This window comes from Notolepis coatsorum (genome assembly GCF_963971535.1).
Source record: "Notolepis coatsorum genome assembly, chromosome: 13".
NCBI lineage: Eukaryota > Metazoa > Chordata > Actinopteri > Aulopiformes > Paralepididae > Notolepis > Notolepis coatsorum.
In genome coordinates this window covers 363,980-436,068 of record NC_140177.1, presented here as the reverse complement: position 1 = coordinate 436,068, position 72,089 = coordinate 363,980, and the positions used below count along the sequence as shown (strand labels likewise).

At 42.6% G+C, this 72,089-nt stretch overlaps 1 protein-coding gene across 1 annotated transcript; it reads right to left on the bottom strand.

Annotated features, from left to right (window-relative positions):
- Positions 1-17,228: 17,228 nt before the first annotated feature.
- tapbp.1 (TAP binding protein (tapasin), tandem duplicate 1) lies at positions 17,229-62,509 on the bottom strand (the record flags this gene model as incomplete). Its single annotated transcript, XM_084327041.1, is given in 10 exon segments — positions 17,229-17,635; positions 17,765-17,787; positions 24,100-24,201; positions 25,890-26,216; positions 27,863-27,947; positions 27,949-28,238; positions 28,884-29,102; positions 29,105-29,131; positions 32,380-32,562; positions 62,470-62,509. Coding segments are annotated over 10 exon segments (1,308 nt in total). The 3' UTR covers positions 17,229-17,623.
- Positions 62,510-72,089: the final 9,580 nt, after the last annotated feature.

The window sequence follows — 72,089 nt, the reverse complement described above, 5'->3', positions numbered from 1 at the left end:
AACGGTAGCATAGAGCTGAAGAAGTTGATTCTAGGTAGTACGTCCATCTTAACTATTGATATCCGTGCCTGTACTGAGTTTTTTTTTTTTTGATCCACTTTTTCTCCCATTTTTCTATATTTTCTCCCATCCCAATTTCGTATCATCCAATTCAACCCTCCCCTGTCACGAACGCTGTTTCTTGCCTCCCACAAGCCGGCTGCAATGTGGACTAAGTCATACATAGCACAAGTCCCCTCCGGTACTTGAGGTAACAGCAGTCGCATCTTTTCACCTGCGCAGCTCGATCTCTCAGTGTCGAGGAGTAACGCGTGGGAGGCTCACGCTGCCCCCGACACTTCCTGATTCTACTGCGCAGGCGCACCAACCGACTTGTAGGAGTCGCTTGTTCACAACGTTCGATCCCCACCCTTCAGTTTTCCCTCCCCGTAATACGGCCAATGTGTATTACTGCGGACGACCAGCCAAACTGAAAAACAATGTGGAGAGCTGGATTCGAACACGCGAATCCTAGCGTCTCCACACTGGTGGCGAGTGCCTTAGACCACTACACCACCTAGCCGCCCTGCCTGTACTGAGTTTTTAAGTTTTGACCACCTATCAAGGTCGTCTTTGATTTTGTTTTGGATTTTTATGTAATTGTGCTTCACCGTTTGTCTTATGGTGGGGAATATTTCCACTCCCAAACATCTAAAGTGTTTTACCATAGGTATCTCTTCTGGGAGGGTTATATATTTTTTTGCAGGGCCGTTAAGTGGAAGGAAAGCCGACTTCGGCCAATTTATCTTAAATCCCGATAAATCTCCAAAGTCCTCAATCAACTTGAGCAGATGAGGCAATGTGGTGTTGGGGTTTTGCATGAACAGTATTACGTCGTCCGCATATAAACTAATTTTATGTTGTGTGCCCTTGATTACGATTGGTTCTATGGATTGGGATTGTCTTATATATTGTGCTAAAGGCTCTAATGATAGATCGAATAGTCCGGGACTAAGAGGGCAACCCTGTCTAGCTGAGCGTGATACCGGAAAGATTCCAGAGGTGATTATACCTGTTGTAATCATGGCCGATGGGTCTTTGTATACTACTTTAATCATATCAATGAAACCTTTACCTAACCCCATCCTTTCTAATACTGCCCATAGATACGACCATTCCTGCCTGTCAAAAGCTTTCATTGCATCCAGGGACAGCATCGCCTTAGGTATGGTGTCGTCCTTGTCAGCATCTAGTACGTGGAGTAATCGTCTTATGTTATCAGTGATCAAGCGGCCTCTTATGAAGCCAGTTTGGTCCGGATGAACTAAAGACGTCATATGCTTTTGTAATCTGATGGCTAATACCTTAGAGCAGGGGTGGGCAACTTTGTATATGGTGAGGGCCACACAATTTCCACAATCAATCTGGTGGGCCGCATTGTTTATCGGCAGTCCCGCCAGTAGTACCCCATCACTCAAATAGCCCATAATAGTCACAGATGTGATAAATAAGGTATATAAACAATTATAATTTGTTGTAACTTTATTTTTATTCCATTTCAAATGCATTTAGTAATGCAATTTTAACTTTATGAATTTATAAACAGCTGAATCAATTATAATTAAGGCTTCTAATAAAATAAATGTATGAACTTAAAGCCCACTGCTCAACAAACACAAAGCAGCATTCCTGCTGCATTTCACTACAACAGTAAATCAAAAGTGCAATAATAAATGATTTTGTTAAATGTATAAACTTGTATCCTGCTACTAAACAAAACAGTATAACACTGAAATGCATGTTATGGATATGAAGCACTCAGGAATGTTTTGTTTAGTAGCAGGATAAAAGTTTATACATTTAACAAAATCATTTATTATTGCACTTTTGATTTACTGTTGTAGTGAAATGCAGCAGGAATGCTGCTTTGTGTTTGTGTTATTAGTGTTATCGGAACACTACAAAAGTAAACAAGTAAAGTGCAAGTAAAGTAAAGTAAAGTGCAATACTACATGCCTCCCATTGACCCTTCATCAAATTGGCATGACATTCACCCTCGCCACACAGTGGGTCAATAATGGTTATAATAATAATAATAATAATAATGGTCCCCTCTCTACACCTCTCCATCACCCCCCCCTCTCTACACCTCTCCATCATCCCCCCCTCTCTACACCTCTTCATCATCTCTCCCCCCACCTCTCTACACCTCTTCATCATCTCCTTCCCCCCCTCTACACCTCTTCATCATCTCCTCCCCCCGTATTTAATGAGACACTTGTGGTCTCTCTTGTTGGCGCACAATAGCAGGAATGTCAACGTCAATGTTTGTGCATGCGATCTGCATCAGATGAAATAATGTTTCATCTGACAGCCTGTTTCTCTCCTTTGACTTGATGTGCTTCATGTTTGAGAAATTGCTCTCACATATGTATGTGCTCCCAAACATACTGGCCATATAGAGGGCAAAGTCCCTGAGGAGTGGGAAGCGGGGCTCAGGTAGCAGTTTCCAAAACGAAATTCCCCTCTCATTTCTCTTTGCTTGAAAAAAAGGATCTGACTGTAGCTCGCACAGTTCAAGCTGCAACGGTGGGGGCTGCTCTGACACCGTAGCGGTGAGGGGGCCGGCAAACAGCGCTATCTGTGACCATGCCGTTGAAATCTTCAAACCGATCATTGAATTGCATTTGCAGTGTTTCAATGTCGCTCCTGTACTTTCCGAATGTGTCCTTATATTTGGGGTCAGCTGTGCGCATCTCTGTGCGCATTTCTTCACATGCAGAAAAGTGTGTGGACAAGTCCGGGTGGTCAGATAAAAGGCAATGTTTGAAAAGGGCAAGTTTCATCTTAAAGGCGTTCATGTGTGCATAGAGATCCGATACCGTTTGATTTCTTCCCTGCAATTGCAAATTGAGGCGATTAAGGTGCGAAGTGATATCCGTGAGGAAGGCCATGTCACAGAGAAACGCTGTATCTGAGTTTAGTGCAGTATGCGCTTGTGTCGCTCGTCAGTTGCTCATCCAAGAATGTGGGGATTTCTTTACGCAGCGCAAAAAACCTCTCCAAGCACTTCCCACGGCTCAGCCATCGGATTTCTGTGTGTAGCTGCAAGTCGCCATAATCAGTGTCCATCTCTTTCAAAAAAGAGACAAACTTTCTATGGTTTAGTGGCCTGGCCTCCACGAATTAGATTGGTAACCTTGGTAACCAAATCCATATCATGGCTGTAGTCAAGCTTCTTGGCACAGAGAGCCTCCTATATCAGATAAAAAAAAATAAAAACTATTTAACGACCCTCGCATATAATTTGACTACAATCGACTCGCATTGGTCATTATTAGTGACCCACAATAGATGGAAATTATGTTAGCGAACTTACCTGATGTATAATGCAGTGCAGCATTGGACACTCAACGCCACTCTGCCTTAGAAGCCCGGCGAATCCTGTGCGTTTTCCTTTCATTGCCGGTGCTCCATCGGTAACAACAGTTTATCAAAACCCCCATATTGCTGCATGGCACTTTCAACAGCGTTGAATATGTCCACACTAGGGCTGACCCCTATTAGTCAAATAGTCGACTAATCGATCGAAAGGAGCCATAGTCGACTGCCAACTCTTCTTAGTAAAAAAAATATATATATATATAATTTTTTTTTTTTTTTTTTTTATAAATATTGGCCTGGGGCCGCATGGAACGTCGGTGAGGGCCGCATGCGGCCCGCGGGCCGCCAGTTGACCATCCCTGCCTTAGAGTACAGTTTGATATCGGTTCCGAGGAGGCTTAAGGGTCTATAACTACCGCACTCTGTGGGGTCTTTGTCTTTTTTAAGGAGGACTGTTATGAGTGCAATGTTGTCGTTCTTATGGAAGTTCCCCTCCTTGACTGAGTATAAAATCATATTTAGTAATAAGGGTCCAATTATGTCCCAACAAGAGAGGTACATTTCTGGTGGGATACCGTCTCTTCCAGGAGCCTTACCACTTTGCATTTCGGATATGGCCTTCTTGAGTTCCTCTAGTGTGATCGGTGTTTCTAACTGTTTAGCGTCATCCTCTGAAAGTTTAGGGAGATTAATTTGATTAAGATATGTGTCCATTTTGTTTTGATCGAAGGTCGTTTCTGATTTATACAAGTTGGAGTAGAATTCTTTGAATGTCGCGTTTATTTTTTCAGGGTCTGTAACAAGTACTTGTTGTGCTCTAATGGTAGTTATATCTGCAAATTTTGCATTAACTCTTAATCGCATAGCTAATAGGTGACTTGGTTTAGAACCTTGAGAGTACTGCTGTTGTCTTGTGCTACGTATTTGTATTTCCGATTGTTGTCTGTATATGGCATTAATCTCTTTTTTTAGTACATTAACTTGATTTTCCAGTTGAATCGATTTGTTGTATTGTAAAGAATTAAATAACGTTGAGTAAAGCGTTTCCAGTTCAGCCAGTTTTGAGCATCGATTCTTGCGCATTTTGGAGGAAAAGCTATCAGTGAAATCCTTGATCATTCCCTTTACCGACATCCATAATATTCTGGGGTCCTGCACCGAGTTTGCATTCCTCCGTAGGAATACTGTAAGAGCTTCTTTGAGTTGTGTAATGAATTCCTTGTTATTAAGCAGCATCGAGTTAAATCGCCATCTTGGGGCTCGGGAAGATAGTATACCAAATGTTCCTTTTAGGAGTAAATAACAGTGATCTGATAATGCATTGGGTATCATTTCCACATCATATTTATCAAATAGTCTCGGGATGCAAAAACATAATCTATTCTGGATAATGTGTTATGTCTCGCAGATCGACAAGAGTACTTCCGGGTCGTGGGGTTAAGTGATCGCCATAAGTCATTTACACCTGTAATCTTCGACCAATCCTTTAATGCATTAGATGAATTTTTTTGTTCGTTGGAAAAGGAGGGGTAAGATTTGTCCATCCTTGGATTCCAAATGGCATTAAAATCCGCACCAATTATAAATGAGTAACCGGGAAGGTCTAACATTGCTTTGGTAAGTGTAGTGAAGAAACCAACTTCGTACAAATTTGGGGCGTATACCGCTACCAACGCTATTTTCCTGTTCTTGTGTACAATCTTAGCTATAGTTATCCGACCATCTGCATCAGACCATACTCCCTTCAATTCAATATTCAACTTCCGTCTAACGACTATTGCTACTCCCCGAGTTCTCGTTCCAAAGGAAGAGTGACTAATGTTATGATATGTGTTGTCCGCTAACGTATCTATGTCTTTCTCTAAAATGTGCGTTTCGCTTAGCAGAGCCACGTCAACCTGTTCTTTTTTCATCCGTGTGAGCACGCTTTTGCGTTTGTGTTGATTATTTATTCCCCCAGTGTTCCAGATCATTATATTCAAACTAGCCATAATCTATACATGTTGTTGTGTAGTTGTTGGTAATGCTTCTGGAGTGCGAAGCAACAATAGATATACATCCAACTATTGAGGTCCCGTTGAGAGCCGAGCTTAAAAACATACATATATACAAATAAAAATCCCCTAATCCCCCCTCCCACCGAGAGTCGTACAGGACTGTGTTCCATAGACACATCCTACGCGTATGACTCCCTCCCTTAAGCCACCGGGTTGCCCAAAATGAGCTTTGTAACCCTAATCTTCCTATGCTAATTGCCATAGGATCTACAACTTTCATTCTAATTCAATAGAATGTCGCTTTTTGGTCTTGCGCCTTCCCATTAATGTAATAACAATAGTGTGAAAAATGAAAAATATACCTTCATTGATATATTCATTTGAACCTTTTACTAACTTATGTTGGAACCATCAGAAAGAGGAAAAGAGTGGAGAAAAATATTAACACCATCAAAAAAAAATAATCAAAAAAAGAGTGAGAATTAAAATAAAACTCATCAGAGAAAAAAGAAAATTAAATTAAAATGAATAAAGAGAAAAACAGAGACTTTTAGAGCTACATTATGCAAATCACTAAATCAATGGAGTAATTATTTAAAATATTAGAATAACCTTGTCATGCTTGTACCTTTAGATGTGGCTGATGTTTTTTTTAAAGCCTTATTAAACTTACGTCATTGGATCATATGCTTATACATACCGGATGTTAATGTTAAAGTTACAGGCCTTCGTTGTAGGAGTGCATTATATTCTAGAAGGTTGTAGAATACCCTTGTGAATTCGTAAACACTGCTGTTATGTTCCAGAATGATCTTCCTACCCAGGAGTCATGACCTAATAGTATTTTCCGGAATATTCCATTGTGCCCCTGAGCAGTCGAGAGAGGAGTCCAGAATATTCCAGAATGTTCCCAACGTCAATATTGGATTATTGTCTCCTCAGAGACCAGAAGTCTATAAATATAATGCCTTACGAACCGTATTAAACACCTTGTGCCTTGGTGTTGCCAGCAAGCATATCATCTGTTGCTTTTGTTGAGCCGTGGTAAAGTCATTCTAATAAAAGTACTAAAATACAAAGAGGAAAAAAATTGAGAAAAAGAGAAAGATGAGTAGGCTTATCTGATTCGAGCCTATGTCGCGTCCGGCCCCGGGGGACCAGATCCATGTTGCTTCATGTAATCCTCGGCGTCTTTAGGCATGCGTAATCCGTGCCTAATACCATCTTTCCCCAAGATCGATAGTAGTGCCGGGTACTTAAGGCTTGGTTTAAGACCTCTCTTGTACAATCTCTGCATCACATCCTTGTAGGGGACACGCTGAGCAATGGCCTCCTTGCATAGATCTTCGTAGATAGATATTGAATTATCACCATATTTCAGTTTCCCCCTTTGATTGCGCGCCCCTCTGATGATGGCGTCTCTTATTACTGTCTTGCGCAGAGTAGCAATGATAACCCTCGGACCGTTGCCTCTTTGGTCTCGTGTACCGACTCTGTAACATTGGTCCACTATCGGCGCTGTGGGTAGGGTGTGGTTACCTAGAATATCTGCTAACACAGTTGGAAAACTGTCGTCTGTGCAATTGACTGATTCATCCAGTCCCACAATACGGATATTATTTCGCCGGTAGTAACGTTGGATCTCGAGCCGCCTCTCCATTGCTTCCTCTTCGATGTCTTGTATTTTCTTCCGAAACGCTTCTTCCACCTGTTTTATCTCCTTCGTTAACTCTGTAAATCCATCGTTAACGGTCTTCTCGTTCTCTTGGACCACCAGTGTAATTCCTAGCACCGTATTCTCCACAGCAGTGATTTGCTCAGCCTGTACAGCGGCTGCTTTTATAACCTCTTCGAATTTAGCATGTGTGCTTTGAATTCATATTTTTTTTTTTTCCTTTTTTTTTAGCGTTTATCGCTTTTCTGGTCAAGCATGACTGACAGAAACAGGTTGAAATGGGATGTAGAGCAGGGGAAGACATTCTGAGAAATGACGGCGGGTCCGGGAATCGAACTCGTGTCCCCCAGATCCGTGACGAGCACGGTTTTCCCCGACGCAGAAATAGCGCCGAGATATGCGGTAAGCTACGGGAGCTCCCCTTGAATTCATCTTTGAGTTCATCGATGTGTAATTTGAAAGCGACCATCTGATCTTTTATCAGGTTAGTCAGAGAATTGAAGTCGGGTTGTGTAATTTCACTGCTTGTGTCAGTTGACGTTGTAGGTGCATTAGGGCAGTGTTTCTCAACTGGTGGGTCGCGGGGCCATTTTGAGTGGGTCGCGGATGTGTGTGTAAAAAAAAGTTAAACGTTTTTTTTTTTTTTTTTACATTTCTTTTCACTACCTATCTTTGTGAAAGTGGCTTCTCAACTCTGGTCCAGCTGAAGACAAAGCAGAGGAACAGATTGGACATTGAGCATGACCTCAGAGTTGCTTTGTCTACCATCACCCCAGACTTTGATACTCTTGTCAGGAGCAAACAACATCCCCAGTTATCCCATTAGTTCCCTGGGATGTTAAGCTAAGAAGTCTGCTAAGAAGGATATATTATTATTATTATTATTATTATTATTATTATTATTATTATTATTATTATTATTATTATTATTATTATTATTATTATTATTATTATTATTATTATTATTATTATTTCATTATGTTTTTAGCCCTAGTTGCACTTTTGTTGCAACCCCAGTTATCCTATAGTTCCCCCAAACTTACTGTAGGTCTGTTACGTTAAGCTAAGAAGTCTGCTAAGAAGCATAATTATTTATTATTATTATTTTATTTCATTGGGTTTTTAGCCCTAGTTGCACTTTTGTTGCAACCCCAGTTATCCCATTAGTTCCCCCAAACTTAGGTCTGTTATGTTAAGCTAAGAAATCTGCTAAGAAGCATATATTATTTATTATTATTTTATTTCATTGGGTTTTTAGCCCTAGTTGCACTTTTGTTGCACTTTTTTGTGTTTATTTCATGTTTTTAACAGTGCATGAAAGATTGCATATTACTGCAATTATTATTTTTTTTTTTATAAATTATAGTGGTTAAAAAATTTGGGTTGCGACTTAATTGACTAAGGAAAATGTTGGGTCCCGAGGCTAGACCAGTTGAGAACCACTGCATTAGGGTACACGGTGGGTTTGATGGAAATTTTCTTCTCAAATTCCTCTGCTTTATCTCTCACAGTGTTTTTCCCCGCCGTTACCGTTATGTTGTCGTCTGCTGTCACCCTCTCTGGGCCTGTCGTCTTTGGTCCCGGTATATTCTCCACTATTGTCTCCCCGACGGGGCCAGTCAACAACGGTATTGTTGTACTGGCGACAGCTGTATCCTTCGAACGTGTCAAAACCTGCGCCGTTGGAATGTCGGATCCGAGTCTCTTTCCACTCTTTTTCTTGTCCTTAGGATCCATGTTGAATCTTTATGTCTTTTGATATAGTTAGTAGAAGGTCTTATTTAATATATACGATGTGGTTTAATCTCATTAGTGTTGTTAAAATAAGGTTTTTAAACGAAATTAACCTTGACGGGAGTGGAGCAATAACCAAACGCTCTTGCACATACTGCTGTCAAACCGGAAGTCTTTTATGCATTTATTTATCTTTATGTATGTACTGTATTTATTCTGAAATATGAACGACGTGGCCCTCCATACCAATAGTGAGACCATACATATAGAATAATATTATTATATTTCTATGAGTCAGACCATAGATATGGAATGTCATCTCTAAAACTCTTGAGTGTGGTTGCTGCACATCTTCAGTCCCACCTCGACACAAACAATCTCCACAAACCCTTTCAATCCGGTTTCTGCCCACAACACGGTACCGAAACAGCCCTGGTTAAAATCACCAACGACCTCCTCCGTGCAGCTGGCTTCTCACCATCCTCATCTTCCTTGACCTCAGCTCGGCATTCAACACCATCTCCCATCCACTACTCCTGGACCGCCTGGCTGACATTGGGATCACTGGTGTCGCACTCTCCTGGTTCACATCTTACCTCACTGACAGACAACAGTTTGTACAACTCAGGACTCACAAGTCAGGGTGTTCAACTGTTTCACTGGGTGTCCCCCAGGGGTCAGTTTTGGGTCCCCTCCTTTTCACCATCTATCTCCTCCCCCTGGGCACAATCCTCCATCAGCATGGGGTCCATTTTCACTGCTATGCCGATGACACACCGGTCTACATCTCCTCCAAACCCACCACTGCCCTTCCTCCCACCTCCCTCACCACCTGCATTGAGGTGGATGAGCAGAACTTTCTTGAAATTAAATGGCAGCAAAACTGAGGCCCTTTTCATCGGCTCCAAATCACCAAACATCCAAACATCACCATCGACGGCTTCCCTGTACCCTTCTCCCCCCAAGTCAAAGGCGGCGGGTGAGCAGGACATTAGCGTAGGCTATACATGGGATGGGACCCTGCGCGGAGCGAGCAAAATGTTCCCCTTTTCTTTTTTGCTTGCACGCAAACGGTGCTGTCCAGGTTCTGATTTCATACAATACACACACCCACGTCTACTAGGCTACTACAGCGAGCCCCACTCATTTCATATAGTGCAAATTAATTGTTCAAATGAAGGCATCCAATATGATTAACCATTGTCTTACCTTAATGCAACAAAAAAAATGCGACGTTTCGCGCATCAATGATCTTTTCTGCTTTAAGTTGGTCTGTGAGATCACTTTCAATGTGACCGTCTCTCCTGGCGCATATTGTTGTTCTTTTAGCCAGTTTCGGATGCGCCTCATTGGGAAAGGCTGTTCACAAGTTGCGGTGCCGACGGCAATGAAGGAAACGTTTTCCGTAATTTGGATATCATCATGCTTTGAAAACAATGTACATAGTAGCTCTAAAAAGTTTCCACGGTTTGATTAACTCTGACTCTGTGAGGGCTGGAAAGGACTGCATGCTGCCCAACGAGGGGGCGTGCCGTTTTTCTGCTTCACGCACCTGAGAGGAGTTTGCAATCAGCTTGGATGAGAGTACAAGTATTGCAGACTCCCTTCCACTCCTTGTCGGTCGTTCTTGTTACCACCATCTACTGCCGCGTCTCCGGCGTGAGACGTCGTGCCACCTCTGTACATCACCACCTATTGCCGTTTCCTGGAGTAGGACATCGTCCTCGCTCTCTATTCCACGGGAGGATCCCAATGTTCCCACTCCAGATGTCGTGCCGGTTACTTCCCTACTCCCTCTACATGGACCTCGTTCATGGGGTGAGACCGCTTCATCGCTCTCTATTGTTCCACGGGAGGATGCCCGTGTTCTCACCCCATTCCCATTGGACCCCCTGGTTGCTGCGTTGCCCGTCGGCAGCATTCTGGTTGGGAGGATGCCCGTGTTTTAGAAGATTCCTGTGTACTTTTTGCCTGTGTTCTAGAAGATTTCCTGTGTACTTTTTTGCCTGTGTTCTAGAGGATTCCTGCCTGTTCGCCCTTTAAAGGCACAGTGCCGCATTTTTTTGTGTTCATGGACTTTAGTGTTTTTTCCCCCTTAAAGGCTCAGTGCCGCTTTTTTGTGTATTGATTGATTGATTGAAAAGTTTATTAACAGATTGCAGAATGGGTACAGTACAGTACAGCTCAATACATACAATTGTTAAGAGGATGCAGACCTGAGAAAGACTTTCGTCTTGTTTCCATCAGGGTCCCCCATTTTCAATTCATCATATGACACACATGACATACAGATAGACAGTGTATAATAAATCATGCCCTTGTTTTGGCTAAACTCTGATTACCTGTCTGTGTCGTGCAATTGGGGTCGCTTTACAAAATAACAGACTCAGTCTCATCATGCCCTCGGCCTCAGGTGATCCGTGTTATGCCCAGGCGGCATGTAACTTGGAATGGAGTTCCAGGTCTTGGCAGCTCTCACGGAGAGGGCTGATTTGCTAAATGTACTTGTCCTTAATGGAACAGCCAAGTCACCCGGTACAACAGTTCTGAACCCGAACGCAGAACTGCAAGTTTGTTGGTAAAAGACTACACACGAACCTGGAGGTGAAAAATCGGAAAGTGGGGGTGGGGCTAGACCATGGAGGGTTTTGAAGACCAGACTGGCATCGGTTAGTTTGATGATGCGGCGTGATTGGTTACTGCCTGCAGTCTGGAATGTTAACGGCCACCACACCTACTGCCATTGACACCTTGGTTGGCCGACCCTTGCGTATTGTCACCACCGGGCTGCAGCAGCCCACACACACAAAATATCGTAGCCTAGGCTGCCTATAATAATGCGCAGACTGGGTCGGCATTTCTTCCCCTGGCCTTACCCGCCACCTCTGGAGTCTGGGTGTAACGATTCGACCTCACAACGATTCGATTCGATTATGATTCTTCAGGCAACGATTCATGAAATCTCTTCATTTTACCATGATTTGATTCGATTCGATACATTTTTGATAAATTTTTGATAGATTTTCTATCAGTTAATTCCCCAAAACATTTTGAATACACAAATGTGGCTGGGGGAACTGATTCACTCAGCATGAATGGACTATAGTTCAATAAAAACAATACACACACAAAAAAAACATTAAAAAAAAATAAAAATGTATTTAGATTATAATTGATTCTAACATATTCAAATCGATGCATCGCATCGAACACATTAGAATCGATGCATTTAGATGTGTGTGTGTTCTCGGTGTGCCCCTTCCTCAGGGCCGTTAGTGCTATGTAGAGGGCCACGACTCTGGGTCTTCCTCGCCCGATGTAATGCTCTCTCAACACCTCCAGGCTTTCTCTGCCTTTGTCTTTAGTGTCGCGGAATATCAGCCCCAAGCTGGTGTCGTCGAGCAGCGGCGCTAACTCACAGTACGCGTCTGCGTTACGCTGGTCGTCCAGGGCTTGCTCTTCCGCCGTCAGGTCTCCCGTGGGGGCTGCCAGGATCGTCTCCTTCAGTCCCGCACCGTGCATGCAGCATAGCATGCGCTCTTCCCAGAGCTCGTAGTCCTCTGCTTTTCCATTGAATGAAGGCCATTTGCCTCTTCCCTTGTTTTCCATCCTCTTCGTTGGTGGTAGGTGTAGCTTTAGCTCTCGTTGGCCTAGCGTCTAGCCATGCGGTGCTCCCGGCGCTAACCTAGCCTATACTTTAGCTAAGCTTGCTACCCTTATTATTTCGCCCCGGCGTTATCTGGGCCCATAACCTGTTGACAGAATCCGGCTATAGGACGACAATAATGTGGTCAAGAGGCATGGTTTCTATCTTTAGCCTTTAACTGGCGTGGTTTATTTATTCACATGGTATGAGCAGCAGTTCTAGAGTTCTCCTCTCACTGAGAGGCTGGGGGGAAAGAGGAAGAGTGGGAGGAGACATCTCTATTTATACTCGCCACCTGGTGGTGTTCCTGAGTGGCTCCGCCTAGTGGAAACAGTTATATATTCAGTTAGACAGTTACTAACAATCCTACACAGAACCTCTGACTTCAACAATCCTTTTCTGTGTTTTATTAAAGGGGAACTATTTTACTATTTCTTTCACTATTTGGGCACTTTTACACAATTCCTGTGAGTCTATGGAACACCTCTGTAATATATATATTTTTTTTATTCATTGTTTTGTATTTCTAATCAAGTCCTCAAAAACAGCATTTTTCTACCTCAAGATCTCGAGCCGTTTTGAGCCTGGGCTCCTAAACCACTGCGCCGGGCCGGCCCCGCCTGAACATTATCATGCAGCGGTGTCTTTCTGACATCACATATCGCGCACATTTTCAAATGACTCAGTTCAGTGAGGGTGAATATTGTGAGAGGAGAATTGGAAGAATGCGCCAATATGAGAATTTTGAGACATAGATCATATTAATATAAGTTCACATAGCTAGGAAACAATGCTAAACACTCAAAAAGGCCATTTATAAGATAGTTCCCCTTTAAATAATGATTTTCAGATTTTGAGAAATGGTCAAACTTATCCAAATATGGTATTTTCATGGAAAACAGTATAACCCAAATAAAATGTATTATTATTATTAAATACTGAAGACAAGGCCTATTTACTCAAGTAAAGTCCACTCTGCCACGTCCATCAAGACGGCCCCAAAAACCCACCTGTTCACGAAGTCTACGGTCTCTAGTCGTCTCCCTGTCCTATTATTACTGTTTATTTAGTTTATTCCTTGTATTTTCTTTGTCGTCTGCAAAGCGTCCTTGGGTTTCTTGAAATGTGCTATATAAATCCCAAGTTTTTATTATTATAATCTTTTATTATTAAGTGATGTTCAAAGCAATGTTAGTGTATGTAGAAGCTACAAACCTTCAAACGAGTCCGTCCTACGATCCACATGCATGCTGTTACACAGTATAATACATTTTCTGCATTTATTTCTGACGAGACAATCCTTTTGGTATGGACATTTATCACAACATGACATTCGTTTACACACAGGAAAGAGAATGTGCATGTACTTATCTTAAATCTTTTTTTGAAAAAATTTTATGGCATTTTCTGCTTTATTGTGGATAGGACAGTTTGGAAATTGGGAGAGAGAAAGAGATTCGAACCCAGGACGCTGCAGTTACGCTGAGCGTATGTACGTGGTGCGCCACCGGGGCGCCCCGACTTGTCAACATTTGTCATTTCTTCCTCAAGGTATTGTGATTCTTAAAGACATGTATACATCTGGACATGCCCAAAGTGGTGACTGCCATCTCTAAGCATGTTCATTCAAATCTAACTCATGAGTAGAATTTTGCAAGAACAGGGACACAGTGGGTTAAATTATTTTCATGATCTCAGATTTATGCCTAGGTCCACGGTAGAGCATTAGCCTACTGCAAACACACAACACATCAAATCATACAATAACAAATACAAACAGCTCCAACAGACATATATACACAGTCCTCCAATTCATTATGTACACTTGTGCATGAATATTTGGACAATTCTGTCTCTGTACACCACCACATTGTCTCTGTACACCACCACATTGTCTCTGTACACCACCACAATGTCTCTGTACACCACCACAATGTCTCTGTACACCACCACAATGTCTCTGTACACCACCACAATGTCTCTGTACACCACCACAATGTCTGGTTTTCTAAAGGAAAACCCACCCTGAAACTGAATTAAAACGGTTAGGATTTTGGACAGTTCGGTCTAAAAAGGAACAAGATTGATTTTGTTGTCCGGTATCTCTTTAGTTTTGGGGTCAGTTATTCACCTTAAAGGACTAGGAGTCACATAGAGATAAAGGCTGGGGTCAGTTATGTGTGGACTTACAAAAAGAAAAAATCACAAATGTACATATTCAAAGTAAGCTCACACACAAAATCCCAACTCAATTATCGAAAAAAGGAATAGGCTGAAGCACATGCTTATTTTTTGCCTATCCATTACAATTCTTAAAAACTAAATATATTTTAATATTAAAAAACCTTAAAATATGGTGCAAGATAAGAAAAAAAGAAGATGTTTTAGTCAAAACTGTACTCCTGAATTATTTCACTTTTTAAGGCTTTTTTAAATCTCCCCTGAGAAGTACACAACTTCAAGCCGTCACTAAACAAAAAAGACTAAATCGAAATTAAACAAAAAAGACTAAAACTAAAATGCTCAGACCTGTAGTTGACTAAAACTTGACTAAATGGAAAATAGATAAAGGTGACTAGATATGATGAAAAAGAAAAAGAGCATTTGAGACATGACTAAGACTAAAAATTTAAAATAGCTGAAGAAATGAACACAGCCTATACAGATAAAGGCTGGGTCAGTTATTCACCTTAAAAGATACAACATAAAGAATTCTGCCTCGTAGGCTTTCCAAAGAATCGCAAAACAGACCCCCAAAAAAGAACATATTGGAAGGTTTAAGAGCAAATTCATTCAACATCAGAGTGGTACAACACTCGGCAGCTAGGTTCCTTACCGGCACCAAAAAGAGAGAACACATTTCACCAGTTCTAGCCTCCCTACACTGGCTCCCAGTCCCACTTAGAATAGATTTCAAAATCCTCCTCCTGACCTTTAAAGCCCAACATCCAGGTTAAACCCTACTGATCAATTATGGGTAGTTTACATCATTGGTATATAATTTCATTATTTATTTATTTCCATTTGACACCGGAAATGTCACTCCGAAAGAGTTAAAAAGGTCCATGCACGAATAACATGCACGCGCGAATCAAAAAAGCGTATCAAACGCCGACGTCACAACAGGTGCATATTAATGAGCCGAATCTAAAAGCTTATCAGACGCTAGCACGGCCGTGACATCACTTCAGGAAACGTATGCCATATGCCCGTCCGGGTCATAGTACTACTCGATATATGACGCTGGCTAACGTTAGCATTATGTCTACTGTCGTGAACCATTTGAGATCGGGGTATGTAGAGGAGTTTGGGGAACGAGTAAAACGTCGCTGCATGTTGATCAATGGTGGCCCACTCGGTGCATCACAGTGGGCTACTATTGTGCTAACAACGTGCCGCGGCATCCGGCTTGTCGGCCGGCATGAGTGCTCGATTTGGGGTGGTTCTCTCCTCTTTGTGTGCCCCCGTTCTCGCGGGTGTCCTGCCGGGGAGCTTGTGGACGCGACAACAGCGGGGGCCGTAGGGTGTTTGAGCCTGTAGCGTTAGTTAGCTCATAGCTATCGTGTACCACTAGCGTTACGGCGGGCTCGAGCACCCTACGGCTGCCGCCGTTGTCGCGTCCATGGGCTCCCCGGCAGGGTACCCGTGGGGACGGGGGTGTACAGAGAGGAGAGAACCATTTTGTGTCGGGCGTTCATGCCGGCCAGCGAGCCGGACGTCGGGATATGTTGTTAGCACAATAGCTACCAAGCTAAGCTATGTTAGTGTAACGGGTGTAAAACTCACTCCCCAGAGGCATCCAAACTGAGCGCTTAGAAGGGAATTCCTTTCTTGGCGCAACGGTTTGTGATGTCGCCCGCAGTGCGGACGCCTGGGGTTCGACTCCCACTCAAGGCATGGTCGAATTCGTGGCAGGGGCGAGTTGCCTCTGTTACACTGGTGCCGTAGACCCGGATGCCTTGGGTGGTGTGAGTTTAGGGGGGGTGAGTGTAACGGGTGTAAAACTCACTCCCCAGAGGCATCCAAACTGAGCGCTTAGAAGGGAATTCCTTTCTTGGCGCAACGGTTTGTGATGTCGCCCGCAGTGCGGACGCCTGGGGTTCGACTCCCACTCAAGGCATGGTCGAATTCGTGGCAGGGGCGAGTTGCCTCTGTTACATTAGCTTCTAACGGTGTATACACAATATGTACAACGACACAATGATTTACATTATTACAAATATGGTAACGTGGTTGTGGCTTTTACAAATAGTGGTTAGCTTTAGAGATGGATGGCTATGATCACGGAGCAATAGTGTTGTTAGGTGAAACAGATACATTTTCATTCGGCTAGTAGTAGCAAGGCTCTCTGCCTGCAGTGCCTGCCACTAGCTGTGTGTGACTTTCTGAGCCCCCTGGTGAGCCCCCTGGTGCCCTGCACCTGTTGTGACGACATCATTTCGATTACACGCGCACGTTATGAACCATTGATTAAAATATCCACGTGCGTGGTGATTGTGTTGGGCAGACAAAATGTTTGATAAAAACGCTAAAACTGGGTCAATTTCAATACTTTTTCACCCTTCTTCATGAAAGTCACCGTTGGCCTAGTCCACATTGTTTATTGAACAAAAATACAACATGAAGGTTGGCCTTTAAGGTACTATCGGGTGCAGCACCCCTATTCATCACAGAGCTCATCACCCCCTACTCAGCACCTAGGTCACTAAGATCATCCAACCAGGCTCGGCGGGTGTGTGTGTGTCCCCCCCCCCCCCCCCCCCCGCACCAGACTCAAAAAGAGAGGCAATCGCTCTTTCAAGGCCGTGGCCCCTAAGCTGTGGAACCAGCTACCCCTGGAGATCCGATCTGCCCCCTCGCTGGAGACATTTAAGGCCTGACTAAAAACCCACTTTTACTCCCTAGCCTTCAATAAACCCTGATTTTCCCACACCCTAACTCACACACTCCCATGCAATTTTATCCTGCCCCCTCCCCATTGTATCTCTTCTTGTGCTCCTCTGTCCCCTGTGTGCTATACTGTACTTTGTGCTCCCCTATCCGTGTGTTGGCCTACCGTTGTCCTATTCTCTGAATGTACCGTCTTGTCCTGCTGTGCCTTTTTGTATTTTATATTATGACATTTTATGCTTTGATTGTACAGCACTTTGGTTGGCTCTTGAGTTCTTAAACGTGCTTTATAAATAAATGACTTGACTTCGTCCTTATTCACTTCTCTTTCTGTAATTGAAAGAAATGTATAGTTATCAATATACAATAGTTCAATACAGACAATGAGTAAACAAGAGTACGATTTGCGAAAACCGCATTTGCAATAAAAATGTGAATGGATGAAAACAGTACAATTACCTTCTCTTGTTTGTCAGCATGATCTGAGGATGTGTAGAACCGTGTAAAGATCAATACAAGAGTTAGATCAACCTAAGCATTAAAGGGACATGCATCATTCATCACCTTTTTATATTATTATCAGATTAGATTAGATTCAAATGTATTGTCATCGTGTAGCACAAGCACAGTACAACAAAAATAAGTTTGGCATCCAACCAGAGTGCAAATGTAACAGTAAAGTGCAATAATAATATACAATGTAGGTGATTAAACTGGATATTCTCCCTTTCTGTGTGTGTGTGTGCGTTTTGGAAAGACCAGATGAAGTCAGACGAGTATATTATATTGATAGTAAATTTACTGAGGATGGACAGATAATGTTGATATTTAAAACATAAAAAATACAATACATAATAATTATAAATGTATTCATGATAATCATGCAACATAAAACAATTGTAGGAATGGTTTGGGAGAGGAAGGGGTTTTAGGTTGTGTGTTGTGAGTTCCAAGAAAAAATGTCATAAAGTTTAAAGCTCAATATATCAACACGTGGCACTTTACAGTGAACAGGAGGTCTATTTGTATTAAAAAACAATAGATTGTTTTTCATTTAAATGTCTGGAAGAGCTCAAAAATAAAAATGTCAAATGACATTTCCGTTGCCTTTTTTTAGTTGATCTAAATCAGGGGTCAGCAACCTTTTTGACATGAAGTGCCTGTTTGAAATATAGTTGTAACTAGAGTGCCTCAACAATATTCCATGCATCGTAAAAAACATTTCTCATAATCAGGTATTTTTAATGATAATTTTTACATTATTACATCATTATTGTTATTGTTATTATTAACAATATTATTATGATGGTTGTATCAACCCTAAATCTGAGTTGGGGCGGGGGTGCAATGCAGACAAACAGTTTTGCTTTACTGAGCTCCGTTATCTGGGGGCTGTAGTTGGTCACTTTAAGCTGCACACCGGAGCATATTTTAATCCAGCTGTTTGCTGTTCTGATATTTTCTGACATTTCGTTGATGCGTCGCTCTACACTTCAAGCTGACATGGGGATATCTTTTATCCTTGATTTGATTGTCTCTTTGTTTGGCAAGCCTTCAAACAAAACATCTGAGCTACAGAGAAAAGCCTCCTTGATATACTCGACTTAAAAAAAATAACCTGTGGGAGGATTTCAACAAGATAAATGCGACAACAGTGCAAAATATTTCACTATAATATTTCAAAGCAAAAAAAAGAAAAGATTTTTTTTTAAATTTCTTTAAAAAATGTTAATGCTGCCCCCTGTGCCAATGAAAATGCCCCCGCGTGCCTATGCAGGCACGCGTGCCTAGGGTTGCCTACCCCTGATCTAAATGTTACTGATTGTGTTAAATGGGTATATATAATATCGTCTCATATCAATCGCAGGCACATGAATCTAATCGTATCGTATCGTGGCAGACTTTGTGATATCGGCAAATATCGCATCGTTGTCCAAAGAATCGATATCGTATCGTGATGAAACTGGTGATTCCCTCCCCTAGGTATTGAGCTCATTCGCCAGGGAGATATCATTGTTCAGCTTGGGGGAGGTGCCTTTGTAATCTGTCATCGTTTTGAGGCCCTGCCACATACCTCTGGAATCAGCCTGTTCAAATTGAAGTTCCACCATATCCCTGTATCGCCGTTTTGCCTCTATTACTGTCCTCCTTACGTTGCATCTCGCCACCTTGTGCTCGTTCATGTTGCCTGTCACAAGCCCAGCGTTGTAGGCTGAGGTGCGCGCTTTCAGAGCCTCACGGACAGGCACGCGGGAACTATAAAACGGCAGGGGGTGCTGGGGGGTCGCCAGATAAAAAAAAACGTTTTTTTTTTTTTTTTTTTTCGGTCAGGCCACTGAACTTAGAAGCAGGCCAGGCCAGTGTTTCTATTTGCACCAGCGCAATAGTTATATAACCTAGGTGGGGAACAACCAGGAGATCACTGCAACTCACACAAGTTGGAGAACTATCTCTCTCTCTCTCTCTCTCTCTCTCTTGCTCTCACACACACACAAAGGGAGCCGCATGTGATTGGTGGAGGCGGGATCCTTACGAAAAACTACTAATCATTGACACATGCTAGCCTGTAATAATCCCCCCCAGAAAAATGTACTTTGCATTTGATATATTGCAAATATATGCCATCACACACACTGGCATTTAAAGGGTTAGAATTATAAAATGAATATGTGGTGTTATGATCAGGGCTGAAGTTGAATAAAATATTGTATTTATCAATTACAAAAAACTGAAAATCCATAAAAATCTGTGTTGTTGCTAATCATACATATGCTAGCCTGTTTTTTAACTAAGTTGTGATGCCATCACAAACACTGGCATTTAAAGGGTACAAATAAAAAAAATGCCTGCACCAGAATGCAGGAAATTAAGTCTTTGTAACAAAGAAATTCCTGGTGGGGGACCCCCAGACCCCCTGCTTAAAAAGTGGCCTGACTGGGGCTATATTTTGCACTATATTTCCTGGCCTGAATGATTTCCCCAGTCCGGCCCTGGTTAAAAGCCTCCAATGCTTATTAGTGTGTGTGCGTTTGAACGTTTGCATGTTTCAACCATACATTTCCATTTAAAATAATTTTTTTTACCTCCTATAATAGTGGGGGTCGCGGCTCTCTGACACCGTTTTTTTTGGGTCGCGGCCTGAAAAGTTTGGGAACCCCTGGTCTAGCCTGTACCCCCCAGACATGTTGCTGGCCCCGTCAAAACAGTATCCTATCAGCCTCTCCATGGGCAGGTCGAGGCGTAAAAGTATTTTATACACAAAAACAGCGTCTCGGCTGTTGTGTCTGGGCCGGGCATTGTAAAAACCCCAAAAGAAGTTCTGAGCTTCCAAGTTGTCATCGGCTAACTGTATATTACATGAGAATTGTTCTTTTCCAGTGAGTGACATCAGTGGTTCCGTCAGCGCTCAAGCCAAAGATTGGGCTTTTGGATGCTTTGCCTCTAATATCATGGGCAAGCAGCTGTAAGATTTCGTTTTGGATGTTGTTGGACATCCAGTTGTCTCTCTTTTGGAGCCAATTCTTCAACTCGGGATCAGACTCGGTGCGCACTCTTTCCATCATGAGCTGCCATAACACCCCATCCCTATTTGCATCACCCCTCAGTGGAAGCCCCTGGCGCCCGAGGGGGGGTATAGGGGAACAGACTCAGGCCCTGTCCACACGAGAGTTTGGATTTAATATGACCGAAGTTTGAAAAAATAAAACTCCGTCCACACGGTGAACACAGGTGGACAACCGTGTATAACTGCGTACTCACGGGCAGAGCTGGAACCCAGCAACCGATACATTTAGTACAATGTAATACAATGCCAAAGCAGTAGGCGGCGATGTTGTTCAGACATGAAGGCCATTTCAACCAATCAGAAAAGACTGAACGCTCACTAAACTTCCTGTTGGGTCGCGATCTGCCATTAATTTACTGAAAAAGAAGAAGTAAACTTCCTGTTTAGAAGCACAGCTGGACCCTATTGATCATTTTGCCAACGGAACATATATTTTCAGCAAAGAAAGAAACTGCAATAAACAAACGGATACATTCACTGTGTTCTGCCTCTCATTTTGTTGATGAAACAAAACCATCAGCAACACAATTTACCACCAAGAGCGGATAGTTTAGTCTCACAAAAAAGATCTCCGGTGTTGTTAGCTACATGCTAATGTCAATGGCATTCTCTATGTATAGTATATAGCTTAAATGCTAACGTAATAATGTAACGTTAACGCTAGTATAATGAATGGATGCAAACGTTATTTAACACATTGCAGAATGGGTACAATACAATACGGCTCAATACAAACAATTGTTAAGGGGATGCAGTCTGGACTGGGTTCCTTATAACAATAACTTGACAACACATGAGTTTAGTTTAGCTGCAGCTACATGTTTACTCTGAGCGTCAACAGACATCAGTCGATCACAACACTCTTCAACACAGACGATACGTTTTGAACAAAAGTTTGTTACAATCATTTTCATATAACGCTACTTGGGACTGCTGTAAACACTGGTGTAGTTGGCTCTGCTCTAATCTCTCTACCCCGCGGTCTGCCGTGAACATGGGGAATAATTGCGACAGCTCTGCTGTAAACACTGGGAATAACCTCGGTTGCTATGCCCACACGCAACTGCAAAACCGCACAACTCCACCCTGGCCACCGGTTTCAAAGACCGCGGTTGCAGTGTAGCAAATCCCCGGTTGTGTGTGGCCGAACAGTGCAACTGCGCACATACAATCACGGTTACATTAAACCCAGCGTTCGTGTGGACGGGGCCTCAGTTAACTCTTCAATACCTGATGCTGAGGCTGAACCTGTCGTCTCTGTCTCTCTCTGACGTTTATCAGATTTAGTGGGACTGTCACTGGGACCGGCGGGACGTTTCGAAAATAAATCTGATATTTTTCTTTTCTGCGAGTGAGACATTCTGTGCTAGCAAAGTCTGACTACTAGCTCAAATCGACTGACTGCGCAAGCACTGTATCACAGTAGCTCAGTGGTTCGTGGCGCGTGGGAAGGGCGGGAGACAGGAGGTGAATACAATTAGTTGTTTCACCTGTCATTCAATCAGTCTGTGACAGTCTGTCATCACTCGAAAATCTACTCGTTTTACACGTATGATTGTGTACATACAGTAGTGTAATGAATGAATGAAAACTTTATTTAACAGATTGGAGAATGGCTACAATACAGTACGGCTCAATACACACAATATTAAAATGGTGACGTGCTTTGAGCAGGATAAACTTATAATATACAGTGTTACAGTTATACAGTTACAGTATATACAAATATATAAATACTGTCATAAAAAAAAAATATATATATATATATATATATATTTTTTTTTTTTTTTTTGCAATAATTGAGAGGGGGTGCTGCAGCACCCCCCGCACCCCCCCTTCCCGCGTCCCTGCTCACGGACGGATTTATATACCCTTATATATCCTTTTGGTTTGGGAAAACTCTAATTGTGGTGGAGGGTATTGTTTCTTCTACCGGAGTACCAACATAGTCCAGCACTGTTTCAGTGTAGCCATTAGTATTATCTGTGTTCTCACAAAACACGCTCCAGTCTCCAGTAACATGAGCAAGCACACACTCATGCTGCACACGCCCACACTTATGGCCACTAAGGAAAGGTCACTTTAAAAATAGTATAGCATAACCTGAGATTGTATAAAATATGTAAATAACTATGTACAAATACCGATATGCCCTACTATGTTACTTGTTTATTGCACAATGTTGTTTTATTGGATTATATTATATGTTGTTACTACTGTATTGCACATCGTTGCGGGCAAGACCACCCGCATTTCATTGTATACTTGTATGCCGTGACAAATAAAACTCTTGACTTGACTTGAGTCTGTGCACGCGAGTGCCTCTTGCAGTGTGTTCTCCAATTCCACAGATCAACGCTTCGCTTCTCGCGTTACTACGGCAACGTGCTCGAGACTTTGTCTGTATTTTGGCATAAGAAAGATGGCGTCGTGATCAGGTTTACCAAATGGGACTACGAGCCTGTGACTTGTACCCGTCCTTAAATTGCGAGTAGCAGTGGTCTAATATATCCTTGCCTCTGGTGGGACAAGTCACATGCATGCTGATGGAAATTCGGCAAAACCTTTTTACTATGGTAGTAAGTCATACTGGCCAGCAGCGTAACTAGTAAGAGTAGGTAAGGGATATGTACAGATATAGTATCTACAGATGTGAAAAAAGGATGATATGCAGGTATGTACAGACAGATGTGGATAGATACAGTATATGTAAGAATAAATATATACAGTATATACAGCATTATTGTACATGCTATCATACAGAGTTATATGGATTATATGCATGTGTATAAGTAGGTATATAGAAGGATTATAAGAGCAAAATGGCTGCCGTATGAATATGGTCAATTCATTGCCATGTGGTGGACATGACACAATACCCCCTCAGGAACTAGAACGTATTGTTTCCTTATCTTATAAATATTATAAAAATTATATATCTTATATATCGTATAAATCGTATACACCCTATATATCTTATATATCGTATAAATCGTATACATCCTATATATCTTATAAATATTATATATCTTATAAATCGTATACATTTTATAAATATTATACATCTTGTAATTATATAGATATTTTATAAATATTATAATTATATCTTATAAATATTATATATCTTATAAATATTATATATCTAATATATCTTATCTATCCAATATATCTTATACATCTTATAAATCATCATCAATAATGTTTTTCCTGATTGTTATGTTTGTATTACCTGAGCTGGTGAAGGTCCAGGAGACGACCGTGATCAGACCATAGAGTGCTAAGGCCACAGCAACCATCGCCATAGAGTCTTCAATGGATGGAGGGTTGACTCCTGAAAGGGAAACGGAGAGAATTGAAGCCCTGGGTTGATTGAATTCACTTTCCTCAGTGTAGAGACAGGTGTCTGAGATGTACGTACTCTGTAACAGGCAAAACGCCCAGTGAATTCCAGTCCCAATACATTTCTGTTGAATTTGGCAAGCACCCCTCTGGCAGGTGCTACATGACACAGGGCCACCAAAGAACAATATATACAGTATATATATTTTTTTTCATAATAAATCTATTCATAAAAAAAAATTACGGAAATTTAAACATATAACCCTCCCCCCCCCCCCCCCCCCCCCCCCCCAGCTCAACAGCCCTCCCCACTCAAGCCCCCAATCCTGTGATGTATGTATCGTCTGTCTCTTACCTCTGTGATGTATGTATCATCTGTCTCTTACCTCTGTGATGTATGTATCATCTGTCTCTTACCTCTGTGATGTATGTATCGTCTGTCTCTTACCTCTGTGATGTATGCATCATTTAAGATTTAAGATTAGTTTACAATGCAAATTAATGAACATCATTTACACGAGTGTATGCATAACATCACAGCATGATAAGGACGTAAATATGCCGGGAATAGCACAGGGCTAATTTCCACCCGTAGTCCTAACATAAAACAAACACAAAACGGACCATACATCGTTCATTCATAAAAACTGACATCACTGACATGACCACACTTAACATGACATTCAGTCAGTACAACATCACTAACATCCCTAATGAGTGCATATTTGGCTGTCTAACAGCCATTTCCTGAGTTGGCCCCTAAAGGTGGACAGGGTGGTACATTCCCTTAAGGCAGTGCTTCTCAAACTTTTTCTGTCAGGCCCCCCTTTGACGGACCAAAATATTTTGGCCCCCCCCCCCTCGCCCCAACAAAATAGTCATGAAATGGGCCATGTTTAAATTTATTGAAATAACACCAATATCGTGACCTTTCAAATTGGCCCTATATTTTGTTTTCAGAGCTGTCATGGATGAAAAGCCAGCTTCACACAGATACTGTATGTGGTGCTGAATGGTATCAACACCTTAACTGCTGCATCATGAGATACTTGGTACTCAGCACCACACTCTGAAACTAGCTCTCTATGTGGTATCAGATGAGATTTCAAAGAGTTCTTCCAAGAGTTTGGATGGAGATGTGTCAGGATTGGAAGCTTTGTCTCAATGTTGTCTGTAAAGGTTTTTTTATCCAGAGTAACTTGGTGATCCTTTTGTGTTTTATTAAATAATGATTTTCAGATTTTGAGAAATGGTATTTTCATGGAGAGCAGTGCAGCTGCAACAGATAGCACTTTAGTGATAATTTTCTGTAATTAAAAAAAAAAAAAAAAAAAAAATTATATAAATCTCAAGGCCCCCCCTGTCATGCCTCTGCGCCCCCCCTGGAAGGCGCGCCCCCCACTTTGAGAAACACTGCCTTAAGGGGACCGGAAGGCTGTTCCATGTTCCACTTCCCTTTATCGATAGAACATTTTTGCTGTCTCTGTGATGTTTGTATCGTCTGTCTCCTTCCTATTTTATTTATACATTTTTTGTGTCCTTTCCCCGTTACCCTTGGAGACGTCCTCTTGTCCTCTCGCCAGGCCGCCATTTAAATAAAGGTTAAATAAAAATACAAATATATATATATATATATATCCCGTGTTCTGATCCGGTCAGACGAGTCCTTGACCTCCTCACCGCTGACGGTGAGCGTGACGCTGGCACGACGGGTGCCCCCGGGGTGCTCCGCCACGCAGGTGACCTCCCCGCCCCGGCCCAGTGCGGCGGGGTCCAGCTCCAGGCTGGTGCCCTGGCTGTAGGTCCGGTCCCACGCCCGCCTGTGGCCCGTGACGCTGCCCCGCCCCAGGGACCGGACCCCCCCGCCGTCGTCGTCGGCTCCTCTGAACTCCCAGCTCAGCTCCAGGGAGAGGGGGGCGAACCCCCGGGCCTCGCACTGCAGCGTCACCGCCTGGCCCGGCACGGCGGGGGGGAGGGGCGAGGGGTGGACCGAGAGGGAGGGAGGCTCTGGGGGGGGGGGGGGGGGGGCATAAGAAGAGAAGAAAGAATGTATGAGGCATTAAATGGTATTAATTGGTAAAGGCATATCTGGGAATTTTCATTTTCCGGCATTTATTTTCCTTCACCAGTCAGTTGTCCCATAAAAAAAGTTTCCAGATTTATTGCTCAGCTTAGATAAACGGCGCTTATTAAAATTGCTAATATTTGTCATTGAAACCATTAAAACCAAGCCGAAACCTTGTCTCCACAATGTGACAAACTGGAGACTAGCAGACATACTGTCTTTGCCTGCTAATGGTACAGAATTTATTAACGAACAATAACACTATGTAACAACCATCAAATGCACTCACAGCACACACATCCACACGCACACACTCACTTTAAACATACAACTCACTGCAGCACCCCACTTTAACCACTTTAGTACACCTAAGCACACTTTATATTTATTGGTAAAGAATTTGCACTACAACCCATACCTCATTACACCTTACTGTAAAGTGTACCTAAATTGTACCTCACCCCACTTCTGCTTTGCACTGTATAGTATATTGTATGGTAACTCAGTTACTTCTACTCTACATTGAGCATTGTATATATGTATATACTGAACATTTTTGTCTACGTACTTGACTTCTATTTATACTTGCTATACTTATTTTATACTTATCTATTTTTGCCTAGCACAGTCTCTGGAGCGAAACAGCAAGAAGCATTTTGTATAAAAGTATTCTGTACTTCTGTATGACAACTAATAAAAAAAACTTGAACTTGAACTAAAGAACAGGCAAATACTGGATACCAGATGGAGGTTGTAGGATCAAGATTCTGGAAAGTGGGCATCTCTTCAGTTACATAGGTAGGACATTATTGTTGCATTTGTTAATCTATTGTAACATTCATACAGTCATACCATGTAAAACATTAGGTTAGTATAGGTAAGTTATCTCCTTCATATTATAGTTGATATGGTGCTATATTCACCTATTGTGCTAATCTTTATTTCTATGTTTCTCTTTTCAGGTAGAGCCCGCCCCTTCCTGTAGAGTCTCCTGAATGCCTGCTTGATTGACTTGATATAAAAAAGTTTGAGAACAGGCGGCTGGGGTGGCGCAGCGGACATTGCGCTCGGTCACCAACGCAAGAGACACCGGGTTCGACTCCGGGCTGTCGCGTTGCCTCCGGCTTGGGCCAGTCATCATACTAACTCAATTGGCGTTAGCGGGTGGAAGTCGATGGGTGGTAATCTGGACGTTGTAGACAACGACTCCTACACGTCGGTTGGGGACGCCTGCACAGCAGAGACAGGAAATGGCGGTGGGTAGTGTGAGCCTCCCACACGTTACACCTCGCCAATGAGAGTCGGCGCTGGCAGGTGAAAAGATGTGACTGGCTGCCTCCTCGTGTACCGGAGGGGACACGTGATGCAAGGCTTCTATCCTCCCTACAACCGGCCAGTGGGGGGCATATGCGAGCAAATGTTCAAGACAGGGGAGGGAGAATTGGCACAGCGGGTACTTGGGATGGGAGAAAAATAGAAAAAGAGGAGAAAAAGTGGATTAAAAAAAAAAGAAAAAAAAATTGAGAACCCCCTGTTCTAGAGACGATACCTTTAACCCACAGGATTCAGGACACGGGTCTCCTCTCACCTACGACCTCCAGCTCCACGGTGACCTCAGCCAGCACGTAGGGCAGGTACACGGTGCAGATATAGGTCCCGGAGTGGCGCATCGGTGGCCCCCCGAAGGAGCAGCGAGTGCGTTCCCGTCCTCCTGTGCGCGGGCGGTGACGTCCAGGCTCGCCCCCGCTCTTCTCCCCCCCCGCCCTGCGACAGGCGTCGGACTGACTTGCCGTCGTAGGCCAGGATCAACCGCCCGTCGCCCCTGGACTGGTACCGCCACTCGATGGCAAAGCCCGACCCGGAGAGGGGAGAGGCGGCGTCGACCCAGAACCCGCAGTCCAGCAGTGTGGGTTCACCGAGTCTGGACCGCACGGAGACGGTTCTGCTGGAGACACTCAGGATGACTGAGAGAGAGAGGGGGGGGGGGGTAGATTAGATTATTGAAATGTATCGTCATCATCATACAGCACAAGTACAGTACAACGAAAAGAGATTTATGAGTGCAAATGTAACAGTAAAGTGCAATAGTAATATACAATGTACAGGTGATTAAACTGGTATAAAATATATAAATGAGTACTACTACTACTACTATTGAGTAATAGTACTAATCAGATGTATATGTACAGAGTTGTAGTATTAATATGTACAGTGATACAGGTATAAAGACACTATGGTAGTAACTAGTAAGTCATATTGGCCAGCAGTCTAACTAGTAAGAGTAGGTAAGGGTTATGTACAGTTATAGTATCTACAGATATGTAAAAAGGATTATCTGCAGGTATGTACAGACAGATATATATATGGTAAGAAGAGGGAGGGAGGGAGGGGGGGAGGGGAGGGAGGGAGAGAGAGAGAGAGAGAGGAGAGAGAGAGAGAGAGAGAGGAGAGAGAGAGAGAGAGAGAGAGAGAGAGAGAGAGAGAGAGAGAGAGAAGAGAGAGAGCGAGAGAGAGAGAGAGAGAGAGTCACCCTGATGAGAAAGAAAACGCCAGAAAATGTCCAATTGGCAGACCAGCAACAAGCTGCAGAGTGATTCCAGACTGATTACCATTGAGTTCTTTGGTTGCCGTGGCAGCACGCATGACACTGAACAACACCAGCTGGTCGTCGAGGCCCCGCAAGGCAGCCGAGAACCAATCGGCTTGCAGGTACACAGGGCTGAGGGCGGAGTCTGTGAGCGAGGCGGCCCAGCGGACGCTGGAGGGCTGAGGCAGGAAAGGACTGATCTCACAGTCTGGCTTCTGGAGGGAACCTCTGGCCGGAGGAGGGAGGAGTGGCAGAGGGTGGCAGCAGGGTCTGGGGCAGAAAGAGAGGTTGAGGTTCTCTGGAGGGCAGAGGGTGGCAGCAGGGCAAGCCCGGATTAACGACCGGGTCGTTTGGGCCGCGTGTACCTGTTCCGCAACAGTAAGTGACTTCCGGGGTAGGCCTGATTGGCCCCGACAGGCACGTGACGCGGCAAACTCAGGACGCGCAACGAGGCTGCTGAGAGCTGTCGCGCGGAAATAGGCTGTCTATTGCCATTCTCTAACACAAACTCTAACCTTAACCAGCTCCTTAACAGCGCCTAAACTTAACCGTTCTAACCTTAACCAACTCCGAAACAATGCCTAACCTTAACCTTAACCTTAACCATGCCTAACCTTAACCATAGAAAGAATATTGCCATTCTCTAAGACAAACTCTAACCTTAACCAGCTCCTTAACAGCGCCTAAACTTAACCGTTCTAACCTTAACCAACTCCGAAACAATGCATAACCTTAACCTTAACCTTAACCATGCCTAACCTTAACCGGCGAAAGAATACACGTTAAAAAAAAAAATCACGTTAAAAAAAAAGATTTGATGGGATTCGAACTCACCAACAACGGACCGCAGGATCGCAGGACCGCTGCTCTGCCAGGTGAGCTATAGCGCCGATATGAGAGTCATGGCGTATTTGGACGGTTACGTAATTCCGTAAGCTCTGCCGCTCGGCTCCGCGGTAGCGTGCCGCGCGCAGAGAAAGTTGCGCGTCACGTGCCTGTCGGGGCCAATCAGGCCTACCCCGGAAGTCACTTACTGTTGCGGAACAGTTACACGCGTTTGGGCCGCGGCCCGTGGGCCCGGCCCCGAGCTCCCCCTAGTGGCGAGGGCCTCCAATTTTTTTTTTTTTTTAAGATCGATGTCATACTGTGACACTGAAATGAAAAAATATTTCATCAACTAAAATATTTAGTCAACAAAAATATTTCATCAACTAAATACAGTTTTTATTTGATAGATTTTCCACAAAATCTGCTTGGTAAATGGTAAATGGCTGCTTTTTTATATGGTGCTTTTATCCAAAGCGCTTTACAATTTGTTCCTCACATTTGACCCGTTCACTCACACATTCACACACCGACGGCGGAGGCGACCACGCAAGGTGCCAACCTGCTCATCGGGAGCAATTAGGGGTTAAGTGTCTTGCTCACAAGGACACATCGACACGCTGCCCGGGAGGAGCGGGAATCGAACCGGGAACCTCCGGATTGCCAGGCGACTGCTCTACCTCCCGAGCCACTGTCACTTGTACAGAAGTATCACCCAGAATACTTTCGAATAATTCTGACACGACTGTTCAGACATTAGGCTGCATCACAAAAAGAATCAGACCTGTATCTGATGTAGGACCGGATTATGAAAGTGGCCCCAAATTAAAATTGAAAAGATCAGATTCCATGTGATTTGTGCTGCTCACTGTTGTGAAGAAAACTGGTCACATTATGAGCAAAGAAATCAGATTCGGGGCCACTTCTTTGTATTTTATTTTTTTATTATCTTTATTCGCTTTTTTTCTGGCCACGCAGGACAGACAGCTTTTTCTTGGCCACGCAGGACCGACAGAGGAGAGAGGGATAAACGGGAGGAGAAGAAGGGAAGACATGCAGCATATGGCCACCGGGTCTGGGAAACGAACCCGGGATGACCGCTTCGCGACTCAGCGTGCTATGTGGTGTGCTACTGGAGCGCCCCGGATTCGGGCCTACTTCTGCCTGCAGTGAGAACGTAGCCAAAGGCGGGGAAATCTGTGTCGTGTTGCAATTATTCAACAGACGCTTCAGTTATTCAACAGATGCTTCAGTTATTCAACAGATGCTTCAGTTATTCAACAGACTCACACGCTTCAGTTTTAACATGGTCTGTTCGCTCTACATCTTCAGTTTTAACATGGTCTGTTCGCTCTACATCTTCAGTTTTAACATGGTCTGTTCGCTCTACATCTTCAGTTTTAACATGGTCTGTTCGCTCTACATCCTCAGTTTTAACATGGTCTGTTCGCTCTACATCTTCAGTTTTAACATGGTCTGTTCGCTCTACATCCTCAGTTTTAACATGGTCTGTTCGCTCTACATCCTCAGTTTTAACATGGTCCTGTGTTCGCTCTACATCTTCAGTTTTAACATGGTCTGTTCGCTCTACATCCTCAGTTTTAACATGGTCTGTTCGCTCTACATCCTCAGTTTTAACATGGTCTGTTCGCTCTACATCCTCAGTTTTAACATGGTCTGTTCGCTCTACATCTTCAGTTTTAACATGGTCTGTTCGCTCTACATCTTCAGTTTTGACATGGTCTGTTCGCTCTACATCTTCAGTTTTGACATAGTCTGTTCGCTCTACATCTTCAGTTTTAACATGGTCTGTTCGCTCTACATCTTCAGTTTTAACATGGTCTGTTCGCTCTACATCCTCAGTTTTAACATGGTCCTGTGTTCGCTCTACATCTTCAGTTTTAACATGGTCTGTTCGCTCTACATCTTCAGTTTTAACATGGTCTGTTCGCTCTACATCTTCAGTTTTGACATGGCCCTGTGTTCGCTCTACATCTTCAGTTTTAACATGGTCTGTTCGCTCTACATCTTCAGTTTTAACATGGTCCTGTGTTCGCTCTACATCCTCAGTTTTAACATGGTCTGTTCGCTCTACATCCTCAGTTTTAACATGGTCTGTTCGCTCTACATCCTCAGTTTTAACATGGTCTGTTCGCTCTACATCTTCAGTTTTAACATGGCCCTGTGTTCGCTCTACATCTTCAGTTTTAACATGGTCTGTTCGCTCTACATCCTCAGTTTTAACATGGTCTGTTCGCTCTACATCTTCAGTTTTAACATGGTCTGTTCGCTTTCGCTCTACATCTTCAGTTTTAACATGGTCTGTTCGCTCTACATCTTCAGTTTTGACATGGTCTGTTCGCTCTACATCTTCAGTTTTAACATGGTCTGTTCGCTCTACATCTTCAGTTTTAACATGGTCTGTTCGCTCTACATCTTCAGTTTTAACATGGTCTGTTCGCTCTACATCTTCAGTTTTAACATGGTCCTGTGTTCGCTCTACATCTTCAGTTTTAACATGGTCCTGTGTTCGCTCTACATCTTCAGTTTTAACATGGTCTGTTCGCTCTACATCTTCAGTTTTAACATGGTCTGTTCGCTCTACATCTTCAGTTTTAACATGGTCCTGTGTTCGCTCTACATCTTCAGTTTTAACATGGTCCTGTTATACAGTAGAACCTCTCAGGACTAACCTGTTATATAGTAGACCGTCTCAGGCTTGACTTCTGCCAGAGCGAGTTGTTGTCGTTGACCAGCCTCCTGGTGGTGGGGGACGGTCCTGACATGAAGCAGGGATTTCTCCTGACTCATGCGGAGGCCTCCACCTTGACCTCTCATCAGCCAGCACTCCAGCACAGGACAGGTGCTCCCATAGCCTGGGTGAGGGAGGGAGGGAGAGAGAGAGAGAGAAGGCGGGAGGGGAGAGAGAGAGAGAAGGAGGGGAGAGAGAGAGAGAGAGAGAGAGAGAGAGAGAGAGAGAGAGAGAGAGAGAGAGAGAGAGAGAGAGAGAGAGAGAGAGAGAGAGAGAGAGAGAGAGAGAGAGAGGGGGGGGCGGGGAGACAGAGAGAGAGGGGGGATTGAGAGAGAAAGAGAGAGGGGGGGACAGAGAGAGGGGGAGACAGAGAGAGGGAGGGTGTTGAGATAATTGTTCTCATATGTTGAAAATGGGATCATATTATGTTATGGTTGTTATGTTTGTGTTAAAGTGAGTAGCCTATACGTTCATGCCTGTGTTGTATTGAAATGTGGTTCAACTCTATTCTAAGTCTTGTGTGTTTTGTTCTTGTACTTGCAGTACGTAAATACATGACGGTATGACGCAGTGGCGGGAAGCCGAGCACGTATACCTAGCTGTCAGCGGTCATCAGTCAGCTGTCAGTGCGCACAGGGGTGAAAATGGTGTGTCACAGCTGGGAGTGTTTGTGGTGTTTGTAATGGAGGAGAAGTTTGGTTCACTTGTTAAACTATTCACATAAAAGAAACAAAACGGATCAGGCGTTCTTTATGTGGATACATATATGATAAGATATTAATCTTGATGACGAAGAAACAGAACCCTCTACATTGAGCATGGAGAGCGAAGGAACACGAAACTATACAGAGGGGCTATGATCTTTTGACAAACTCCTAATTTAATCTTGTCCTTGAGTGAAATTTGATTTCCCTTATTAGCTGTCGGTTAGTTGGTCAACAATAATTTGCGCTTGTTAGTAGAAATATAACAAACAAACACTCCATACTAAACCGGCATCTTATCTACTCTGTCTCTCTCTCTCTTTGACTGTCTGTATGTCTGTCTCTCTCTCTTGTATGACAAATGACACCAGCAGACAATAGCCTGACGTTATACAATCAACACAAAGCTCTTACCTTTCCTGTGCATTTGCTTCTCTTGTTTATAAAGCAACGTTACATTTACATTTAGCTGACGCTTTTCTTTTATCCAAAGCGACTTACAACTTCTGTACGACAAGTCATCAGGAAGGGCACAACTCTATCAGCTGAAACAATGTGCATCAAAGTGTTCAGACTTGAGTGCTACAGTGTTGATTGTATGTAGTACAGTAGTATATTAGGAAGAAGGTTCGTTTTGTTCCCCCATTTCAGATATTGATTGAAGAAATGCCTTTAGTCGACGGCGAAAGATTGGTCGGGTTTCGGCACTACGTTGAACAACAACATCGACTAACGTTACTTACATTGGACGAAGTAGAACAACGCGATCAGGGAAAGCTTGTAAATTGTAGAAATACTGCTCATGTTCTAGAATACAAGGGAAGATAAATAGATCCGGATCTCCCTTCAATCCCCTAAATAAATTAGTTTTCACTTTCACTTCACGCGTGTTGTGTGTCGATATAGACCACTGCACTTCCGCGTTACATTGAGCTCATGGGAGAGAGAGCGGGGGGGAGGAAATGAATGGATGTGGATGATAGCCTTGACATTAAGTGGTTGTAGCTACGGCTGTGGGGGTGCTGGAGACATGATCCAATATAGACTCTTATACACCGGAGTCTCCTGAACACGGAGAGACCAATCCCAAGTCGATCGGTACTTTCTTGGCCGAGCTATAGTCACCTTTCCGCACATACTCCCGAACTCCGCATGCGCAGATTGATAAACTAGAACTCTGGACATTCCAGAGACTCCGTGGGCAATCTGCGCATGGGGAGGGAGTTCGGGAGTAGGTGCGGAATTGTGCAATAATACTAAATAATAAAATAGACATAATAAACAGGTAATAATATAGACATAAAATAGGCATGATAAAATAGACATGCTAAAGTCCTGAGATAGTGCAATACAATGTTAGCTACGGATTAAGGCACTGGGTCCTCAAAACCTATAGAGAGGCCTTTAACATAGAACTGGAGAGCATGGACTGGTCAGATGAGCTCATCATATGTATATACTCTCTGTCAGGATCTATGGCTAACAGTACTGTATATTTGCATATCATATATTTCACAAATGTAACAGTACTATATACCTGTATGTCATGTATGTCCCTATGCCATAAATGTCATGATGTCATCATGTATGTTGTTGTGTATGTCATAAATGTCACTATGAATTGAAAATGGGGGACCCTGATGTAAACAAGACAAACGTCTTTCTCTGGTCTGCATCCCCTTAACGATTGTGTGTATTGAGCCGTACTGTATTGTACCCATTCTGCAATCTGTTAAATAAAGTTTTCATTCATTCATTCATTCCTATGTACACTATACAATATACAGTTTTTACTCTATATCCTTATGCTATACTTGCTATTTACTCCTAAAACCCACCTCACCCCTGCCCATTTTGACATCCTAGGATGGCTTAGAGTAGACGACAGAGTACAGCAGCTTGCAATGGGCCTTGTCTACAAGATACACTACACCACTAAGATACCCATGTATGATACATGTCGAAATACTTCCCAAAGGTCAGTGAATTCCACGACCACCACAACACCAGAGGGAGTTCCACAAATTGAGAAACCCATATCTAGAAGCTGAATAGAATAGAATGATAGAACTGGATAGATAAAACAATACTTTACCAATCAAATCTAGGTCTGTGTTTCTCAGAGCAACAAGTTGATTGCTATATCTTTGTTTTGAATCTGGAATGGGGAGGATCCATTACAATGCCTTCCCCAGAGGTCAAGGCTACTTCCATCTACTTCACAAACCCTTTATGTTGTTAATGTACAGGCAGGCAAACCCCTGTTATATATACATTGTGCATCCCCTAACTTTCACTGTGGACTGTGTAGATCATGGCAACATAATTCATGTAAAACAGTCCTTTAGTCCCAGTTCCTTTATACATGAGAAGAAAGAAGGTAGTCTCTTTTTCTTGCATTTTTAATGATTGTTAACTTAACACATGTTCCTCACCTCACTTACTGACACAGCCAAACTAATATGACGAAGATTATTTGTGTTTGAAATCATCTGGGTGCCAAATCTGGGGTCTCGCTCCATAGACAATGAATGAGGCTCTGAGTTTGTGAGGTCATCAAAATTTGCGTGAGTGAGAGTGAGTTTATGTGAAAGTGGCGTTTGTTTGCAAATACGTTTGCAAATACTGACTGAACTGGCCCATGGCACAGGAAGAACTGCAATGGGTCATGTTTCTACAGAATGAGGGGTTGTCTCAACACTGAGATGTTAAATATCTACATTGTTGTTACAGAATGAGGGGTTGTCTCAACACTGAGAACGTGTTAAATATCTACATTGTTGTTACAGAATGTTGTCTCAACACTGAGAACGTGTTAAATATCTACATTGTTGTTACAGAATGAGGGGTTGTCTCAACACTGAGAACGTGTTAAATATGTACATTGTTGTTACAGAATGAGGGGTTGGTTTAACACTGAGATGTTAAATATGTACATTGCTTTTACAGAATGAGGGGTTGTCCCAACACTGATATGTTAAATATGTGCATTGTACCTTTTCTGCAGTTCAGCTGTGACAAGAAGGCTCCCTCTTGAAACCAGCCATTCAGAATTGCAGCCACAATGAATCTGAATCTGAATCTGAATGTCTCGACAACATTGAAAATGAGGGTGACCTCAATTGTCCTTTCGAGAATAAATAAAGGTTTGAATATACTGAATATTCTCAATAACGTGCGTGTATGTGTGTGTGAAGATATCTTGATAAAATGTGTCTGTATAAGATGGCGCACGTAAATCTTCTCTTTTCTACCTAAAGTTGTTAAAAAACAAAACTGAAACAGAGGTATAGAGGCTGCTAGAATGAGAACAGAACTGAAACAGAGAGGTATAGAGGCTGCTAGAATGAGAACAGGACTGAAACAGAGAGAGAGGATGATAGAATGAGAACAGGACTGAAACAGAGAGGTATAGAGGATGATAGAATGAGAACAGGACTGAAACAGAGAGGATGATAGAATGAGAACAGGACTGAAACATAGAGGCTGATAGAATGAGAACAGGACTGAAACAGAGGTATAGAGGCTGCTAGAATGAGAACAGGACTGAAACAGAGAGGTATAGAGGCTGCTAGAATGAGAACAGAACTGAAACAGAGAGGTATAGAGGCTGCTAGAATGAGAACAGGACTGAAACAGAGAGGTATAGAGGATGATAGAATGAGAACAGGACTGAAACAGAGAGGATGATAGAATGAGAACAGGACTGAAACATAGAGGCTGATAGAATGAGAACAGGACTGAAACAGAGGTATAGAGGCTGCTAGAATGAGAACAGGACTGAAACAGAGAGGTATAGAGGCTGCTAGAATGAGAACAGAACTGAAACAGAAAGGTATAGAGGCTGATAGAATGAGAACAGGACTGAAACAGAGAGGTATAGAGGCTGCTAGAATGAGAACAGGACTGAAACAGATAGGTATAGAGGCTGCTAGAATGAGAACATGACTGAAACAGAGGAGTATAGAAGATGATAGAATGAGAACAGGACTGAAACATAGAGGCTGCTAGAATGAGAACAGGACTGAAACAGAGGTATAGAGGCTGATAGAATGAGAACAGGACTGAAACAGAGAGGTATAGAGGCTGCTAGAATGAGAACAGGACTGAAACAGAGAGGTATAGAGGCTGCTAGAATGAGAACAGGACTGAAACAGAGGTATAGAGGCTGCTAGAATGAGAACAGGACTGAAACAGAGAGGTATAGAGGCTGCTAGAATGAGAACAGGACTGAAACAGAGAGGTATAGAGGCTGCTAGAATGAGAACAGGACTGAAACAGAGAGGTATAGAGGCTGCTAGAATGAGAACAGGACTGAAACAGAGGTATATAGAGGATGCTAGAATGAGAACAGGACTGAAACAGAGAGGTATAGAGGCTGCTAGAATGAGAACAGAACTGAAACAGAGGTATAGAGGCTGATAGAATGAGAACAGGACTGAAACAGAGAGGTATAGAGGCTGCTAGAATGAGAACAGGACTGAAACAGAGAGGTATAGAGGCTGCTAGAATGAGAACAGGACTGAAACAGAGGTATAGAGGCTGATATAATGATAACAGGACTGAAACAGAGGTATAGAGGCTGCTAGAATGAGAACAGGACTGAAACAGAAAGGTATAGAGGCTGCTAGAATGATAACAGGACTGAAACAGAGAGGTATAGAGGCTGCTAGAATGAGAACAGAACTGAAACAGAAAGGTATAGAGGCTGATAGAATGAGAACAGGACTGAAACAGAGAGGTATAGAGGCTGCTAGAATGAGAACAGGACTGAAACAGAGGTATAGAGGCTGATATAATGATAACAGGACTGAAACAGAGGTATAGAGGCTGCTAGAATGAGAACAGGACTGAAACAGAGAGGTATAGAGGCTGCTAGAATGAGAACAGAACTGAAACAGAAAGGTATAGAGGCTGATAGAATGAGAACAGGACTGAAACAGAGAGGTATAGAGGCTGCTAGAATGAGAACAGGACTGAAACAGAGGTATAGAGGCTGATATAATGATAACAGGACTGAAACAGAGGTATAGAGGCTGCTAGAATGAGAACAGGACTGAAACAGAGAGGTATAGAGGCTGCTAGAATGAGAACAGGACTGAAACAGAGGTATAGAGGCTGATAGAATGATAACAGGACTGAAACAGAGAGGTATAGAGGCTGCTAGAATGAGAACAGGACCGAAACAGAGGTATAGAGGCTGCTAGAATGATAACAGGACTGAAACAGAGAAGTATATCAGCTGATAGGACTGAAACAGAGAGGTATAGAGGCTGCTAGAATGAGAACTTATTTTTTTTGCAGACAACTTAAAATACATGTTTAGAAGACCTCAAATACCTATATTAACTTGTTGAAAAGGACAAATATGTCTCCTTTAAAATGGGTGACATCTCCCTTTAATGTAGAGTCTATTTGTGGAAGTCTATGAACTGAAACCTAATTAAAATATGACACATCTATGACAGTAGCTTCCTTTCCCTATCGTTTGAACAGGCATTTTATTGTATTAAATCAATTATAACTTGACATGCCTACAAAATAGCATGTTATTTGGCATACGTTAATTGAAAGAATGACTAACAGGATTATTATGATTATTTTTATGATGATTATTATGATTATTATTATATCCTCCTCATTCTTTGCTGGGTCCATTATTCACAAGACCTCTCAAAGTCGGAGTACTTTGTGAATATGGACCCTGGTCTCGTTCATCAATTGAATGGCCACTAGATGGCGACAATCACCTTCCTGGCAAAGGTGCACCATGTCTACTGCTGGAGTCACAGGATGGCACTATAATATTATGACACACAGATGAAGCATTGTCCTTATATAATAGACATACAATTTAAATTATATTGTACAAAAGTTAGGGTACAGACTAGGGCTGTCAAGATTCATTTTAATTATTTAAAGCATTAAAATAAATTAATTTAGATTATTACATGGCGTTTTAACTAGTGCTGTCAGGCGATTAAAAAAATTAATCTAATTAATTACAGGATTTGTAATTAATTAATTAATCTAATTAATCGCATTTTAATTAAGTCCACACACCTGCCGACGCCAGAGGAGCAACAGAACAACTGCGTCTGCATTTGATCTCGTCTTGTCGATGGTGAATTACGTATATTGTTAGTAAGTTAGCCCTGTAATAAGCGGGATAATGTATATACTCGGTCATTGTTGCAAAATAATTGACCTTAACTGCGTTTAGAACACAGTCTCTGTCAATTATTTTGCAACAATGACCTCGTAGCTATACATTATCCCTTACTTAATCTATGGAGTGAAAAAATCTTCTATTTTAGCGCCGCGGATATAAGAAAGAGGTCTAGCTGAGTCAATGTTGATGGTTTTGTTGAACATTTGTATTTCACAGGAGAGAAACTGTATTCAAAGAAAGCTATTAAAATAGTCTTTGAATTTAAATATACTTTCTTTGTGTTGATTTTACATTAATTCCATGATTTTACTTAAGTAAATATCTGTTACAAGCTTCGGTCTTAAGTAGAAAAATGCTATTTTTTATCTAGATTAATCTAGATTAATTACAGAAAATTGTGAGATGAATTAGTTAATTTCTTTTAATCTATTGACAGCACTAGTCAGCACAGACCCTCACCCTTAATTATATTATTTATTTATTATTTATTTACACTCTCATATTTTTATATTCAGATTACCTATGAATGAATGAATGAATGAATGAATGAAAACTTTATTTAACAGATTGCAGAATGGGTACAATACAGTACGGCTCAATACATACAATTGTTAAGGGGATGCAGACCTGAGAAAGACGTTTGTCTTACCTATGCATGTCTTTATGCTACTACCCTGCCCATACCTGTACCTCCCCTCCCCCCTCCCACATGCTGCTATGATGCCTGAATTTCCCCAAGGGGATCAATAAAGGAATGTCTTATCTTAAAGTTAAATTGATATCTTGAATGAAAAGAATAGCTGGGGCAATGTGGTAAAGAACTATGATATAATCTTTGCCAGACAGGCAGATGGACTCCCCTCTTTGGTATTGATTATAAACTTAATCCTTTACTATAAAATAATCCTTCAAATAGACCCTCCTTCATTGAAAGTAATCTTAATTCCGAGACAAATTTAGGTTTCTCTACTTCAGGGAAACAGCCTTTGTAGCTTCTGACGTCCTAATCCAACCTGTCTCACCTGTTACTCCTGTCTCACCTGTTACTCCTGTCTCACCTGTTACTCCAGCTGTCTCACCTGTTACTCCTGTCTCACCTGTTACTCCTGTCTCACCTGTTACTCCTGTCTCACCTGTTACTCCAGCTGTCTCACCTGTTACTCCTGTCTCACCTGTTACTCCTGTCTCACCTGTTACTCCTGTCTCACCTGTTACTCCAGCTGTCTCACCTGTTACTCCTGTCTCACCTGTTACTCCTGTCTCACCTGTTGCTCCTGTCTCACCTGTTACTCCTGTCTCACCTGTTACTCCAGCTGTCTCACCTGTTACTCCTGTCTCACCTGTTACTCCTGTCTCACCTGTTACTCCAGCTGTCTCACCTGTTACTCCTGTCTCACCTGTTACTCCTGTCTCACCTGTTACTCCTGTCTCACCCGCCGTTACTCCTGTCTCACCTGTTACTCCTGTCTCACCTGTTACTCCTGTCTCACCTGTTACTCCAGCTGTCTCACCTGTTACTCCTGTCTCACCTGTTACTCCTGTCTCACCCGTTACTCCTGTCTCACCTGTTACTCCTGTCTCACCTGTTACTCCAGCTGTCTCACATGTCTCATATTTTTTATATTCAGATCGAATTGTATTGCCTATATTTATGTCTTTGTATACTATTACCCTGCCCATACCTGTACCTCCCCTCCCCCATGCTGCTATGAATTTCCCCAAGGGGATCAATAAAGGAATATCTTATGTTATCTTGCATGGAACATAGAAGTAGATGAGTCCCATCAAAATTCAGTAAATTATCATAAGGTAACTAAAGTAAAGGGACTTTTTCTTTTTTCCTTTTATACACAAAACAAGACAAACACAATACAGTAATAATAATAATAATAATAATAATAATAATAAACAAGACCTCACAATACCATAACAATAATAATAACAACAATAATGACAATAGAAATAACAAATAATAAATACAGAACATAAAATATATTATATTATAATTATATTATCACAGACACCACAAAATACTTTTTTGGTTATGAAATATTGGAGAGTCGACGTGCCATGCAGCACTTAACAGCACAAGACCTCTGTACATTACGCCATGTTTGAATCACATGGGAGATGATAGGACCATATTGCAATTGTCATTTTGATAAAGGGGTGTGGAGTATACTATATCTTGTAATCTTTGCAGTAAGACTGCTGTAACTTGCAATTTCAGGATCAAACCAGCTTATCAGGGGTCTCAGCGAGAAGGACCAGAAGTATAATTTAAAATCGGGGATTGCTAAACCCCCATCCTGTTTTCTACGTTGACTGGTGGTTCTTTTGGTTCTTGGACGTTTGTTGTTCCAAATAAATGATGCAGTAGTTGATATACTGTGTACCATAATAGTAATACCGTAGTATAAATTAAGCAGTTAATCACTAAACCTTGATGAAACACATCACTTTAAAACCTCCTGGGTCTCTCTCTCTCTCTCTCTCTCCACCTTGAGCTAAGACAGAGGGACAAGCCCACCTCAATTCATATGTAAATCAGTCTCGATGGTCCTGTTCCTCCTTTGAGAGTCTAATGAAGGGCCCTCGCTCAGATGATGCAGACATTTACAACACGTTTGCATGACTCCATGATGAGCGTCTGGCGTCTGAATGATGCAGGAGGGTTCAGCCCCTTTCGGGTGGACGATCTCTCAGTATTGGCTGAAAGAAGGAGCACGTTCAGTGCTAAGACTCCCTAGAATCCTAGATGTAGCACAGGAGCGTTTTTTCCCCCCCCCGTAGCCGCATTTCTGGCAAGACGCTCTCTGATTGGCCAACGCCTGTTTGGTTAAGCTTAGGCACTCTTTCGAAGTTGGTTATGGTTAGAGTTTGTCTTAGAGCATGGCGATGGAACGCCAGGTAGTTTGCAGGCTGTTCGACGCGGAAATGGGCAAAGACACAGCTCGTCACGCGATTTGGCAAGCATGTCAGTGGCCAATCAGAGAGCGTCAGTCAGTGGCCAATCAGAGAGCGTCAGTCAGTGGCCAATCAGAGAGCGTCTGCCAGAAATGCGGCTACGGAAGAAAATAACGCAGCACAGGAAGTCCTTCATTCAGACCGCCATTAGACTCTAATCATGCATCACTGTGCCTCACTGCATCACCGAGCACAGCGTGATTTCTCGGAGAGCTCTCTGATTGGCCGACGCCTGTTTCTACACTGGTTAAGCTTAGGCACTCTTCGAAGTTGGTTAAGGTTAGAGTTTGTCTTAGAGCATGGCGATAGAACGCCAGGTAGTTTGCAGGCTGTTTGGCGTGGAAATGGGCAAAGACACAGCTCATCACGGATTGGGCAAACGCGTCAGTGGCCAATCAGAGAGCGTCAGTCAGTGCCAATCAGAGAGCGTCTCTGAGAAATGCGGCTTGGTTTTGTAAGCACGCCCGAGCACAGGGTGACAGTAGTCCTTTTGCGCAATCTGATTGGCCACTGACGTTTCTGGTCATGTGACATGTGTGCCCAATCGTGTGACGGCAAGTTCTTTGGACTACTGGAAGCTTAGGCGCTCTTTCGAAGTTGGTTAAGGTTTGTCTTAGAGCGTGGCGATAGAACGCCAGCCCTGATTCCAAACTCTAACCTTAACCAACTGCGAAAGAGTCGCCTAAGCTTAACCAGTGATAAACTAACGTTAGGCGTTAGGTCGTTTGCAGGCTGTTCGACGCGGAAATGGGCTAAGACACTGCTCGTCATGCGATTGGCGCACATGTCACATGACCAGAAACGTCAGTGGCCAATCAGAGCAACGCGGAAGGACAACTTGCTTGTGGGAAGTATAGACGCATCCGGGACCGTATTTTATTCCTTATTCTATTTTATTCTTATTTTTAATTATTATATTCTTATTTTAGTCCTATATTGACTACCTAAATGTTTATTGTTGTTCAATGTGAGCGATCTGTAGTGCCGAATTTCCCTCGGAATTATTAAAGGATTTCTATTCTGGGGGGCGGAGCTGAGCGATCATGGAGTAGACGTGTTTCACATGAGCTCCCTTCTACCGTGCTGAATATACGTTTCTCCCCATTAGTCTTTATTTTATTTTTATTTGTTTTTTATCTGTTTGCTAGGTCGTCGTGTTTAGTATACATTCATCGACTTTTTTCGACTTTCTACGATGGCGGGGGTGGAAACCAGAGCCATGAAACCAGGCGCCACAACCAGCAAGCCGGCACCGCCGAGCCTGGCCGCACCGTCTCCCGCTGTCGGGGAGTTAAGCGAAGCTGTGCTCTTGGTCATGACCAAGCTACACGCAGACTCTGAGACACGCATCGCTGAAGCACAGAAGAAAGTGTTGGCGGATTTCTGTATCAGCCTCCGTCGTGAGATATCAGAAGAAATACGGCTGGCGGTAGTCCCGCTGACAGACAAGATGGAGACGATTCACGCTGCCTCATCGGCTAATGCTAACGAACTAGCCATGCTAACAACGGAGGTATCATCACAGTGTGAGAAGATGGCGGGTCTTGAATCCGCCCTGCTGGCTAGGCAGGCTGAAGTCAACAAACTACAGTCAGCAATGGAGGAGATGCAGTCCCGGGATAGACGCCACAACGTCAGGATTGTTGGAGTACCGGAGACCAGCGGTGAAGGCCGTCTCTCTGAGACCGTGCCCGAACTGCTGCAGAAGATACTAGGGACGGACGTCCTCCCTATGCCTCCTATCTGTGAATCGGCCTACAGAGCGGGCAGGTTTTCTCCCGGCGTGAACAAAGAGCCGAGGCCCATCGTAGTCAAGCTAAACAGACTCCAGCAGAGAGAACTCATCATGCGGTCGGCTCGTACCAGAAGGGGTAATCTGAGGCTTGGCGATCACAAAGTGGCCATTTTCGAGGACTTTACACCGGAGGTTCAAGCACAGAGAGCCGAATACAAGGTGGTCCTGACTAAGCTATGGAAACTAGGCCTGAGGCCCACGTTATTCGCTCCCGCGAAATTATCTGTGTTGGAGAAGGTCGGTGGTCAGCGTTTGTTTTGGTCGTTGGCTAAAGCGAAGGAATATCTCGCGGAGACACCCGAGTCTGTTGCTTGATATCTATGGAGGGTGAGTGACTTGGCGGTTTGGGCCTATATACATTGATTAGGTAGACTATTCACAAACACTTGCTGTCATGCCCAGACATGCTAACTGTCCTCTGCCCATCCAACTAGCGGGGCTTCCCAATGACTTCTGTTACTTGCTAAAGCTGACCTCATGGTCGTACTTGTGTATCGCCTCTTTGGAAGCTAACGAGCTAGCTGAACAATGTACATAATAGGCTAACGTGCTATCCGGATTCATCACTAGCTTACGCGCTAGCCTCGGGCTGGCTAAGCGGGCTTCGTCTATAGTCTGCGCTGAGACATTCGAGACCCGTTAATGGTTACGTATTTTGGTTGCTGTTGCTGTTCAAAGGGACATTGGTTTGCACAATTCAAGAGTGACCGAATCCCTAACTAACTTCTGGTATGCTTTTATTTTTATATCCAGGTTGTTTTGAGCTTTGGGATCCAAAGTAGATGCCAAGGTCGGTTGAATATGCATATACAATATATGATAACAGGTTGGGTCGGGTATGGCTTGCACTTCATGGCTATATGGTTATATGGCTTGCACTCTAGCCATTACCCTCTTTTCCTTTCTTTTTTCTTTCCTATTGTCGCTGTTTTTATGTCATCTGTATGCGCGATTTAAATGTGATCCGATTTTACCTTGGACTAACTGCTGATTCGCCTTAATTTTGTTTTGAATTTTCCGTGAGCCACTTATGCTATAACGTTGCGACATTAATATGCAGACTACAAGGTAGATGGTTACAGGGTTGATGCTGAGTAATTATATAATAATTATTGTCGCTGTTTTAATGGCATTTGAATGAGCAATTTAACTGTGATTCGATCCTACCTTGGACTAACTGCTCCGACCGATATCTTTATTGAAACAATGTATGATAACAGGTGGTGTCAGGTGTTGCCTATTACCATCCCTGGATTAATTAATGAATGTGTTTAATTCTATTCTTACATAGGTTATGTCATTTCAGCCGTTGTGCCTGATCAGAGGGACAGCTAAAGGGGTGCACTTTGACCATAACCCTTTTTTTCCCTTCCTTTTTTTTGTCATGGTTTAATTGACACTGTTCACACAATTTTGCACATTTAACCTGTGACCCGATACTGCCTTAGACTATCGGCTGGGATGCTTTAATTTAATTTCGTTTTGAATTTTCCTATACCCTTTTGGGCCATAACAATGCGACGTTGAAGCGCAGATTCGGAAATAGATGGCCGCAGGTTGATGTGGAGTTATTATTTAATAATGGCTATTTTTACCATTATGGTTATCTCATGTTGGGGCCAGGGCTCAGGTGGGTTTCGACCGATATCTTTATTGAATTTTATTTTTATTATTATTTGTGTTTATTGGACTAGTGGGGGTTTACTCAGGGGTTTATCTAGAGGGGGGTTGGAGTGGGGAGCGTCTTATTGATCCATGTCTCTAGTGGGAAGTGATAAGAAGATGACCATCCTCAGGGGATGGGGCATAGGGTGGGGATTGGAGAGTGGGTATAGGGGGCCTTATAATAGGACGGGTGGGATAGGGTTTAGAGTAGAAGGAGGGGGGGTTGTAGCTGGGGTGGTATTTTTATGTGTTTTATGTACTGTTGTCTTATATGTGTGTAATCGTTCCTCCTCTGAACTCCTGGGATTGACCGTCCGGGCCCGCCGGGATCAGCACCACTGTACTCAGCCTGGCTGCATTGGTATGTTCTCTACGCATTTATACAAGCTCGACCATGGCTAAATTGAATATTTTAATTTGGAACGCAGGAGGGCTTAACGCCCCACACAAGCGTGCCAGTGTCCTTTGGCTATTGAAGAGGAGAAATATTGACCTTGCTCTCCTTAGTGAAACGCATTTATTGGTAGGTGACGTGTCAAGACTGGCAAATCGGCAATATCACGTTATCTCCTCATCCTCAGCCGATGATAAGACGAAAGGAGTAGTCATAGTTACAAGACGTAACCTTGATATCAAAATCTTGGATGTATGGTCGGACACGGAGGGAAGGATTACTATAGCAAAAGTTGAATTCTTGCATAGGAAGATGGCTATAATAGCATTGTATGCTCCTAACACATTTGATTCAGCGTTCTATAAAACAATCACGAAGAATATGTTGGAACTTAATGGATACGCTCTCATTGTGGGTGGCGATTTTAATGCGTGCTGGGATGCGGAGATGGATAGGTCCGGGCCCTCTGAAACGAGCGATCAAAAACGGGCCTCTAAGGCCCTTAGGATGTGGGCCAAAGACACAGGGCTCACAGACCTTTGGCGCTTATGCAACCCCACCCTCAAAGATTACTCTCACCTGTCAGCCAGACACAAAAGCTTCTCTCGAATTGACTATGCATTCGCGTCCCCTAATATGTTTGATAGTTTCGATGTCTCATTGGTTCCCTTGGCTCTCTCAGACCACAAGGGGATTTTCCTTACGGCAACCTTTGGCAGGCTCTCCGCAAGAGTTCCCAGATGGCGTTTTAATTCGACCTTGCTAAAGAACGATGACTTCTGCTCTGAGTTCAGGAGTAAACTAGCTGAATTTTTGCAGATCAACGTTGGCACAGTAGAAGACCCTAGGGTCCTGTGGAACGCATTGAAAGGATTCATCAGGGGTCATGTCACACTATTTGCCTCCAATTTGCGAAAATCCCGGTCAAAAAAGCTAGAAGGACTGGAATCATTATATGCGGACCTATACGCATCCTTGCAAACTGACTATAATGAACGACTAAACACACAACGTAAGATAGTCAAAAAAGAAATAAACTCCATACTTAAACAACAGTCTGAGTTCTTGATACATAGGACAAGACAAAATTACTATTTTCACGGCTCCAGACCTAGCCATCTATTGGCAATGAAAATACGCTCAAATGATCATTTCTCGGATATCCCCTCGATTAGGACGAGCCAGGGTGCAGTCACTACTGATTCGAAAAAGATCAATGACACTTTTAAAGAGTTTTACTCACAGTTATATAGCTCAGAGGGTAATCTGGATGACTCTAAATTTGAATCGTTCATTGGCGGGCTTGAGATACCCCACATTTCTGAGGAAGAGGCCAAGGAACTGGGGAGACCGATTACTCTCGTAGAATTGAGGGAGACGATTGTTGAAATGCAGAGGGGTAAGGCACCAGGCTGGGATGGTATTCCACCCGAAGTGTATTTAGCTTTCTGGGACCAACTGGGTCCATTGATGCTCGATATGATCAATTACGCTATCGAACAAGGGGAGTTCTCAAGAGATGTCAATATGGCGTTGATTTCTTTACTTCTCAAGAAGGACAAAGATCCCAATGATTGTGGTAGCTATAGACCCTTGAGTCTTCTCGGGGGCCGATTTAAAGGTGTTTGCCAAGGTGCTGGCCCGTCGCCTGCAGAGATTTATGTCTGTATTGGTACACTGCGATCAAACTGGTTTTATCCCGGGGCGTCTGGCTGCAGATAATCTTAGGAGGCTGTTGCATGTAATCGATAACAGTAAAGACAATACAACTCCATCCACAGTTCTGTCTTTGGATGCCATGAAGGCGTTTGACAGACTTGAGTGGTCATACCTGTGGAAGGTACTTGAGGTCATGGGTCTTGGAAAGAGTTTTATTCATATGATTAAAGTCCTGTATGCCTCGCCGTCTGCGATGATACTGACAGGCAAAAACTGTTCCACACTCTTTCCAGTCTCCAGATCTTCTAGACAGGGTTGCCCTCTGAGCCCGGGACTGTTCGCGCTTTCCCTCGAACCTTTGGCCCAATTTATTAGGCAATCGGAGGACATCGTCCCCATAATGGTCAACAATACTCCACACAAAATTGCTCTCTATGCGGATGACCTGCTGATTTTCATGGACGACCCCTCCCGGTCGGCCACAAAATTATTGAGGATAATCGACGACTTTGGTAAATTGTCAGGTTTTAAGATTAACTGGAACAAATCAGCCTGCCTACCTCTTAATGAACTGGCCAAGGCGGTACGACTACCAGCTGATATCCCCATAGTAGAACATTTTAAATACTTGGGCATAGAGATATTCCCCACGCTGAACCAAACTACTAAGTACAACTTCACGGGTACTTATGATAAAATACGCCAGGATCTAGACAGGTGGTCGTCCCTTCCTAACTCCTTACAAGCCCGGGCTTCCATAATCAAAATGAACATCCTGCCTAGGATAAATTTTATTAGCTCAATGCTCCCCCTGCCCCCTCCAATAGACCACTGGCGCAAGGTACAATCGATGGTATCTAAGTTTGTCTGGAATAACAAACGCCCGAGAATCAAAAGGGCTACTACTCAACGTAGAAAACAAGATGGGGGCCTCGCAATCCCTGATTTTAAACTTTATTTCTGGTCCTTTTCACTGAGACCTCTGATGTGCTGGCTAGACCCTGTAGAGGCTGTATCGTGGCGCTCCTTAGAAGCGGCGGCGGTATCTCCGCTAAGATTGCAGGATGTAGTGTACTGTGTAGTGGACCGATCATAACTCACGTGATCCAAACGTGGCGTAATGTACAGAGGTCGTGTGGGGTTAAATGCCCTTGGCACCTGGACTCTCCAATTTTTAATAACCAGCAATTACTTGTTGGACACAAGCCGGTTAATATTCCTCAATGGCAAAGGAGGGGAGTGCATACTCTGGAGGATATTTATGATAAGAACGGCCTCCGTGCGTTTCAGGACTTAAGAGAATTTTATGATCTTCCCGGCGAGTCCTTCTTTCTTTACCTTCAACTAAGGTCAGCACTGAGGGCGCATGGCGTACCGTGGGCTCAAGCCTTGCACCCACACCCCTTCCTCAGGCTCATAGTGGACAGGACGACATCCAGAGGGTTTGTCTCCGACTTTTATACGCTCTTAATTCAATCCACGTATAAAAATGTATCATTGGATACAATCTGGCGTGTGGATATCCCGGAGTTGGACCCCGAGTTTGACTGGGATGATGTTTGGGCAAATGTGGCATTATCTTCCCGCAACCCCAATCACCAGCAAATTAATTTTAATTATATTCATAGGACCTATCTTACACCTAGGAAGCTATATGCTATGGGACTGATAACCGACTCTCGGTGCACTTGGTGCTCTCAAAAGGCCACTGGCACTTATATGCATATGTATTGGGATTGCCCACCAGTGGCCCGCTTCTGGAGGTCAATAACGGACAAACTTTCAGATCTGTGTGGCTTAACTATCCCATTCACAGCTGTTACGCTACTCCTGAACGATATAACGACACTACCCGCGTCCGTACAACTGAAAAGGGTTGTCCTAGCGGGCGTCACAGCAGCGAAGAAGCTAATAGCAATGAGATGGAAGGAGCCTGAGAAGCTTACAATGATTAACTGGTCCCTAACTCTATTGGATGTGATTTATCTTGAGATATCCACAGCCCGGGTGATTGGGGTGGGGCAGGCTGGAATTGACCTGTGGTTCGCAGCAGCTGAGAAGGTAAAGACCGCAGTGTGCGGCTGAGCGGGGTTGGGGTGCGTGTTCGGGTGAGTCCGGCGGTCTCTTGGGAGGGGGAGGAGGAAATGATTTTGTCTGTCTTGTCTTTTGTCTTGTCATCTTGAGTTTAGCTGGGGATATTATGGGGGGGCAGCTATTTAACTATTTCTTCACTGTTTGGCCACTTTCACACGGTCTCTGTGAGTCTATGGAACGCCTGTTCCTTAATGACAAGCAAGCAGTGCAAGAATGCGGAAGCATTCGTCACCGCAAGTACCGTAATGGCGTGCGGTAATGCGCCTTTCATTTTCCTTCGCCCAGCGCCCAGGTGCGTGCACCGGCGGCGGCGTGCTCGCTCAGGTGCGTGCGTGCGCCGGCGTGCTCGCGAGGTGCCCGCGCATGCGCATGAGATCCCGCCTTGGTTCGACACGAGCGGATGCCAGAAACCGCCCCTTATTCAGTATCCAGAAATAGCTCAATTGGCAAGACTGCATGGCTGTGGATCCTACGGCTCGTTTGCTGGCGAGTTCGAATCCCATCAAATATTTTTTTTTTAACGTGATTTTTTTTTTAACGTGTATTCTTTCGCCGGTTAAGGTTAGGCATGGTTAAGGTTAAGGTTAAGGTTAGGCATTGTTTCAGAGTTGGTTAAGGTTAGAACGGTTAAGTTTAGGCGCTGTTAAGGAGCTGGTTAAGGTTAGAGTTTGTCAAAGAGAATGGCAATATTCTTTCTATGGTTAAGGTTAGGCATGGTTAAGGTTAAGGTTAAGGTTAGGCATTGTTTCGGAGTTGGTTAAGGTTAGAACGGTTAAGTTTAGGCGCTGTTAAGGAGCTGGTTAAGGTTAGAGTTTGTCAAAGAGAATGGCAATAGACAGCCTATTTCCGCGCGACAGCTCCCAAAGCGGGCCTGAAAAGAAAGGCGCTTTACCGTAGTGGCATGCGATGACGAATGCTTCCGCATTTTTGCACTGCTTGCTTGTCATTATGCTACACGCCTATGGAACACCTCTACAGGTTTTTGTTTTTTCATGAAGGTTCATTGCTCTGTTTTCGGGTCGTGTTCTCAAAAAATGGTCCTTGTGGTGGATTGGAGATGTACGTTTTATTAATATAGGGTCACACGGCCGGGAATCGGGGCTGAACACTGGGAAAGACCATTTATTAGATAGTACCCCTTGGAATTAAAATTTAGAAGGTTGAACTCTGTTTTCTTTTCTCTTGTCTGTATAATTGTTAGTCATTATTATTATTGTTTTTGTTATTTTCTTGTGAAGTTCTATGTATTGTGATTGTGGTTAATGTGTTGTATTGTTTCGTGTGAATAATAATAAAAAATTTGATCAAAAGAAAAAAAGGATTTCTATTCTATTTTATGTCTGAGATCTTAATTTTGGGAACTGAACATTCTAATGATGTCGGAATAGATACTGGCCGTGGAGGAGTGTCCCATTCTGAGGAGAGAAAAGCCATTACCCTGAGCACCTGGACGGGGCTTAAGTACAATTCAAGTATCCCCTTCCATTCCTCGTTTCAATGGCAGCTCAAATACAGACACTCACAGACGCCCCGTTTCAAATTTAGAATCGTATGAAAACGAGGACCATGTTCAGCAGAGATGAGTTTGAAACAGGAAGTAAAACGTTGCGGCCAGGTGTACCTTTGAATACAGGGCTGGTGACGTTGACAACAACACAGAGGGGGTATGCAAATGAAAGTAGCCTGGTGGTATGGAAAAACAAACACAAATTAGAGCAGAACATTTCCACCCAATGACAAAGAGACGTGGAGTTCGCTACAGGGACATACACCAGACAAAAGAATATACACACTGTATAACAGACAGGTCTTGGGTACGAAATGAGTGTATTATTAGGAATCTCTGACTCTTTGTTTCCACACACCTGCAACAGTTGTGCAGTGCAACTGTCACCCAGCCTTTTAACTGCAATGTGTCTGTGCTGCTTCATGATGCATGTATTACATACCTTGTCATTTTATTTGGTTGTTTGTTTGATGTGTTTTTTTAATTATTATTTCCATTACCTCTGATGTATGTACATAATGTACCATCTGTCTCTTTTCTATTTTATTAGATTTTTTTGTCCCCTTTCCCTGTTACCTTTCAAGAGGCCCTCTTGTCCTCTTGCCAGGCCATCATTGTAAATAAGAATTTGTTCTTAATTGTCCCGCCTGGTTAAATAAACCTGCACAGACTACAATGTATGACGTATATACTGCACCTTGTGTATACTGTTTACTTTTACTCATTTTATTGTATTGCCTATATTTATTGTAACGTATAATATAACCGGACATACTGACCCTCATCTGCACCTTTGTTTACACTGTTTATTTTTCTCATATTTTTATATTCAGAGTTAATTATATTTTTTGCAGTTCCTTTTTATCATATTTTTATATTCATATGCAGCGTAACTAGTACACATATAGGGATACAGTGTGTACAGATATGTAAAAAGGATTATATGCAGTTATAGATCGTATAGCTTTACGCTCTGCTCTATTGGAACTATCCCTTTATCCACTCTAATAATGAATAACTTTCTCCACATGCACACACACCTGACCATAGCTGTCAACATTGGGATTTGAAAAAACGGGAGAGCTCAGCTGCTCTCTGCTGAGCTGCCTCGTCGCTGCCATCTGCTGGTCAAAACCTGTATGTACCCAAGGGGTCCGTGTACGTTTTGATAGTTCGTTTTTCGTTTCAAACGGAAAAAACGAAAAAAAAAACTGAAATACGAGGTGTTTTCCTATTTCCGTTTGAAACCAAAATCGAAAAAACTGGGAAAAACTGAAATACGGAGCTGTTTTCGTATTTTGGTGTCAGAATCAAATGGAAAAAAATGAGTAAATAATGGGCCGATTTTGGTCCGTGTACGTTTTGATAGTTCGTTTTTTGTTTTTAGTTTTTAGTGAAGAATGGAGAACGGAACCACGTGACAAGTACGTTTTTCAATGTAAAAGCCATGCACGATCTAACGTTAACGAATGTATAACGTTATGAATAAATACATAAATACATGCATACAGATCTATACCAGGGTTACAGGGTAACGTTATGATACATAAATGTTTTGTTTTGTGCATTTCATTTAGACATGATATTTTATGTGAAGTAATAGCCTGTGTAGTCTGTCCCAAATAGTGTTGTCTAAACGCACGTTATACAGATCTCCTAGTTCAGTGGTCGGCAATAGGCGGCTCGCAGGCCGAAATAGGTCCGCCAGCAATAATATCTGCCCGTCAGATTATTTTGAGAATATGATTTGTGATGAAGATTATCTTTATTGTATCGGAATCGGGAGACTTAGGTAAAGTTAGAAAGATATTCACAGATTCGAATTTCCGCTGTCAATCATTCTTAAGCTAAATGTTTTTAAAACACAAAGGACACCTCTTTCCTATCGTAGTAAGGTAGACAATGAGCTACAACCTTATTTTCACCTAAACGAGGCGAGCCGGCCTCGGAGCTGTACAATTAATAATAATAATATTGATCTATATGTGCAGTCGGCCTTGAGGCAAGTGCGCAGCCAGGGACCGTCTAAAAAGTGCAACACCGAAAAGAGACACTACAAAAAGATTCAATAACTTCACCGTCATACAGTGTATAGTGTCACCAAAATCACTGCACACATCATCAGTGGTATCCTATTATATTATAGTGTTATACTACAACACTTAGATTTGAAAAAAATGCTTTTTCATAATTCTTGGGATTTTGTATAGGAAATCACTCTTATAGAGTGTAGTGTCACCAAACTCACTGCACACATCAATGTTATCCTACTGGTTATTCTCTTGACTAGCTTGTAGAGGGGGTGGGAGGGATTCTCCAGGATAGCAGCCAGCTTCCTTCTCATCCCCCTCTCTGCCAGTCTGACCAGCTCGACTCCCACCACAGAGCTCAGCTTGTTCAGTTTGTTGGTGTCCCTTGAGTTGATGTAGCCCCCCCCCCCAGCATAGAAGAGGACGCTGGCCACTACAGACTAGAATGACTGCAGCAGTGACACATTGAAGGACCCTGGCCCACAGCAAAAAGACCAGTGTTGAATTAACTCCCAGAGTTGATTTCAACTCTTTTTCAGGGTTTATATAGCTCCAATTAACACTTGTAAAATAGTTAAACATTTAACACTATGCCAGTTCCTTCTTTAACTCCAAAACAGAATTAAAGTAACACTAAGGGGATTAGACAAATAACACTGCTCAGAGTTAAATTTTTACTATTTGGGAGTGTTAATTGCACTCCCTAAAGTGTCAAGTTATCAACTCTGAATTTTTTTTAAATGAATTTTATATACGTATATATTAATTATAAGAATGAATTCCATAAACAAAATCATTTTCAAAAATAAAATGTATTGTTCTCCCTTGGTCAATACAGCTGAATTAAAACATCGTGAATGAAGGTATAATGTACAACAGGGTTAGAAAAATTGATTAATTGATTTTCGGGGGCTTTTCTTTTGATGAAAATTAACAAAGATTATAAAACATTGTCGACACTTTCTTTTACAGTCTTCGTCCCTATGTTTGATAACGTAATGTTGATGTCTCCATAGCGCTCTACGCTAACCTTTTTCCCAAGGAGCACATGTGCTCCTAAATAAAATTTAAATAAATAAAATCTAAATAAAAATTTAGGAGCACAAAGAAATTTAGGAGCACAGTGAAAATTGTTCAAGTAACACAGAGTTTATTAACAAACTATTTATTACATGCATATTATACTGTGCGTGTGCATACTAAGGGCTAAACATCTGTGCAAATAGCACATACCACCAAAATCACAAATTGGCCCATGCCTATAAAAGGATATCAGTTGTCAAGCTGCTTTTGTATGTTGTAGTCTTGTCACGATACCAACATTTTGACTTTGATACAGGAAAGGCAATGGAATATATTATTAGATGACAGAACATGGAAAATTCTTTATACAATTATTTAATTCATTATAATTGAAACGCTATTGAATAATAGTTAATTAATAGTTAATACAATTATTCTGTTACAGCTACAACCAGGGGCGGACTGGGACACAAATTCAGCTCGGGACGCGTGAATATTAAAGGCAACCAACTTGTGGTCGGCTTTTCTCTGATTGGCCGCGACCCCCCGCCCCCACGCGCAGGCAAGCGGCAGTCGTCCCACGTCCCAAATGAAATCCAAGGAGCAAGCGAGCGGCAGCGCGGGCAACCAACTTGTGTACCAACCAACTTGTGTTCGCTGTTCCAACCAACTTGTGTTCAGCTGCGGTAGCAGTGGAGCGCTATGAAATGCGCTGAACTAGAAAGCGTAACGTTATTATGTTTCGCGTTTTTAACAACCAACTACCAGATTCACTCGTGTATAAACAAAGCCCATACAGTTATGAAATGCGCTGAACTAGAAAGCGTAACGTTATTATGTTTCGCGTTTTTAACAACCAACTACCAGATTCACTCGTCACTGTACATCACCTCTGAAGTATAAACAAAGCCCATACAGTTATGAAATGCGCTGAACTAGAAAGCGTAACGTTATTATGTTTCGCGTTTTTAACAACCAACTACCAGATTCACTCGTCACTGTACATCACTTCAGCTCCAGCAGCAGCAGCGGCCGCGCTCCGTTGTAGGAAGCCCTTCAATGACAGCGCTCTCATATTTTGCGAATGCATAAACTGTACATCACTTCAGCTCCAGCAGCAGCACCGTTGTAGGAAGCCCTTCAATGACAGCGCTCTCATATTTTGCGAATGCATAAACTGTACATCACTTCAGCTCCAGCAGCAGCACCGTTGTAGAAGCCCTTCAACGACAGCGCTCTCATATTTTGCGAATGCATAAACTATATCTTAAATTATGGCTATGTGTCTAATATGGCTGTCGCTTATCAATGACTTCGCGACAGCCATATTAGACACATCGCCATAATTTAAGATATAGTTTATGCATTCGCAAATATGAGAGCTCTGTCATTGAAGTGGGTGGTGGCACTAACAGTAGCGATTTTTATTGTTTTGTCATGACCAAACATAATCCCAACATAGATAGGAGGTGTACTGTATGTCAAATGTCGGTCATGTGGTGGAAGAGTTTAGTACAGTCACACAACAGAACACCAGTGTTTCTAGTAGATATGTTTATTAATATAAATAAACACCTCTGTCTGAACTGGTTCGACCAGCGCGTTGGTTCGACCAGCGCTTCTGCCGCGTCTCTCAGCGGAAAAGGGCGTGTGCTAGGGCGGTCACGTGGCCGTGTGGCCAATCAGAGAAACGCTGAACGAAAAGCTGAACACAAGTTGGTTGCCTTTAATATTCACGCGCCCGGGACATTCAGACGCACCAGCCCATGCACCGGCCCACGCACCGGCCCCGAAACCGGCCCACACAACGGCCGTTATGAAACACTCGTCCAGTATTAAACAACCCAAGGCTGTGGCTAAGGAGTCAACATCAGGGAGACCAAATCTACACCCCGCCCCTAGATGTGCACTCGTGCACAGTGCACGCACACACACACACACACACACACACACACACACACACACACACACACACACACACACACACACACACACACACATATACCGTTACTTCCTGTCATTGGCATACATTTTCTTTTTTTTTATTAACATCTTAGTGCCTCATTAGCCTAGGGATTAAGGATACATGAAGTATTAACTACACCATAATAATATTGAGGTTTTGATCCATAGAAAGGTCTGTGCTACACAATTTCAGTTAGATTAGATTTATTGTCCTTTTGTTGTAATCACAGCGAGGGCCTTCCTCATTCCTCCTCATCCTCTCCTACACCCTCTCACGCTGCCAACGCTCCATTCAACACAGCTGTCACCCATCCCCTCATCAACACAGCTGTCACTCATCCACTCATCAGCCAGAAAGTACTTCAGCTGGCGGATCCTGTCTTCTTACTTCTTCCAAGTAAGAAGACTGAACCTAAGCCTTGCTGTACTCATTGATATTTCCTGATCTAACCCTTGTTCTCCGTGTGCCCAGGACCTCCTGTTCCAGTACCTTCCCGTGCTGGCTGATACTGCACAAAGGAGTGCTCCTGCTCTCACCCCGACACAGCCTGTGTCTACCTTCTCCCAGACTGCACAAGGAGTGCACCTGTACTACCCCCCAAGAACATTTTCCATACCTGTCTGTCGCACATTCCATCTGTCAAAACTGTCTGCTTGGGGAACTACATTAAACAACCCTAAACCGCTCCATTCTCTCTCCTCCTGTGTTTGCTATTGGGCTCCGCCAAATCCCCTCCTCACACCTTTAATTTTGCACTCATGACATTAGTTGCTTGCCGTTTAATCATCATTGCCCATTCTTTCTCTAGAACAATACAGATTGACAAATGTTTCATTATGCACTATACAACTAAGGTTAATAAGTTATAATTAAGATATCAATTGTATAAGATTTTACTAAAAGTTGACACTCACAGTAATTTCTTCCAGAACAAGCTTAAAATAGCAAAGGATATATGGTTGATCATTTGTCTATATCGTGTCTGTTTGTCTCGATCTCTCTCTCTCTCTCTCTCTCTCTCTCTCTCTCTCTCTCTCTCTCTCTCTCTCTCTCACACCTTTGTAAAACACTCATGAGACCAAAAAAAAAAAAATGCCTTTGAAAACAATATGTAAAGATATATAAGATGGTATATATATATTGTAACTGACCGCCAAGGGTAAAGATGCCTATCATCTTTATTGTCAGTAAGCTTTAATTTACATTGGTCTAGAGATGATCGACTTCTCTTTATTAGCTCAGAATACTGAGCTTTCTATTTAAGAAAAGAATATTTCAGAGCCGCTTGTGCATTTTCATTTCGTGTCCACATGGGGGCAGAGCTCGTCTTTCCTATAGTATAAAGGTCACAGCATCCTGTGTGTGACCAAGGCAGGAAGTAACTCAGAGACAACGATGGAGCAGACAGCGAATTATGTAGAATATAAGGACCTTACTTCAGTAAATAACACCCCTTGGTAAAGCGGAATAAGGTACGTCGAACACTAAAATGTATTATTGTTATTATTATTATTACTGTTGTTGAAGAGGTCTATATTTATGTGTGGTAAACATGTAAAGTGGTGCACTCACTGATTAGGTTCTAATCAAAGGCACCTGCTGCCGAACAAGTAACGTTACTATTTATCATTATTTTTCCTTAAATGCCTTTATTATGGAAGACGAGTTCACCCTCAATAATATCATTAAATTCAAATGTTTGTTTGAACACGTTAGGTGCAAACGGTGCAAACGGAGCAAACGATGCAACCGTCACAACATGTACAACTACGGTGCAACAACAACTACCAAAGAAAGGCGACAGTGATGCTATGCTGAAATGCAAAATAAAAATAAAAAATAAATAAAAGCACCTGTACGAAACATAACCGCATCTTTATTTCACCACCAAGCCGGGGGGCAGTTACATATATACATATTGTTCACACTATGGTGAGGCATAAGACATGGTGTTTACAGATTCAAGTGGGCTGGGCGATATAACGACAACGATAATTATCGCAATATATTTTAATAATCGATATCGGGAGAAAAAAAATCGATTTTTTTTGTGTTTGTGTTAAACCCAGAGACAGTGGACAGACTTGTCTTTCTTGCCTGCAACTTAAAGTAATGGCTTTGCTTGTCCAAATGACAATACTGACCAAATTGAGATTTCTTTTTCTCTTGTCCATTTATTTTGTTTGCTTTCTAATGTAAAATACAGTTTGAAACCGTCTGTACACAGTAGGCTATGTGTGCTAGCAGAGCTAGTCTCCAGTCACGAGTCACGGTGCACATGTGCTGTGGTTTGTCCACCAAAAAAGCGCCAAAAGATAGAAAAGAAACTAGCAGAGCCAGAACTGTTCAACTCCCCTGGTGCCACAGCCAGCAGAGAGAGAAGCCTGTTTACTTTCGCTTTCAAACCAGCTGCAGCCTGAGAACTGGAGTGTGAGGGGCTGTAACACTAAAGATGGCGGCAACGACAAAAAATTGCTGCAAAATAAACATACATCTGTTGTTTAATATATATATATATATATATATATATATATATATATATATATATTTTTTTTTCCTTCTTTTTAATACTTATAACAATATCGATAATTATGGATATCGCGTGATATGATATTGTTATCGATATCGTTATCGCGATATCATTTTTGACCATATCTCCCAGCCCTACAAGTGGTTATAGTGTAACAGAGTATTTTCTGTTTCCCAAATAATAGATTCTTATCAAACTGGTGAACTACACGCCTGTAGCCCCTAAAGCTGCTAAAATACACATTTTGTTCACTGTTTTGTTTCTAGAAGTAGAGCAGGTTGGAAACCCTAAGTATTACTCTCCCCAAAACCAAGACTTATCAATGAATACATTTTTTTTTACATGTATTAACTCTAGAATTGCCACAGTTATGTACAATAGCAACGATAAAGAAGTGCCAACCACATATTATTATAATAATTCATCTAGTTTTCTTTTAAGTGTTTTGGTTAATCAGAGTGTTTACCAATCGTATATTATCGTTTTTTTATTTTTGATTACATCACTAACAAAATAATAAAAGAAAAAATACTAATTTAATCAGATTAATCACTTTATTCAAATTGAGGATTTAGTTTGAGGATATATATAAAAAATGATTAAAAAAAATGAGAATAATTCTTTTTATTTAATTTTTTTTTTATTAAAAACGAAGGTTCGAACGTCCTTTCGAAAAACCCTGACGAAGTTTGAATCACTTTATTCAAATTGAGGATTTAGTTTGAGGAAAAAAAATAATAAAAAAAAAAAATTTATAATTATTATTTTTTTTTACATTTTTTTAATTATAAACGAAGGTTCGAACATTCGTTCGAAAAACCCTGACGAAGTTTGAATCACTTTATTCAAATTGAGGATTTAGTTTGATGATATATAATAATAAAAAAAATAAAAAATCTTAATTTTTTTTATTATTAAAAACGAAGGTTCGAATGTCCGTTCGAAGAACCCTGACGAAGTTTGTATCCCAAAAACAGGCTTCGGGGACAGCCTTACCAAACATTATTTATATTATTCAAATAGAACTCAAATATGTTCCGTTGTGATGTCACAGTATGATGTCATAATAGAAATTCTAGAACATTTGTGATGTCACAGTATGATGTCATAATAGAACATTCTAGAGCATTTGTGATGTCACAGTATGATGTCATAATAGATCATTCTAGAACATTTGTGATGTCACAGTATGATGTCATAATAGAACATTCTAGAACATTTGTGATGTCAAAGTATGATGTCATTGTAGGCGCCAAATCCTATGATGATAAATTGTAACTTTATTGCCCCTTAGAAATGTGGTTTATTATGGTATTCGTGTTTTTATTTGTTTATTAATATTTGTCAATGAATTCCAAGATGGAGACTTACCTGGTCAACTCCCCTTTTTTCCCACGCTCCCCCTAACCACTCCTATAACATGGCAGGTAATTTAGAGTTCACGCAGGCCCAGGTGGAGCGGTACCATATAGTTTTTGACCGCACTCAATTCGCATTTGATTGACAGTTTAAGTTCATGTACATAACCCGTTTTGTTTGTTTTATAGTGGTAGGCAGCTATTGGGGCTGTTGTGACTCGCTTCCCAATAAATCCCGTTTGTTTTGAAAGTACATTGGACCAGCGTCATCTTTTCTTTTGGATTGCAATTCGGAGCGTGTCGGACTAACAACGCATTACCTGGAGCCTCAAGGCAACTGCGGTTCGTATGATTGCCTTTATATTGTCAAAAACTTCCGCTGACAAAGCCGACGGACAACTTCTGAGCGCAACAAGGAAGGAGGTAAAGTAAAAAGTGGATGTTCGTTGTGGATCAAAGACGTTGCGTCTGAGTGGAGTGGATGTGATGAACATAAACGGCGCGGCCGTCTTTATTGTTTGAAGGGGTCTTGTGCTGGTGAAGAGGAAAATATAATACAGACTCTGTCTCTGTGGTTGACAGCGATACGGACTCTGTCCCTGTGTGGCTGACAGCGGGTCGGTGTGTGTGCGTTTGAGAGTGGATGACGTCACGCGCAGCATTTGCCAAGTGCGCTGTTTCCCACGCCCTAGCTGCTTCATTCATAAAACACTGTTCTGTTTTAAATGCATACAACGCCGCTGCTCATCTGAATTAGGAGGTTTTCGTTAGCTGCCCACATTATGGAGGAAATGGAGAGTGGTATTTTTGAGGATCCTTTACAAAAATTAAAAGGATCAAGAAGTGCAAAACTGGGTGCACTTACTAGAAAAAGGAATGAAATCACTGAACTTATGGGAAATCATGGAAATGTGGAATTGGTTCACACAAAAATGACAGATTTCTCCAAGTTGTGTTGCGAGTTACATGAACTCAATACAGCTGTAAAGGGTTTGCTAACCAAAATATCCATAGAGGAAACAGAAGAGGACCAAGCAGAATGGTACAAGCCTAAAGCAGCATCACTGCATGCATTTGCTGCCCATGTTCAAACGTGGACTGAAGCGGCACAACCGCATATTGAATATGACAAAGGTGAAGAAGAGATCCACCCAAAGGACAGCGTTTCAAACACCTCTTCAAGGAGGTCATCAAAAGGTAGTAGGCATTCTAATTACTCCTCTACATCCTCAATCCGACTCAAACTACAAGCTGAGAAGGCAGCTTTATTGATCAAAGCAGAAGCATTAATAAAGAAACAAGCACTGGACAAGGAGGAGGCTGTACTAAAGGAGAGGAGCGACAAGGAGGATGCTGAACTAAAGGAGAGGAGCCGTAAGGAGGATGCTGATCTAAAGGGGAGGAGCCGTAAGGAGGAGGCTGAACTAAAGGCCAAAAGGGAGCAGTTGGAACTGCAAACTGAAATACAAACCACCAGTGCTAAACTGAATGTTTTTACAGAATATGAGAACATTCATGAGATGGACAATAGACCAGGCGATGGAATGAATGAATATTTCGATGAAAGGGAAAGGTCTAAGGAAGCCTCACAAAAGGTTATTCAAGAGGCAATGACGCCCACCTCCACTGATGTCATCACAACATTACCCATCACAAATTCAGATGTGTATGATGTGGAATTCCAGCCTCTTACTCCATCTGCTCAGCTTGCACAGTTGAACAGACACAGCAGCCTGTTACCAGAAAGTGTTCAAACTGTATATCACCCTGTTTACCCAAGACCAAGCAACATAGGAGGGGAGCCTGTTGTAAGACGAAAGGAAACGTCACAACAGCCCCAAATTGGAATGTCTGCTTTAAGGGTCAGCCATGGTGGATCTGCGAAACAGCATGAAAATGGAGCCGTCAGACATGATGGTGCTGTCACTCTAGAAGGATACAGGGAAACACCCGACATGGGCAGGATCGTCGACGTCATGCAACATCAGAATAGTATAACTGAAGTACTGGTGAAACAGCAAAGACTATCATCCTTACCACCTCTCAGCGTACCCACGTTTAAAGGGGATCCATTAGAATACAGGTTCTTTATACGTGCATTCGAGCATGGTATTGAAGATAGAACTGAAAACTGCAAGGACAGACTGTATTTCCTGGAGCAGTTTACCCTGGGGCAACCCCGAGAAGTGGTACGGAGCTGCCAACATATGGACGCTTCAATAGGATACACGGAGGCCAAAAGGCTCCTAAAGAAGTATTATGGCAACGAGTACCAGATTGCAACAGCTCACATTGATAAAGCCCTGAACTGGCCAGCAGTCAAAGCTGAAGATGCTGAAGCCCTACAAGCATATTCAGTCTTTCTAACTGGATGCTGTAAAACGATGGACAGCATTGAGTACATGGAGGAGATGGATAATCCAACCACAATGAGAGCCATTCTCTCTAAATTGCCATACAAAATGAAAGAGAGGTGGAGAGGCTTGGCATGTGACCTACAAGAGAAAAGTGGACGGAGAGCTAGATTTAATGATCTAGTTAATTTCATTGATCACCAAGCTAGAATCATGTCACATCCTTTGTTTGGGAACCTAAAGGAAACACCCACCTCTTCAGGAAGAACATCAGGACCACTTCCATATCGACCAAGTACACCAAGGGAGAGGAAGAGTGGTTTTACTACCAGCGTCTCACCCGTTAAGAGAGTTACTGGAAGGCCCTCACCAGCCGCCCTCAAGCCATGTCTGTTCTGTCAGGGAGAGCACAGTTTGGACCTTTGCAGAGAACTGGACAAGAAGCCACAAAAGGAAAAGTTGGATTTCTTGAAAAGCAAAGGAGTGTGCTTTGGCTGTCTGTCATATGGACACATGAGCAAGGGATGCACACAGAAAGTGACTTGTCGAGTGTGTTCACTGAGGCACCCTACCATACTCCACATACATAAACAGGTCGACGGTGGTAAAGAAAATAAAAATAGGGAACAGACTGTTACCAGTGCATTTATAACTGGAGACGGCGAGACCCACACAGGGGCCGGGGAGCCTGACTGCATGCTATCTATAGTGCCGGTGAGGGTGAAAATGAAGAAAGGTAATCGCATGATACAGACTTATGCCTTTCTGGACTCAGGAAGCACCGGCACCTTCTGCACAGAAGCTTTGCTTAGAGACCTCAAGGTTTCAGGAAGAAGTACAGACATCCTTCTCAAAACCATGAATAAAGAGGAAGTCGTCAGTACCTCCGTGGTCTGTGGAATGGAGGTATGTGGCATGGACGACAACACACTAGTGGAACTCCCCGCTGTCTACACGCAGAAGAAAATACCTGTGACCAAAGACCATATTCCCACTCAGGAATACGTGGATCAGTGGCCATATTTGCAGCAGGTACGTCTCCGTCACATTGATGCTGACATTGGCCTGTTAATCGGAACCAATGTACCAAAGGCCATGGAACCATGGATGGTTATCAACAGCCAGAGAGATGGTCCATACGCCGTTAAAACAATGTTGGGTTGGACCGTCAATGGACCCCTAAAAAAGGGTTCTGTCTCCCCCTGTGGACAGTCGACTGTAATGGCACACAGAATTTCGGTTGTACAGCTAGATGAGATTCTGCAGCAACAAATCAAGTATGACTTCCCCGAGCGACAGAGGGAGGAGCAGCTTGAAATGTCTAGAGAGGACCACGTCTTCATAGAGCGTGTCTCCCAGTCAGCCAAACTGGTGGACGGCCACTACAGCATAGGCCTACCACTTAGGAAGGAGGATGCTGAATTTCCCAATAATCGCTGTGTGGCACAACAGCGGGCCCTCGGCCTGAAAAGGAAACTTAGCAAGTCCCCTCAGTTACATAGGGACTACGTCAAGTTCATGGCCGACATCCTGGATAAAGGCTATGCCATAAAAGTGGAAAAAGGCTCACAGGACAGCAGCAAAAGGACTTGGTATATCCCGCACCATGGAGTTTACCACCCCAAGAAAAAGAAACTAAGGGTGGTATTTGACTGTGGTGCTTCTTACCAAGGAACCTCACTGAATGACCAGCTTTTACAAGGCCCAGACTTGACAAACAGTCTCATTGGCGTTTTATCCAGATTCCGGCAGGAACCCGTAGCCTTTATAGCAGACATTGAAGCCATGTTCTACCAGGTTAAAGTCCCAGACAAGGATTCAGACCTGATGAGGTTTCTTTGGTGGCCAAACGGAGATCTGGATGGAGAGCTTGAAGAGTACAGGATGGTAGTGCACATCTTTGGAGCTACATCCTCCCCAAGCTGTGCCAGTTACGCTCTGAAGCAGTGTGCAAAGGACCATAGAGAAGACTTCACACCAGAAGTCATACACACAGTGCTGAGGAATTTTTACGTAGACGACTGTCTAAAGTCAGTGGCAACCGAGGATCAAGCTCTGACGCTTGCTCAAGACCTCACAGCCTTGTGTGCAAAAGGAGGCTTCAAACTAAACAAGTGGGTCAGCAACAGTCGCGTTGTTATAGCCTCAATTCCTGAAGAGGAGAGAGCTAAGGAAATAAAAGACCTTGATTTGGATCAGGACGTGTTGCCAGTCGAAAGGGCACTCGGTATCCAGTGGTGCATTGAATCAGACTCACTGCAGTTCAAGATAGCCATCCAAGACAGACCACTTACTAGAAGGGGTATCCTTTCCATGGTTAGTTCCGTCTACGACCCCCTGGGAGTTCTGGCACCAGTCATTCTTCCGGCAAAGCAGTTACTGCAAGAGCTAAGCAGGATGAAGCTTGGGTGGGACGAAAGCATTCCAGTGGTCCTTGCCCAGAAATGGCACCACTGGTTAATGGATCTACACCATCTATCAGACTACAAGGTCAAGAGATGCATCAAACCCCAGGGTTTTGGAAACGTGGTTTCAGCTCAGCTCCATCACTTTTCCGATGCATGTGAGACTGGTTATGGCACTGTTACCTACCTGTTGTTGGAAAACATTGAACATCAAATCCACTGTTCCTTCATCATGGGTAAGGCCCGGGTCGCACCACTGAAGTCAGTCACCATACCACGAATGGAACTAACGGCAGCTACAGTAGCCGCTCGTATGGACAAGATGATGCAAGCTGAACTGGAAGTCCCACTTGGGAGCTCCGTATTCTGGACAGATAGCACAGCAGTGTTGAAATACATTAAGAATGAAACTACCAGATTTCACACTTTCGTTGCGAATAGAGTCACAGCCATTCGAGCAGCTTCTGAGGTTTCCCAATGGAGACATATAAGTACTGCACTGAATCCTGCCGATTGTGCATCAAGAGGCATCTCAACAAGCATGTTCCTAAAAAATAGAACATGGATCTCAGGGCCAGGCTTCTTAATGCAGCCAGAGATTAACTGGCCAGACATGCCAGATCAAGCCCTTGCTGCAGATGATCCAGAGGTCAAGAGAGCTGCAGTTGTGAATACTACATCTGTAAAGCAGGACCTGGAAACTGTTAGCAGGCTCATCTCTCACTACTCCGAGTGGCACAGACTCAAAAAAGCGATTGCCTGGATGCTCAAGATCAAAGATGCACTAAAACAAAAGTGTGAGAAAAGAGCAATGGAAAAAACAGCCAAAGTGGATGAGAAAAATGAGAAAATAAGGAAAGATGAACTGAAAAATCAGAAGGGAAAATCGAACCAAGGATCACTCTCTGTAAAGGAACTCCAGCAATCAGAAGTGGAAATCATAAAGTTTTGCCAGCAAAGAGCCTTTCCAGAAGAGATTATGGCACTGAGAAAGGGTTCCACTGTGAAAAGTAGCAGCCATCTTCATAAACTGTGTCCAGTTCTTCAGGACGACGTGTTGAGAGTAGGGGGAAGATTAAGCAGGTCAGCCATGCCAGCACAAGCTAAACACCCTGCTATTCTGCCTAAGGACCATCACGTTACCCAACTCATCATCAGGCAGATACATGAGGATACTGGACACGGTGGAAGGAATTATCTTCTTTCTCGTCTCAGGCAACGGTACTGGGTCCCATGTGCTAATGCAGCCATACGGAAGTTAATAGCTAAGTGTGTCACCTGCAGAAGATTGAGTGGAAGTAAAGGTGAGCAGCACATGGCAGATCTGCCTACGGAGAGAGTCACCCCAGATGAACCACCCTTCACCAATGTTGGTGTCGATTACTTCGGACCGTTTGTGACCAAGTGTGGTAGAAAAACCGTTAAACGCTATGGAGTCATCTTTACATGTCTAAACATACGAGCGGTGCATCTGGAAGTGGCACATTCATTGGACACACACTCTTGTATAAATGCCATCCGAAGGTTCACTGCTAGGAGAGGTCAAGTCAAGTTCATGCGCTCCGATAATGGAACCAACCTAGTTAGAGCAGAGCGGGAACTTAGAGAGGCCATCCAGGGCCTTGACGAGGTCCACATTAAAGACACTCTGCTTAAAAAGGGCATCACATGGGTTTTTAACCCCCCTTCCGGTTCCCACCATGGTGGTGTTTGGGAGAGACAAATCCGGACAGTCAGAAGGGTCCTCAGCGCTATTCTACAGCAACAGACACTTGACGAAGAGAGTCTGCAGACCTTGTTATGTGAGGTAGAATCAATCATCAACGACAGGCCCATCACCACAGCCTCTAATGACCCTAACGACCTAGAACCTCTCACACCCAACCACCTACTTCTGATGAACACCAAACCTTCTATACCACCTGGAGTGTTCACACCAGAGGACTGCTACCCTAGACGCAGATGGCGGCAGGTACAATATATGGCCGACCTTTTTTGGAAGAGATGGACAAAGGAGTACCTGCCCGAGTTACAGGAACGCCAAAAATGGATACGGAAAAGAAGGAACTTTGATACCGGAGATATTGTTCTCATCATTGATGATACTGCCCCCCGCAACTCCTGGATCCTGGGGCGGGTCATACAGACCATGCCCGACTCCAGAGGACTGGTTAGACAGGTTCAAGTGAGAACCCAGACTACCACTCTTCGCAGACCTATTACAAAGTTGTGTCTGCTGCTCGAGGCTCCTACATAGAACACACACATACACACACACACACACACCCCCCCCGTTCACTAATACACTCTTACTGATAACTTGGAAGATGGAAGATTTTTTTGCTTGGATTTTGATTTTTGAATGGACTATACATTTTGGCTCCTTTTTTATATTTTGAAAGTTGTAATTGTTTCGTTTGTCTACAAGAACAATTAGAGGCCGGTGTGTAGGCGCCAAATCCTATGATGATAAATTGTAACTTTATTGCCCCTTAGAAATGTGGTTTATTATGGTATTCGTGTTTTTATTTGTTTATTAATATTTGTCAATGAATTCCAAGATGGAGACTTACCTGGTCAACTCCCCTTTTTTCCCACGCTCCCCCTAACCACTCCTATAACATGGCAGGTAATTTAGAGTTCACGCAGGCCCAGGTGGAGCGGTACCATATAGTTTTTGACCGCACTCAATTCGCATTTGATTGACAGTTTAAGTTCATGTACATAACCCGTTTTGTTTGTTTTATAGTGGTAGGCAGCTATTGGGGCTGTTGTGACTCGCTTCCCAATAAATCCCGTTTGTTTTGAAAGTACATTGGACCAGCGTCATCTTTTCTTTTGGATTGCAATTCGGAGCGTGTCGGACTAACAACGCATTACCTGGAGCCTCAAGGCAACTGCGGTTCGTATGATTGCCTTTATAGTCATAATAGAATATTCTAGAACATTTGTGATGTCACAGTATGATGTCATAATAGAACATTCTAGAACATTTGTGATGTCACAGTATGATGTCATAATCTAGAATGTTTTGATTATGACCTCATAATGTGATGTCAAAGTATGATGTCATAATAGAATATTCTAGAACATTTGTGATGTCACAGTATGATGTCATAATAGAACATTCTAGAACATTTGTGTTCTATATATATTAGGTATTGTGGCCTTCGTGGCAGGGGTAGTTACTGGTATGGCAGAGGCTAAGGGTAAAACAGCGATGGTGAAGATGATTGTTAGGATAGCGGTTCAACATCTGGGATTGGAAGGTCTGGACTGGGAGGTGGTGTATAGCGAATTGGCTGAGGGGGCTGCGAGGGACAAGGCTGCGAGGGACAAAGCAGCCCAGGATAAGATAGCAGGGGGCAAGGTGGGTCCCGCGGAGGGGGGCTCAGACAGGAAGTAGCAGCAGTAGCTGCACTCCAATGGACAATGTAGGTGATGACGGGTCCAGTAGAAGAAGAAAAAGAAGGTGAAGAAGGAGAAGAAGGAGAAGAAGAAGAGCCCATAAAAAGAATTGCGGAGGGCAGTAATACGCCTCGATGCGTCTACTCTGCCGGAAATTCAAATAAGAAGAAGAAGAAGAAGAATATCTCATTATGCATCTTGAAACAGTACTGAACAGGACTGAACAGATAGACTAAACAACATAGATGGAAGCCTGCATTTCTCAACCAAGGTGCCTTGCCTACCGTTTTGCTGTGGAAAGGTGAGTGTCCACAACGTAACTGTTCTACTTGAATACTGAATGTTAATATTGAATCAGACAATATTGAATACTGAATATTAATATCAGACCATATTGAATACTGAATGTTAATTCAGTTTGACAGTTGACATCATTTGACAGTTGACAGGGGGCTAGAAAGTTGATTTAATAAAAGAAAAAATACTAATTTAATCAGATTAATCACTTTATTCAAATTGAGGATTTAGTTTGAGGATATAAAAAAAAGGAAAAAAAAAGAATTTATTCGAAAAAATGAGAATATTAAAAACAGGCTTCGGGGACAGCCTTACCAAACATATTATTTATATTACCGTAAATCCTCAAATATAGGACTGGTCTTCTATTTACCTCAGCTGCAAATCAATATAATATACAAATGAATTATAATATGATTATATAATGTGATATGATATAGCGCACAATACAGTATCATACGTATTTATTATTATTATTATTTTTTTTAATATGCCATCTTTTTTTAATATGCCATATGCCATTTTAATATGACCTTATATTGGAGACCGGCCTTTATTTGTCTGCATGCATCAAACCCTCTGCCATTATAAGAGGCCAGTCCTTTACCCTCCACTATTAGAGGATTTACGGTATTCAAATGGAACTCAAACATGTTCCGTTGTGATGTCACAGTACGATGTCATAATAGAACATTCTAGAGCATTTGTGATGTCACAGTATGATGTCATAATAGAACATTCTAGAGCATTTGTGATGTCACAGTATGATGTCATAATAGAACATTCTAGAACATTTGTGATGTCACAGTATGATGTCATAATCAAACAATCTTTGTGATGTCACAGTATGATGTCATAATAGAACATTCTAGACCATTTGTGATGTCACAGTATGATGTCATAATTGTATGACAGTGAAGTTATTGAATCTTTTTGTAGTGTCTCTTTTCGGTGTTGCACTTTTTAGATGGTCCCTGGCTGCGCACTTGCCTCACAGCCGATTATTAAATGTACAGCTCCGAGGACGCCTCGTTTAGGTTAAAATAAGGTTGTAGCTCATTGTCTACCTTACTATGATAGGAAAGAGGTGTCCTTTTTTTTTTTTAAACTTTGGCCATTTCCCTGGCTCTTTTATACGTTTATCGCATTTATACTCGGTCAAGTTCGACCGACAGAAGCAGGCTGAAAGGGTTCAGATGGGGGGGAAGACACTCTGGGAAAGGCACGGCTGCAGTCCGGGATTCGAACTCGCTCAGCCCCAGATCCGTGACGAGCACGGTTGTCCACGGCGCTGAAATAGCACTCGCGGTACGTGGTGAGCTACTGGAGCTCCCCGGAAAGAGGTGTCCTTTGTGTTTTAAAAACATTTAGCTTAAGAATTATTGACAGCGGAAATTCGAATCTGTGAATATTTTTCTAACTTTACCTAAGTCTCCCAATTGCGATACAATAAAGCGAATCTTCATCACAAATCATATTCTCAAAATAATCTGATGGGCAGATATTATTGCTGGCGGACCTATTTCAGCCTTCGAGCCGCCTATTGCCGACCACTGAACTAGGATATATGTTGGGTAACGTGCGTTTAGACAACACTATTTGGGACAGACCATATTAGGCTAACTACTTCACATAAAATATCATGTCTAAATGAAATGCACAAAACAAAAAATGTATGTATCATAACGTTACCCTGGTATAGATATGTATGCATGTATTTATGTATTTATTCATAACGTTATACATATTCGTTAACGTTAGATTGTGCATGGCTTTTACATTGAAAAATGTACCTGTCACATGGTTCCATTCTCCATTCTTCACATCAAAAACTAAAAACGAACTATCAAAACGTACACGGACCAAAATCGGCCTATTATTTACTAATTTTTTTCATTTGATTCTGACACCAAAATACGAAAAACAGCTCCGTATTTCAGTTTCCCCCCGTTTTTTTCGATTTTGGTTTCAAACGGAAATAGGAAAACACCTCGTATTTCCGTTTTTTGACGTTTTTTCATATTTCCGTTTGAAACGAAAAACGAACTATCAAAACGTACATGGACCAACCATACATTCATTATACACTGAGAAACCACGGCCGAGAGTGAGCTCTCCGGGAACAACCCCACTTTGCCCAACAGTTTTGTAGGCAACCGTCTTCCGGTCTGACTTCCGGTGCTAATGTTCTAATCTACACTGCTGCCACCTGTCGTCACGGAGGGAATTACAGCCATTTTGTATAAATAAAAAAAAAAACGGGAAAAATACGGGAAAATATTTTACCGGGAGGACGGCGGGAAAGAAGGTTGAAATACGGGAGAATCCCGGGGAAAACGGGAGGGTTGACAGGTATGGCACACACCCACATCCGCTCCTATATAAGCCGGGTCGTAGCCACACCATCAGCTCCTTCCCTACTTTCACCACCGAAAGTGTCTGTAATACACCACTTTAAGCTTAGTGCCAAAGTAGTTTGTTGAAGAGAGGAGAAGAGCTGCGTTGACATTGTATCTTTGTTTTCTCTCACAATTTTTCGAGAAAATAAAGCGATAATGTCTTCACCACCAGAGAGTCTAGAACAGGGGTCAGCAACCTTTAGTATCAAAAGAGCCACTTCCCCCGTTCCACAAAATAAAATGCTCAGGGAGCCGCACAACCTATTTACCCTTAAAATGAAGATAACACAGTGTATAGCGTTTTATATATCCCCAAGCATACCCCACATTTAGCATAAAACGCCTGACAATTGCATACCCAAAGTAATTTGCGATTTATTATACTTTATACTTATAGCACACAGTTTGTTGCATTAATGGGATTATAAACAACAAAAAGAAAAAATTTGACTTTTTAATTGCTGTTTTTACCTGTTATAACAAAGGAAAACCTCAAACTCTTATGAAGAGGAGAAAAAATACTGGCTGTGTAGACCTATTTTTTAATAAAACACAGAAGAGGAGACAAAACACTGGTGTCTGTAGACCGACTTTGAAATAAAACCCTGAACTATTCAGGTATATTTGAGTCCTTCCCTTATTTGTGGAACATTTATTAAATAAAAAGTAGTCCACTTTGAAAAAAGACTACCATGTGTAGACCTACTTTGAAATAAAACACAGAAAAGGAGAAAAAACACTGACATCTGTAGACCTACTTTGAAATAAAACCCTGAACTATGCAGCTCTATTAGAGTCCTTCCCTTATTTGCGGAAAATCTATCAAATTAAAAGTAAATTTTTCGTTGTTCGCTAATTTCGTACCACATATCAGGCATACAGGCAAGCCTTTTGTTGACTAAATATCTTAGTTGATGAAATATT